Consider the following 65,542-nt stretch of genomic DNA (forward strand, 5'->3'; position numbering starts at 1 on the left):
TTCTAGGAGCTTCGCCTTCACGCGAGGTGGTAAGAGATTGGAAGTTATTGATCTCAGCTTCGCTCTGATACCATTGGTGCACAAATCGGATGCTTTATGCATGCGTACTGAACGCCGGAAGGTTTCCAAGAACAAAGAACTCTACAAAAGCTCATAAAGCAAGAAGAAAGATTTACACGGTATGAGACAAAAAGACAAATTGGGTACAATATTTCCCCATGCCTTGTTTGAGCGCTTCACAAGGCATGTATTTATAAATTTATTAATCTCCAAGCTCAAAATTAGTCCAATTTACAATTAGCTTCCTTTGGCTTTTATGTTTGCTTTTGCCCAAATAAAGAATAAAGCATTTGGGTGTCCAAAAAGTCAAGTTGTGCCCAAATACAATGTCCAATAATGAAATATTTAAATTGAGCGCCTATGAGCATACAAAAATAATAAATGTTTGTCAAGTATTTTATTAAATAAGCACACCTAAATAAATATTAGCGCCACGCCTTTAATAATAAGGCGCGTGCCCATAAAAAATGATAATTTCTTTTAGATAATCTGAACACACGCCATCACTCGGTGCTTCCCAACACCATCGCTACCTGCTCTACATATCAACTGAAGCATTCACAATTTTTAGAAAATAATAAGATAAAATCCACAAAAGTGAATACGTAACAGTCTTCAGCTACAAAGTAATAAAATAGGTTGAAACTATGTCCTAATCGTAATTTAATACGAGTGTACTCTAAACTCATAAATGTCCATTAATTTAAATATGTATTTTGCGGAATCACCCGTTGTGGAATCACCCACATGCACATTAAATTAATATGATATCCGAAAAGGACATGAGTTCCCGTCAACTTCTTGCACAAGGAATCCACCTTGTGTACGAGCCTCGATAAATAAATATAGTTTTATAGAATCCATCGAAAAACCTCACGGAATCCACCGTGGAATATGCCTCATGACGTCAGTTTTAGCATAGGAAACGTTCTCCTTTGGGACTGTGGGTTCTCTTTTCTTGGCATGCGTTATTGTGGTAACTTCCAATTTCACTAAGCTGGAGACAAGTTCTTGGGTCTTCTATTGATTATTAGTAGTGTTGGCTTTCACAAGAGCTAGACTGGGATAGTCTTTTGCAGTGTCACCTTCTCCTTTGCATTGAGTGCATAAGGACTTGTAATCCATGGACCATCTAGGATTTTGACAATTTGGTGAGATATGTCCCTTTTCTCCACATCTGTAACACTCCACTTTTGATCACTGGTGGCCACCACCACCAAACTATCTTCCTTTGTAACTTTGGGCAAGGAACCTCCATGGGCCAAAATTAGAACTAAACTCTCTAGGCTTTGGTCTAATATCTTAGGTGGTCATCTTGGATTCCAACAAGTTGAATCTTTCATCCTCATCTTTCTTCCTTCTTTCATGCATTTCTTTTAGAGAGCAGATATTCTGTGTGTGGTTTTTTCTTAAATAGTATGAGTATAAGGCCTTAAGGATAGTTGATTTTCAAGTACATTCAGTGGCTAAATGTATGCTTGATGGGACTTTCTGCACCATGTATTTGATTACATCACATCTCTTCTATCTCCTACAATACTAAATATTTTGGCGATGTTCACCTTTAGTGTTTATAGCAACTGTTCTGTAATCACATCCATCAACTCTTTCTTGATGCTTGCAAACAACTGAATTGGATAAATAATCCTTTAATTTTTCTATTCCTTGAGTACTCGCAGTAGGGTTTTGGGAAGTCTCTATAATCACTACATAGACTAATTAGGTTGGTCTAGAGGGTCCTCTGTTCGAATTCTAATTCTCAGAGCTTCTGTTAAGACTGCTAGTTGTCGGTTCCAGTTGGTAGGATTCCACTATTGTTGTTGAGTTGCCATGAGGGGAACTATTTGAGGCCATTGTTGTTGTGGTTGAACCATCATTTGAGGTACTACATTTTGTAGCCCACTGCAGATGTGTGTGTGTGTGTGTGTGTGTGTGTGTGTGTGTGTGTGTGTGTGTGTGTGTGTGTGTGTGGAGAGAGAGAGAGAGAGAGAGAGAGAGAGAGAGAGAGAGAGAGAAGAAAAGTAGAGGGAGAGAAGAAAAAGAAGAAAATGAAAAAATACGAGAGGGAGAGAGAAGGAAAAGAGAGGAGAGAGGGGGGAGAAGAAAAGGGGAAGAGAGAGAGAACAAGGAGATGAGATAAAATAAACTAAAATAAAAGGTGGAGAGAGAAAAAAAATTAGACAGAGAATTGGGGGGAGAGAGGGAGAGAGAAGAATAAAAATTAGAAATATGAAGGAAAAAGAGGAGAAATAGATTGTTGAGCGAAGTTGCTTAACGCATGACACCTTTGCTTGTCGCTTCATGAAAGGGAAGTGGCCTAGCATTCCGTATACGTAAAACACTAGTTTTAAATTAAACAAAGTAACTATTGCAACTATAAGTACCAACCAAAAAGATCGTCGGTAGGTGGATCAAGGCATTGAACTGCACACTGATAAATCCTATTCATCCATAGGATGAATACAATAGATGGTGATGAAAGCATCCATGCATGATGGTTTTGGCCATGTGAAACAACAAGAGCTCTCATTTGGTTTGTGGTGGTAGCTCCAAGTCAACTAATGTAGAGATAGGTCTTTGGGGTAATATTGGTAGAAAGGCTAGGCCGCTAGCTAGGTGATGGATTTGGAACAGGTTGTCAATAAAGGCCACCTGTTTGGTTTTTTAGTAAAAATATTTTAATCAAAGCTTTTAAAGCTTAAATCTTTTGCTTTTAAAAGCTTTGAAACAAATCTGAATGGCAATGGTGTTATGTGAGCAGTGATTGAGACAAACCTCTCTTACAACCTGATAACAAGACGTTAAGGAGTGCTGGTTAGGGTGATTGACTTTGTTCATGAACAACATAGATACAAAAAATTTAAAATTTTGCAAACATCACTCAAACCACACATGAAACCAAACGACACACAATGCCTCTTGTAGCTCGGAATCAACAAAAATAAGTAGAGCACCACACACTTTCCGTAATGTTCGGAAAAAAAAACACAAACTTCGAAGATAAAACCAATTGTACTACATTCTCATACCTTGCAAAACCTTGAATCGAGACTCGACACTTCAGCTTCCATATTCATAATCTCTACAAATGCACATCAAGAGTCCACTCTCCACATGTGACCCTTCTCTCTCCTCACTCAAATTACAAATTGTTTTGCAACCTTGAATCGAGGCTCGACACTTCAGCTTCCATATTCATAATCTCTACAAATGGCACATCAAGAGTCCACTCTCCACATGTGACCCTCCTCTCTCCTCACTCAAATCACAAATTGTTTTGCAAGGAGTAGGGCAAGGCCCTTAATTCTTCTCTTCAATGGCCTTATATAGTTATTTTCCATACTCATGTTGGGTTTTTTGCTTTTCAAGTATAGAGCTTTTCATGCCTTTGCTTTCTCCTTAAACGTTATGGGAAACTCAAAAGCCTTTAAAGGCTTCATAACTCTAAAGCTTTTCTGAAGCCGCCACCCTACGTCTCCATAATGCCGTTTTGCCTACGTCATCGATCTGCATTCAAACCGCCGCCAAATCTTCTACTCGAAATTGAGGAATCATCGCCATTACAACACTTCAAGCCTTCCATTATCAAGCTAGAAAAGGAGATGGCGAAGCCAATCTAGTCCTTTAGGCAAAGCCCTTCAAAGGCCGTGGTATTGAAAGACAATCAATAGCACTTTGCCCAGGTAACACTCGTAGTGAAACTTTTCTCCGTCCCCACATCAATGCATCTTTGTGTGATATGTGGAAAAGATCAATTCATTTTGGTCTCTTTATTGGACTGCCTCTATCTTCAACATGCGTGTCGCAATCCGTGTCATTAACAATGATGGTTCCATGCCTTGGTAGCAACTTCCATGGAAATATTGCACGATCTAATAGTTTCCGATACTGCATCAAGCTCCACTTTGACAAAATGGATGGTCGAGTTTGCTTCCCCTTTTACTTCCTCCAATCAACAATTTGATCTTTTCAATGCTATGCAATGAAACAAGCGACACTTCCACATGAAAATAATGAATGAATTGAAGAAATTGTGCCTAGCCTATCTACATGTGCTCGTGCGAGTCAAGCAAAATGCAAACATAGTTCCTTGTTTAGAATTAATCCTTAACCTCAACTCTCAATACTCATTGCGAAAGCATGTCATACTCTGCTCCAACCACCAAAAATCTCACTATTGCTCTAAAAAAAATATGGTCCTCAAGATGTTTACAAAATAAAACCAATCCATCTCACAATTGGTGACATCCTTCACGACCTTCAAACTCACCCAACCACCTTACCCACTTAACCAGAGGTTCCTATTTTGATAATGAAAATTTCCAGTAGTCGTGTGTGCAAGAATAGAGTGTGCTCTCTCAGATACACATGCAACTAAGATTTAATGCATATAGTTGCAATGTGCCTCATGCCATGTAAGTGCTCAATGATGGTGCAAAATATGCTTAAAATCCAACCCATGGCATGGAAGTAATTGAAAAGATTAGGGGTTAACCCCTAAGTACAATGCATCAACAAGTGCAACGTGTAGTGATCGTGAACCCATAATTCCTATTATGTGCAAGAGTCTCAGTAAGAAAACTTACATGTTCCAAGATGTTCAACAATTACTAGCAAACTCTGGCTCCAACCTATCCAAAAAAATATCAAAGTCGATCAAGACTATCAAGTTTCCACACAAATAAAATCAAACAAATTAACAAAAACAAATCCTAAGCTAGACAATCGCAGAAAATCCAACTACGAAATGACAAAACAAAAAGTCATGCAAACGACTAAGCTAGCCAAAACCAAACCTAACTACAGTTTTTCTAGGGATTTTCAGTTTTCAAAAGAATGCTTGACAATGGATGCTAGCGAGATCATCTTCACTTCGATGAAAGTGGGGGTATAATTATGGTGATTTGAAAAACTCCTAGATATGTTGATCATGTTGGTAGTAAAGAAGTATGATATCTCTCTACCTTGATGAAAACCACTTTCCTCCTACAATACGGCTTGAGAAGTTATTTTTGGGCTATCCAGGAGTGGCTACTTGGAATAAAGGGGAAAGTAATGCCAATGTGATTTAAGGTATACATAAATCTAAGGCCCGGTGGAAGGTAACTATGATGGAGGGATAGCTAAACAAGACACCTTTTAAATGCAAGGTCTTTCTTTGGTGACTAATCATTGGCGGATTGCCCCTTGCCTTGGTTGTTTTGAAGCATGGAACATCGAATGGTAATTGCTTATTTTGCACAACTAGTGTGGAGTCCTTATGTCGTAGATTTATTCTTGCACTTCAACTCGAAAAATCTAGACCATCTTGTCGAATCTTTGGAGAGTTGTAGCTAGTCCATTGCTGCACCCCTCTAATTGGGTTTTTGCTAGGCCAAAATATCCCACCTTGGTGTAGTCACACATGAAGATTATGTTTCATTTTTTTCAATTTTGGGGTTGTTGGCATCACTAAGTCCCCGAAATGCTTTCGTCTTTGATTTTGCTACAAGCATCCAAGGACATATTGCTAGAATCAAGGGTCTCCTACATTGGTAGTTAGATCTTATCCATCATGCTAATATTTTCCCTAGGGAGGATTTGGTTTCCTAGCATAGGGCAATCTCTTCTGCTTCATTGCTGCAATTTTGTGTCTTTTCCATGTTTGACTTTTGTATGGAGAGCATCTATTGAGCCTGGTTTATGCACAATAGCCTAGAGCTATCTTGCATCTTGTAATCTTGTACTTTTTTTGTAATTAATACAATTACCTATTATGCGGGAGGGAGAGAGAGAGAGAGAGAGAGAGAGAGAGAGAGAGAGAGAGAGAGAGAGAGAGAGAGAGAGAGAGAGAGAGAGAGAGAGAGAGAGAGAGAGAGAGAGAGAGAGAGAGAGAGAGAGAGAGAGAGAGAGAGAGAGAGAGAGAGAACATAGATTCACAAACCCAAGTTGCTTTTGTGAGAGTTGGGTGAGGGCAAGAAAGATAAACTAGATAGAGATGGTTGCTAGAGCAATTTGCGAAGGGACAATGGAGGGCAAGATCCCTAAAATAGAAATAAATTCTTTCCTTTTGTGTGTTTCTTCTATGTCCGACATCCTCATCAAAGCATTCATAAAAGTAATTATTCACATCAAACATCTCTTTAGCAACAAGTTACTTTGGGAATGGTGGCACATTCCTTTGTGAAGGGACCATTACAATCAAAATCTTTAGTGTTGTTAGGGGTTGGGTGTGTAGAGGATATGATCAGTAGGTTTGAGGCCTTTGATTATGCATCAAGATTTTGGTAGACTCTAGCTGTCACATACAAGCCTTTACACATCTCGAACTACAATTTGTTTAACAATGTTCCTTGCAAGATGAAAGTGCTTCAATAGTAGCCACACATAAAGCACCTAATTGGATTAGTATTATACAATGGATAACATGAGTTTGTTGGCCATGAAGATGCAAGCCCTACTTTTGTTGAAGAAACAAGTGGCAGGTATAGGAGGTAAGAATACGCGATGGAGGACTATATCCTCGTGCAAGAGTAGAGACACAAAGAGAGAGAGAGAGAGAGAGAGAGAGAGAGAGAGAGAGAGAGAGAGAGAGAGAGAGAGAGAGAGAGAGAGAGAGAGAGAGAGAGAGAGAGAGAGAGAGAGAGAGAGAGAGAGAGAGAGAGAGAGCTTTTTCTACAAGACCTTGGGAATTTTATGAGGTTATGCTCAAATCCTCTCGTCACAAGGATATACTTTTGGGCAAGTTGCCACTATTTTACGATCACAAGTAAGTGGATGTTATTCCATCGAGGGCAATGGCTGACTTTATGAAACTATTCAATCATTAAGAATGCCCATCTTGGGTGTAAACTTATGAGCACACCTATGGAAACATGGTGGAAATATTCAATGCATGATATCATTAATCTATTAGATGTTGATGTTTACAACTAAACTGTACATATGTATGTAAGTAAGTAAGTAAGTATGTATGTATACAAGGGATTAGACAAAGGATTTGATAGAGGAAGATGCGACAAAGAGTGGACGAAATGAGATGCACTATCTAACATGGGAGCATAAATAAATAGAGATCGTTGGCAAGCATAATACAAATCAAATCCCATATATTAAATGAATCAATCTTGTAGATCACTACATAAGTGGTACCATAATCATTGAGGGAAAAGGTGAGGACGATCATTATGTTCTAGAGGACTTGATAGAAAAATTTGAAGTGCAAAAATCCGAGATGTTCTATTATGATAATATGAGTTACAAAAAATAGGTGGAATGCTAAGAACAAATGAGAATTTGAGACTTCCTCAATATGAAGCTTGTAGTGAGGCATAAAGAGTGAGAAGCTTTAGAAGAAGTAGCTACTAAAGATATCAGAGGGACTTGCTCCACGGTCGAGGGCCTAGGTTAAGACAAGAGAATTATGAGGGATAGCACTCGCTCTCTCAAAATTCAATAATAGAAATGAGAGAGGAGGCCTCCTTTTATAGATTCAAGGAGCCTTCATACACGATAAATAGATGAGACACATCTCCTTGATTTGTGTGGAGGAGAGACGTATTTTTCTAATATGAGGATGTGGCCCCTATTACACCAGACATATGGGTTGATTTTTCCAGGGAGACGTAGCCTTATGGGTGACCTTTTATAGTGGGATTTCTGGAAAGAATATCTACTAAAATACTCTTCTGCCCCTTTATATGCTGGAAAGTGATGTCTAGCTAGTCAAACCATATAGCCTATGAAAGAAGCCTTTTATTTCAGATGGCGTAGGATGCTTTTCCTTGAAGCTAGCTAGCCACATGGTTTAGGTTGCTTTTCACTATGAAGTGGACACATTCAACAAAGACTCTAAAGGTTTGGATTGATTTTTTCATAGTGAGGATTTATGATGGGAGGAAGGTAGTTTTTCTCGGTGTTGGCAAATACACCACTAACAAATTTGTAGATGCTTTCTATTCCATCCTCTTGTTTTTCACAAAGGACTCCTACCCATTCGAGGTCATTGGCATCAATGTAGATGATGAGGTTTATAGAAAGCTACAATGGTAGTAATTCTTAGATGAGCCATTTGAGCCCTTACATGGCTAGACTATGAGTGGGTCCCATAAAACTTGTTCTGTCATAGAAGTTTGTGAGAGGTGTATTGAGCCATATAAGGGACCGGTCCACTTTTCCAATTCAGATAGCTAAGAAATTGCTGAAGTTGGATGATGGAATGCAAAGTATCCCTAGGAAGTTTTTGAGGCCTTTGAGCACATGCTCTTATAGGATTACTTTGTCATTGTTGATAAAGGAGAGCACTCTCCATTAATTTAGTAGGGGACGGTTTTGAAGCTAAAGGAGAGCATTGTCCATTGATAGTATCCTCGTGGGACACAAAAAGAAGTTTTGTAGCAATCTTGTGGGGCAATAGGAAGCTACTAAAAGCTAGATTTTAAATCAAACGTGCTAAAAACTTGAGCACTGTGAAGGCATTTGAGTAGAGATCTATGAGTGGCAAAGGGTGGCCATGGCCAATTAAATATTTATTGAGTGGTTTATAGTTGATGACAAGCTCCTTATTTCTACAGGTTCAATCAAGCCTTTCTGGAGTAGATCTTGAATTTCTTATTTGCATATATCAAGATCTTCAACCTTCATGCTTGGGTGAGAAGCTTTAGTAGGGATTGCATTCTCTTTCATAGGGAGTGGTTGTGAAGTGAGAATGCTTTTCCTCGAATATTGTGGGATCCTCAAAACAGGAGCTAAACATCATTTTGGAGGGGTCATTTTTTTGTAGCATGGAGACAATTCTTGCCATTTTTGAGAGCAAGGTCTTATCTTGATATGTGAGTTGGATTGTTTTTTCATAGAAGGTGTAGGGAATCATATAAATTAAAATATCAATTCCCAAAATAAGATTATACCTAAGTTCGGCATAATAGGAAGTTGGAACGTTGATTTTGATCCTAGGTAGAGCCATGCTTTGACTTTGTTATTAATGGGGATCGTTTTGTTGTCAGAGAGCTCTACCAGGATTGGAGACTGGAGTTCTTTTCATCCGACAGGTACGAGGGAAGAGCTCTTGAGGAGCCACGGTCATGGTAGATCCAGTATCGATGAGAGCATCTGCATAGATATTAAAATATCGAGAATCTTTTACCATCGCTGAGACAGCGAGAATTGGGCCATTTTTGTTGAGGGCATTTATCTTGAGTGAAGGAGTAGGGTCTTTATCCTTGTCTTTGCTCTTGGATTATTTCTTTGTGTTTATCAATGGTCTTGTGGTGATTTAAGAGATCCTCCTTATGTGCCTTCAGATTCTAGTATAATAAAGAGACGAGATTGGAAGGCAATATTTATTTGTTCAATTTCTCTAGTGATTTGCTGGAGATGTGTCTCTAGAATCTATAGTTATCTTTGATTTATCATGGCTGCTCCTGAACTAGGATGTGTCATCGCATCCAGTATTGGTGAGTTGACTATGGAAACTCTGTTTGGGTTTAGGTAAGTCATGAGGAGTTTTGAACAATTCAGCCTGAAGCTTTTCCCATTGCTTGCCTTTGCTTTTTGAGTAGTCCAAGCTAGCTGAGTAATGCTATCACTAGAAGAACTGTCTTTTTCTGATAGCTGCTCTGGGAGGGTGGAAGGTCCAAGTTCCCTGATGACGGATTGCCTGGTGCTCAGGGTGGTTCCATGGCCACTATTGTTGGGGTGCAGATAAGAACACCTGTGAGCATTCAAGCTATATTCCTCAATAGATGATGCTGAATCAGAAGCTTCTAATTCTGAGATGCCTGAATCAGGGGAGTCATCGCTGGTATATCCTTCCTCTGTGCCTGAATCACTAGATTTGATGGCCTTGGAGTGGGCATTAAGTTTCTTCTTGCCATTATTTGAATGGGTATTGATGTGCTTCTTTCGATTGGGACATCTATTAGCTAAGTGCTTAGAGCTGTGACATATATAACATCTAAGTTTTTTCTTTTATCTCTTTGTTTGAGTACTTATGATGTGTCTCAGGCCTTTTCCTATGATGCCTGTGGGGTTTCTTTGAATGATACTGATGCAGAGTACAGCCAAAATCCTTTTAAAACTTAAGTTCATACTTGCAAATTTGTTTTGGGATTTGGTGATTTAGTCGGGCTGCCTTTTGCTGGTTGCAGACATCCTTTATGACCTTTTCTACAATTTGACTTATTTGGCCAAAGTTGTCGAAGAAATCATATCCTTCCTTATTCATATTTCCCTTGGCCAATGAAAGAATTGGATTAGAAAAAGTGTTGACAAAATGTTCTTTTAAAGTAGCATCATGAGCCCCTTAGCATAGAGAAGATCTCTCATATAAATGAGGTACTCTTTGTATCTGTTTAGGTCACAAAGTTGTGCTCTTTGGAAGGCTTCTTTAGCTTTGGTCTTTTCATCATATCTACTACCTACAAATTTTCCAAGTAGTAATTTAAAGAAAGATAGAACTAGATTTGCATCATTAGAGATGCCCTCCTTGATGTTAGATACGACACTTTACCCCTAGAGACATAGAGTGCCGATAAAACCATGGGTTATAGAGTTGATAAGATTAAACCTCTGTGTGTTTGGCTTGTCTAGGAGTTTTTGGGACAGAGAGGCATACATCATGTGAAGCATTGTTTTAATTTCCTTCTGAGACTTACCATCAAAATTCCAAATGGGGATATTCCATACCTTAGTCAGGGTAGGTAGGCTACATTCCTTGCTTTCTGAAATAGAAGCTTCTTCCTTGATGCCATGAGCATTAAGGCATTCTTCTTTGATAGCATCTATCTTGGCAAAAAATTATGCAGCATACTCTGCACTGTCGTATGCTTGGGTATAACAACGAGCATTGATATTGATGAATCTTGGGACAATCTGGAAGTCATTTATGGATTCATCATCACTGTCTGGAGCATTTAAAGGAGCAGTATCAGCTAGGTCTGCATTAGCCAAGTCTACAAGACTAGATTCCTCATCAGAGGATACTAAGTAGGCTCCGAAGACATTTCTGTATTCATCTGTAATATCATAGCAATTTTCTTCGATCCCATTGGGATGACATAGTGTTTCTTCTGTGAGAGATGTTTTAATTGCATGTTGATGAAATCTTTGCCTTTCAGATAACTCTTCTTCATCTGGAGCAACTCTCATAGGAAATTGTTGCATCACTTTTCTAAAGGTCCACCAATGTCCATGAATAGGAGGTTTATTAGGAATATACCTATTAGGAGAAGAAACTTCTTCTTGATTTAGTGAAGCATCATCGCTTTCGACATTGATAGCCAGGATAGCTTGGAGATTGTCTTTTTCTTCTTCTTCTTCAGATTCCATCTCAAAGTCCCGAGAGAAGAAGTCACACATCGTTTGGTGAAGAAGGAGATTGGAGGTCTGGAGTGGAAAGGGCATTGATTTTAGCAAGATTAGAAAGGTGGAAGGTATTCCATCTTTTCTCTCTTTTGGTAGTACTGCCCTTTTGGAAGTGGATTTGGCAGGAAAGATTTGAAGAGAAAAGCCTTTGAGTTTAATAGATTCAACTTGCTGCAAGGAAGATTCAATTGAGCCCATACAAGTATTGAGAAATTGGAGACTTTGATGGATTTGGTCTACCTGTTCTCTAGCTTGGTGAAAAGTTAGATGGGCCCAATTCAGCACATCTTGTTTGGTTGTCGAACTCTCCCTTGAGAGGGTGAATTAACGGAGCAGCTTTATATTGAGCGTCATTATGAATGAATTCTTGGGATTGAAATTCATGGGCATTGACACTGTCGAAAGTAGAAGTGATCAGCCTTTTGCAATGTTTACAGATTCCTCCATCTGTAATAGTGTCATGTTGACAAGCTGGTATGAACAAATTATGGCAAATAGATTGAGCTGTTGTATCTGGACCAAACTTGGTTCTTTTTTGTTGGATTGAGGTCCTCTGAGGGTGTGACGCTCTTTGTTGCTGTGCAAATAGACTTAAATAGCATTCGCTGGGTAAATCTACTTCAGTCCAGTTGACAATGGAGGGTCTCCATCTTTGAGTCTTGTCATCACTTTTCATGATGATAGTTTTCCCTTAATCTTCGTTCGAATTGACTTCTTCTACTACTCTTGGGATAGCCATGGAGACAAGGCGAAACACAAAGCAATATTGAATGGTGAGGTGAATAGAAGATTGCTTCATCTCTAGGCCAGTAGTGCGTATGTTCAAAGGCAAAATGTTAGAGAGATAAGGTCATTCACAGAAATGAGGACATTGGGTTGAAACTCAAAGAAGATAGGTCCATTTGATGAGTGATACCCTAGCTCTGACAATTATATCTGTGAGTTCTTTGTGTCCAGTGTCTAGCACTAATGCTGTGCAGGAAACAGAAAGTCCTCTTCTAAAGAGGGAAACAATTCCTACATCAAGATAACCTACATGAATCCAAGGGAAACCCTTTTTGGTTTTCTAGATTTTTTTCATAAGGTAAGCCTAAGAGAGAAATAAAGCGATCATCTTGACATGTATCTCTTATAGAGATAGATCATAGAACCATGATCTTCTATGAACACAGTAGATGCCTTAAGCCTAAAAATAGACTGTTAACTGTATACGTCCGCACGCTTTACAAAGGGTAGTACCCATTTACCAAAGGGTTTAGTTTCGTCTACTATGATGGTGGAGTTAGCAAGGCATTGATACTTTTGGGATAAGTTCCTTGCCAAAGGAGATAATCCATTATGGGATGAAAATGCCATAGCTACTAGACTAGACAAGCAGAATGGCCTAAACATAGCAGCCTCAACTGCCCCTCTGCCTCAAAACCTTCTCTAGATCTGAGCAACTTCTCCAGTGGTGATAATGGGCTCTCCTTTGAGAGGCTCTGATACCAATAATATCTACGAGATTGATAGAGGATTAGATAAAGGATTTGACAAAGGAAGATGGCACTAACATCTACGAGATTGATAGAGGGTTAGACAAAGGATTTGACTAAGGAAGATACAGTGGAGAGTGGAGAAAATGAAATGCACTATCTAACACAGGAGCATTAATAAACTATAATAGAGATCATTGGCATGCATAGTTACAAAGCAAATCCCGATACTGAATGAAGCAATCTTGTAGATTGTGTGTGTGTGTGTGTGTGTGTGTGTTGGTTGCCTCATCTATTTGTGCAACACTCATCTATTTGTGTGTGTGTGTGTGTGTGTGTGTGTGTGTGTGTGTGTGTGTGTTGGTTGCCTCATCTATTTGTGCAACACTCATCCTGACATTCAATATGCAATATCACATGTAAGCAAATACATGCACAGTCCAAGGATGCTATACTAGCAAGACTTTAAGTGTAGTTTTTGCTATTTGCAAGGAACACAATCGTATGGTGTGCTATTTTCCAAAGGGGGAGACTTGCAAATGCATGCTTACAATGATTCAGATTGGGCTGGTGATCACGATACAAGGCAATTTGCTATTGCATATTGTTTCTTTCTAGAACAATCATGCATTTCTTGGCTAAGCAAGAAGCAGCCTACAGTTTCAACAGTAAATATCTTGCCTTGAGTTGCTACTCCAAGTTCTTGGTCTTTAGTATTTGGGCATGGATCCCAAGGTGGCTATGTAAATCCCGATTTCTACTATAAATTAGGGTTTCAGTAGCAATTTCTGCAATTGCTCTTCACCCCAAGCTGAAAGGAGTATCTTTTGATCGGTAGCTCTAATGGCAATTCTAATGGTGCCAATAGCTTTAAAAAGTGGCTAGTGGGCCCTCCTTTTTGGCTATTGTCTCTCATTGAGGCGGAGAAGAAAAGCTATTGCTCCTATCTTGTCATGCTGCACAATCAATTGCCACCTCTCTCAGAGCTCATCCAATGGCTCCTCCTTCCTCCCTCAACCTCTGCATGCTGAAATGACCCTTAGCCAACCCCTGAACTACCCTACCCTCCTCTAGTTTGCATGGGAAGTTTTATTAAGTAGCTTTCCGAAAGTAATTTCCAGCTTTAACTAGCCCTTGCTAGACATTCAATTGTCCCGCACATTAATTGGCCTAGAACTAGCATTAATTAAACAATTAATGCCTAGTCCCGATGTCACCAACTAGACATCTAATGGCCCAATTAATGGCCTAGACCTGAACTAACACCAAGTACCCACTAGTACTTACTTATTTGACATAACTTTGTATAACTTTTGCCAATGTTACCCAAGTCTATGCAGTAGGCCAGGTGAGGGGTGTAAACCAGCCCATGAGACAAATACCAAAAAATTCTACCTGTAACTATCCAAAAGTCCCTATGGAAAACCAAATTTTGCAGGGTGGTGATGCCACAATCACTAGTTGTCAGGGTGCAATGTTGTGGAAGCGGATTTAGGGGCTGGCCATAAGAATTGAACACCAAGAGAAGAGACTAAGAGGATGCTGGGAAGATGAATGCTGAAAAGTGAATAGACTCAGGGCAGAAAAGTAAAAGAAGCTGTGCATGTATGAACTCAGCTGGAGGCCTCACACTCTCAAGTACAAGGCTGATAAAGTCTAAATGACTAGTGACCAAAAATCGGCAGCCTATTTATAGGCAAAGGAAGAGGTGCAGGTTGACCTACAATGATGACTGCAGGTTGGCTAGACTGCCACATGCCAGTCCACCAACCTGCCCTGGTTCAACTACCAGGCACTACCTGCTGCCCTGCAAACCTGTCTACGTACCAATGCTGCCCTGCCTGCCCAAAATTGGCCGCACTGTCAGTACATGCCCGTGCTGCTTTCCTTGCTCACTCAGCTACCCTGGCCATCTAGGAGGTGACTTTCAACACCCCCTCTTAAATTCTAGACATAGCATGCTGCTCAAGGATTTGGAGTACTGACATAGAATGCTCAAGGAAGAGCTTAGGTGAAGAGATCCACCGAGTTGTCCTCTGTCTTGCAGCACTTCATAGTGAGTACCATCCAAGATCTTCTCTCAAATGAAATGGTACTAGATTTCTATGTGCTTCATCCATACATGGAACACCAGGTTCTAAGCAATGGCTATGCAACTTTCATTGTCACATAAAAGAGTGGTGACATGGCTCTAAGTATAGCCAAGCTCTCCCAACCTCCAAAGCCACACGATCTCACATGTGGTAGATGATGTCACTAGGTACTAATCTTCTCTCAGATGAAATGGTACTAGATCTGAAGCTAGCCTTTCTCCTCGAATAGGGTGGTACTAACCTGATTTAACACAAACTACAGCAAGAAATTAATTCATATAAATTGAAATGCACACTTTACCACTTTAATCTTGGACAATGGATAGCCTGTTGGCCCCAAAATTGGTACCTCTTGCGGCATTTCTTTGCTTTGATTGAAAATAGATAGAATACAATTGAGATTCTTTGATCCCCCTCCACTAATCCAAGTGCTCTTGCTGTTAAAACTCACCAACAAACCTTCAAACCAAATTTCCCATTGGTTTGTTTGGGGAATTGACCTTTACCTTGCTCCTTGTGAGACAAATTTAGCCCCAAGTTGACATTGGCTGGCTGGCCTCTTGAATCTCCTTGGAATTCTTTAATTTGAGCTACTGGAATTCAAGTCCTAAGCCCTCAATTCTGAACACAAATCTCGAGGTGGCTGTCAAACCCTAATTTCTGCTGTAAATTAGGATTTACACCAGAGATGTTTCCATATCTCCACCTATGATGACTCAAACTATTGGAAAATACTTAGAGGAGTTGGGAAACAATTGTAGGATGAGAGAGAATGCCAAAGAGAGAAATTTCAAACTCCCATTGCAAGAAAATGGAAGAAATCAGTTGTTGTTGCAGCCATGAAAGTTATCTTCACTGAACACATTGAAAACGATGTTGTTTGGGCAAAATGGCCCTCAAACTGCTATCACCTACTGCTATAGTCTCTTCAAGGCATGTCATCTGCTCTTGGAGGGTCTCTTGCTAGGTGGAAATGGCTTGTCAACTGTTGTAGCAGCTATGGTAGCCTTCTCTCTATCTAGAATGACGCTCTTTCTCTCTCTTCGAGCCTCAAAAACGTCTTTCTGACTTGCATGGGTAAGTTTTGCCAAGTGGCAACCTTCTAATCCCATTTTCTAGCATTATTCAACTTATTAAATTAATTTTGAGATATTGATTTTGAAAACTAATTTAATTAATATTTTAGTACCCAAAAAATAATTCCACCATCCAATAACTAAATTGGCTAGGCCAATTTGTCTTCCAAGTGTCTTGGAGCAGTTATTAATCCCTAGATTGACATTAATGCATTAGTTAATTAATTAATGCCTAGTCTCTACTGTCACCACTAACATTAGTGGCGAATAAATTGATCTAGACTCAAATCTGACATCAAGTACTGCCTAGTTCCAGTTAGACATAACTTATTACAACTATTTCCTTTGGCACCAATTGATATCTCGGGGTTCTGGGTCCCACATTGTAAATTGATTAACTTGCACCTCACATGTGTAAGTGATATTAGCATATTTGATTAACTTTTACTCCAATTCTTGCAATTGCCTTCAATACACTGCAATGTGCCAAAGCAAATCATATTGCATTGGAATTTCCCAAAAGGCATTATAGTAACAGCAACATTGGTCAGTGCTGCTTAACCATGCTAATGCTAAAGACTTGTTGAAAATTTTTAGCCAGCATATATTAATTATAAGACTCAAAGAATCCAATATTGCTGCCAGAAACCCACCGAATGCATTTACCATTAGCATAACTTAAGTATTCTGGCCAAACAACCATATCAAAGCATAAACTGAGCATAATCCATGGTTGAACTGTCAATGGCATCCATAAAACCTGCTGTTGTCCCCAAAACTAGTTGAATACTACTGAAAATTGAGGATCATCATTGAAAACCAACAACAGACAATCAACCTTTGATAATCATAGACTAATGCAGACTATTGCATAGTGATGCAAATGTATAGTTTCAGAGCTATAGTGAAAACCATACCTATCTGCATACCAATTGCAGTGACCAGTACACTAAATAGTGACCTCATGGCAAATATATTGTCAGCACAGTAACTTGGATGCATGCTGAATACATCTGAGATCCACTATATACAAGAGTTGTCCATCACTAGAGGACTGGAATGTTGGGCATGGAGCTCATGAAGATGAATCAATAGGCTATGGAGGGCTAAACTCCATGGTGGAGAGAGAAAGAAAGAGAAAGAGTATATTAACATCTCTAAAAGGCCAATGTGGCTTATGAGACCAAAGCAATACATATAATGATAGTGTGTCTCATAAGGAACGAGAAATTATGAAAAACATGCCTATAAGATTGAAAAGTGAAATAGTGTCTTATAAAAAGAAAACATGTTGATGATCTAAAAGTAAAAGTAGAAAAAAGGAACTCTCCATCAGTGAGATGTCTGTTCTCTAGGGAGATGTATCTTTGTATGGTTGAGGTGTCTCAGCATCTGTCTCCTGTGGCACTCAATGATAGCTCTAATTTGTCTATGGTGTGGATGTTTAGGCCTTCCTCCAAGTAGACATGGGCGCCTAGACAAGCTGAGTGCCAATGCTCTATCCAAAGGGACACCTATACAAGATGAGGTCCAATGATGATGTAATCCTGTAGGTTGTGTGATAGTAGTAGTGGTATGTGCCATACTCGGTTGTGTAGGAGTGAAAAAGTCAGCGACCGCTCTCTGTCTATGTGAGCCGAGTTGTAGAGGCCTCCTACTCTGTAGAATAGCTGCTCTACATCTCTATAGCTTCAAGAGGAAGAAACCCAAGCATCTTTGATCCTCAAACTGCATGATTCATCTGAAGGGTTCAACACTCTCTCGAAATAGACAATGGTATCTCCCTCATATATCATAATATACCGTGCATCGGGCAGATGCAGTGTTCCTCTGTCTCTGGCTCTTTGTTGCATATGGGCATATATATATATATATGTATATACATATATACATATATATGTATATGTATATACATATACATATACATATACATATATAGACTATTGCATAGTGATGCAAATGTATAGTTTCAGAGCTATAGTGAAAACCATACCTATCTGCATACCAATTGCAGTGACCAGTACACTAAATAGTGACCTCATTGCAAATATATTGTCAGCACAGTAACTTGGATGCATGCTGAATACATCTGAGATCCACTATATACAAGAGTTGTCCATCACTAGAGGATTGGAATGTTGGGCATGGAGCTCATGAAGATGAATCAATAGGCTATGGAGGGCTAAACTCCATGGTGGAGAGAGAAAGAAAGAGAAAGAGTATATTAACATCTCTAAAAGGCCAATGTGGCTTATGAGACCAAAGCAATACATATAATGATAGTGTGTCTCATAAGGAATGAGAAATTATGAAAAACATGCCTATAAGATTGAAAAGTGAAATAGTATCTTATAAAAAGAAAACATGTTGATGATCTAAAAGTAAAAGTAGAAAAAAGGAACTCTCCATCAGTGAGATGTCTGTTCTCTAGGGAGATGTATCTTTGTATGGTTGAGGTGTCTCAGCATCTGTCTCCTGTGGCACTCAATGATAGCTCTAATTTGTCTATGGTGTGGATGTTTAGGCCTTCCTCCAAGTAGACATGGGCGCCTAGACAAGCTGAGTGCCAATGCTCTATCCAAAGGGACACCTATACAAGATGAGGTCCAATGATGATGTAATCCTGTAGGTTGTGTGATAGTAGTAGTGGTATGTGCCATACTCGGTTGTGTAGGAGTGAAAAAGTCAGCGACCGCTCTCTGTCTATGTGAGCCGAGTTGTAGAGGCCTCCTACTCTGTAGAATAGCTGCTCTACATCTCTATAGCTTCAAGAGGAAGAAACCCAAGCATCTTTGATCCTCAAACTGCATGATTCATCTGAAGGGTTCAAAACTCTCTCGAAATAGACAATGGTATCTCCCTCATATATCATAATATACCGTGCATCGGGCAGATGCAGTGTTCCTCTGTCTCTGGCTCTTTGTTGCATATGGGCATATATATATATATGTATATGTATATATATATATACATATACATATATATGTATATGTATATATGTATATGTATATACATGTACATGCACATGTATATACATGTATATGTATATATGTATATGTATATATATACATATATACATATATATGTACATATGTACATATATATGTATATATGTATATATATGTATATACATATATATATATATATACATATATACATATATACATATATACATATCTACATATATATACATATATACATATATATGTACATATGTACATATATATGTATATATGTATATATATATATATACATATATAATGTGTGTGTGTGTGTGTAGAGAGAGAGAGAGAGAGAGAGAGAGAGAGAGAGAGAGAGAGAGAGAGAACTCTTTCAAGCGCTTGGGCGATCTTCCCGCGGACCTGCATGGAGGTCGTGAGCCCTGACGTCTCTGTCCCGCCGTCGCCTGGACCTTCCGCCTGCTACGCCTACTGACGGATACGTACCGTTGCTCGCCTGACAGTCGCCTGGATCTGCGCCTTCAGATAATCGCTGGCTAAGCAGCGCTGCGGCCGCTCACTGCTTTCAGACGCACCCTTGATCAAGGGTTCACCTGCTCGTGCCCGTCCGGTTCTGCGCAGGCGCCCTGTTGCAGTTCTGTTCCTGCAGCCCGGCGGTTTCTTGGTTTGGCAGGTTTGCGGGACCTTCAAAGAGAGAGAGAGAGAGAGAGAGAGAGAGAGAGAGAGAGAGAGAGAGAGAGGGAACTGGCCGCGCGAGCGTCCCGCCCTGCTGCCGGCCGCCTGACCTGCAGGCCTCGTCGCAGTCGTCGCCTGGTTTGTGCTTGCAGAATACGTCCCTGCACAGCCCGGGACACGACAGTTTAGGGACAGGCAGATAGCCATTTTACAAGGACAGATCTGTGCCGAGGAGGCAGCAGATTATTGAAGAGCAGAGACTGTAGACAGTGCATCCTGCTGCTACAGTGAGGGAGCGCGCGAAAGAGAGAAGACAACGGTATGGCTGGCCTGGATATGGAGTTTCTCGACCGGACGGTGGCAGCCCTTGGCCCTGATTCCGATACCGAGGAGCCGGAGGATATGGTGCCATGCACGGAGGAGCCGCCTCCGGGTTCTGAACTGCCGCCGGCAGGCAAACGCTCTAAGCACACTTCAGACGAGCCAATGGGTCCTCAGGACCGTTCCTATGCGCAGGTTGCCTCCGAACCTGTGGATTCGCAGGAAATAGACTGGGAGCATTTGCTGGACTTTGCCAATACTCTGCTTGGCGATTATGTCCAGCATAATAATGAAACTTTCTCTGCTGCGGCTGCGGATGATGTGCTGGAAGCGACAGTGGACCCAAAATCAGTCTTGCGGTCCTTCTCGGTGTTCTATGACCGTGCAGTTATACTTTTTTTCACCGGCAGGATCCCAGTGCTCTCACATATTCGCCAGTGGATGCACCACTTGTTGCAAGGGGAGTATGTTGAGGAGATCTTCCTTGGACCTCGCGGCTTTTATGAGGTGCTGTTGAAATCCGAATTGCATCGAGCTGAGCTACTGTCCAAGTTGCCACTATTCTTCGACCGCCGCTTGGTCCATGTGGTACCATGGCGCCCTATGGCTGACTTCCAGCGTCTGCTTCAACGCGAATGCCCGGTGTGGGTGGAAGTGGAAAATTGTCCAGCGGTATATTGGCCATTGTTGAAAGACGCGATGGCGGTTGTGGGCACAGTGCTGGTTCCCCCCAGCCTCAGGGCTATGAACCGAAACCGTCTATGCATGTTATGGGATACGGCCAGGAAAAGGCCTGCGTGGCTTCGCCTCAATTGCGCTGGCATGCATCCCTTGCATTTTCGCCTAAAATGGGGCAATTTTGCCGGACACTGCTTTTCATGTGGTAAATTAGGGCATTTTGTAGCTGAATGCCCGGAACGGCAACTGTCTTCTGAGGAGGCGCAGGTTGTGCAGCCCAAGGATGACATGGTGCTTGATGCCCAGACACAGGAGACCCTTCAGCCCCCTACTGTCATGGAAAAAGGTAAACAACAGGTCCGAGCTTTGGATTCTCCTAGCTCTGATTGGATTGAGGCACGACAAAAAAAAGGTAAAAAGTTGGACGCAGGCCTGGCAGATCCTGGGCCTCATGTTTCCCCGGATTCCGTGCGCACGTACACGCGCAGGAAAGACATGGTCACCCCACAGCAGGTTGTGCGTACCATGGCCCCGTCAGCCCCCCGCAATCCGTCTTCAAGGAAAGTCTATTCTGAGGGCCCCAAGGGCCCACCTGCTAAGCTGGCGTTTGATGCGAAAGGCAATGTGATTACTCCTTGGGATAGGCGTTATCCCCGCCCTGCTCCCAAGGTAGTGGATTTCTCTTCTACCTCTAAAGCAGGTCGCCCGAATTCATTTGCAGTATTGGCTGATTTTCTGGATGAGGGTGTCCTGGATGCCCTCGCGGAAAAGATGCAATCGAGGCAACAGGCGCCTCGTTCCTGACTTCCTTTGTTTGAAAATATATGAAGATTGCCACGTGGAACGTGCGAGGCATTTGCTCTCGCCATAAGCAGCATACCATGTGGTCTGTCTTGCATGAAAATCAGTGGGATGTATTATGTGCAGTGGAGCACAAAAGTCATGGTGAGGCAGGAAAGGTTGTGGATTGTCGTGGATTTCGTCTGTTTTATGCAGGGACACATGCTAAGCATTATTCGGGCGTGCTGATGATTGTTCATGAGAAATACCAGCCTCTTCTTGTTAAAAATGATGTGCACGGCTGCTTTCTGGTAATCGAAGTCCTATTTGAAGGCGAGATTTTATGGCTGCTGGGACTTTATGCTCCCAATGATCCCACATCCCGACGGGATCTATGGTTGACTTTGCAGGGCTCCATGGCACTTGGCCGCAGAGGGTTTTTGATGGGAGATTTCAATATGTGTGTTGACTCTTCGCAGTCCACCTCAGGGCATTCGGTAATGGATACGCCAGAAAGCCGGGTGTGGAACTCCTTTGCTTTGCACATACTTAAGCAAGATCTTTGGTCGTGGCTTCACCCTTCTGTTTCAGGTTTTACTTTTCATTCTGCGCAATATGCAACCACTTGGTCGCGATTGGACAGAATGTATATCATGCAGGGGGATGATTTTCTTCCCGAGATGCTGGAGATGAAGGTCTTGCAGCAATATGCGTTGTCGGATCATTTTCCCCTCCAGCTTGAGATGCGGGCACAATCTGTTGCACCTTTTATGCAGTTCCTGGATAAGCTCCCTTTACGCTTCAACTCCTCTTATTTGAAGCATCCAATTTTTCAGGATTATATGCAGCAACTGATTGAGAGGTTCTTATTGGACTTCGCCTCTGAGGGCTTGGCTTCGTTTGCACGCCTGCTCTCTAATGTGCAGCGGGTTGCTCGGCAGTATGGGATTCACACTGCCTCTCTTTGTCGCCGCCGTCGACTTGCAGCAGAGGACTTATTGGCCTTGGTCCGTTCCTTGCTCCCGGATTCCCCAGATGATGATTTTCTGCTGTCTTTGGAGCGGCGTTTGGCCCATCTTATTCAAGTCTTTAGCTTGAAATCTTATCAGCAGGCCAAGCTGCATAACTTGACTGACACATTGCAAGATAATGCCTGCCAGTCTCATAAATTCTTTCGCGCCTTGCATGCTTCTCCGGCTCGCGAAAATATGACTCGACTTCAGGACTCGGAAGGTCGCATGGTCACTGATCCGCAGACCATTATCAATATGTGCAGAAATTATTTTATGGATCTGTTTGGTTCTTCATCCTTGCCGTCTAGCCAGGTTACGCATGCCCGCTCGGTCTTCTATCAGCTGGTCCACCAGCAGGTTCCGTTTGATATGCAAGCCTCTTTGGAGGCGGATATTTGCGAAGAGGAGGTTATGGATGTGTTGTTGCACCTGCCTAAGGATAAAAGTCCTGGTTGGGATGGTCTCACTAATGAATTTTTTGAGCACTCAGCCACGCAGTTGGTAAAGCCTTTAGTGGTCATGTTCCAGCAGGTTTGGGAAACAGGGGTCATGCCTTCTTCATGGAAAGAAGGCCTCATCAAACTGATCCCCAAGGTCCCTTCGCCGTCAAAGCTGCAACACTGGAGACCAATTTCGTTGATGGGCGTGATGTATAAAATCTTTTCCAAAGTGCTGGCAAATCGGCTTCACAAGCACCTTCCAGCTCTTGTGCACCCCCTCCAATATGGTTTCATTAAGGGACGTAACATTTTGCACAATATCTTGAATGTGCAAATGGCTATTGATTATGCGAGGCACTCCAATCAGCAAGTGGTCTTGATTCAACTGGACCTGGAAAAGGCGTTTGACTGTGTGGACTGGTCTTTCCTTGCAGAGCTTATGTCTGCTATGGGCTTTGGGATCCGCATGTCCCGATTGATCTACACCATTAGTACTGAGGCTTCTTCAAGAGTTATGCTTAATGGTGGGGTCACAGAGCCATTTCTCCTTGCACGCTCGCTCAGACAAGGCTGCCCTTTGAGTCCTCTCTTCTTTGCCTTGGCGACTCACCCGGTCCTTTCAATGTTATCCTCCATGGCGGCTTCTGCCCAGCTGGCAGGGTTATCTCTTCCTTTGGGGCAGCACTTCATTAGCCAATCGTTGGCTGATGACTCCTTTATGATTTTGCAGGCGGAAAGGGATAACATTCGCAAGGCATTAGATGTTTGGACGCTCTTTGGTCAAGCTTCTGGTCTTCGCATCAATGCCTTCAAGTCAGCCATTCTCAGTTGCACGGAGCCTGATTTAGAGTCATTAGGCTGGCAGGGCCAGGTGGTTTCTCGTGGCGCGATTGTCAGGCATCTTGGATACCCATTGGGGGTGGATGTTCGGCCAAAGGCCCTGCTGGAGTGGATTTCACACAAACTGGCCGTGAAGTTTATGTATTGGAAGTCGCAAGCCTGGCCGTTCCATGTCCGCCTCAAAGTGGCTCAGACAATTATGCTACCAATGCTGACGTATTTCCTGCCATTACTGCCATGGACGCCCAGTACTTTGAAGGCTCTTACTCATCCCATTCGTTTCATGCTATGGAAGAAAGATTCACTGCAGGCAGGCATTTCCTGGATTTCATGGTCACATGCATGTACCCCTAAGCGCATGGGTGGTGGAGCTATTTTGGATGCAGAAACTCATATGCTGGCTCTTCGTTGGTCTCTGTTTCGTGCCATGTGTGTGGATCATCACCCGTGGACCATCATAGCCCGTTATTTTCTTGAGGACAGCGGCCTCCGCCAGGGTAACACACGGCTTCGAGCCTCATGGTGGCATGTCCTTAATGCTGACGCTCGTTTCTCCAGTCCCTCTTCCTCTTTGTTAGTGCATTTGGTCGGCTCTTGGAAAGTGGTGCTCCAAAAGGCCCGTTGGCATCCTGTAGGGGACCGCGTGCAGACATTCTTTTCAGCTGGAATTGTTGGCGGTATCCACATTACTTTCATGGGAAGATAAACATCAGCTCAGACCAAGATTTAACCGCATGGCCCGTTTGGGTGTGACTTCGATTGCGGATGCTACCCTTGCCACTCGCAATGTCCTTGCATCATTTCGGACTGCTAGGAGACTTTTCAGGATCCCGCGCGGATACCGTGATTTATGGGGGAAGCTTTCCTCGGAACTTCAGGGTAGGCAACCCTTTCCTGCCCTGGCTATGGATCGCCCTTGGCAGGACTGGGACCTTGCAGGCCGGTTGAGTCTGGAAAAGGCCTCTACTAATCAGGTGTATCATCTTCTCATTAAAGATCACCAATGGTTGGGCGTGAAAGTTAATGCTGTTTGGGGCCTGCAGAAATCACTGTCATGGTGGCAGGCAACGCTGATGGAGGGATGGCAGAACAAGACACCTTTCAAATGCAAGGTCTTTCTGTGGCGGGTAATGATTGGTGGTCTTCCTCTTGCCTCGGCCCTTTCCAAGCGTCGAATCTCGAATGGCACTTGCTTCTTCTGCACCACTTCGGCCGAATCGGCCCGACATCGTTTTCTTTCTTGCCCGCTCGCCAAGAATATCTGGTCACTCTTGTCACGCATCTGGCACGCGGTGGTGGGGTCTTCACTGACTCCCTTCGATTGGGTTTTTGTGCGCCCGAAGTATCCCACACCACCACCGTTACATATGAAGATCTTATTCCATTTTTTCAGATACTGGGGATGCTGGCACATTTGGACCACCCGTAATGCTTTTCTCTTTGATTCGGCTTCTAATGTACCGCGACATATTGCAAGGCTTAAAGGGCTCTTGCATTGGCAGCTAGATCTCATCAGGCACTCTGACTTGCTCCCTCGGGAGGATTTGTATTCCTGGCATTTGGCAATTGCCTCTGGGTCCTTGCCATGATTGGTGTAACTTTTTAGTACCCTAGTCCGGGGATTTCCCACACGTTGGCCTATGGCCCTCGTGCCTCTTGTACTCGTGTAATCATGTAATCTTGTACTTTCTTCGTAATTAATACAATTACCTTTTACGAAAAAAAAAGAGAACTCTTTCAAGTATACCACAAGCTGAATTGATTGATGTGATAGTTTATAATGATAGTACAAGAGATAGGGCTTGAATATATAGGTTGAGGTATCCACTTGCACCTTTGACCCTTATTAAATGCTAAGTAGTGTAAAAGGTGTTTACACTAAACACACACTTTTACATGCAATAATGTGTGTTCACACATGGGGATAAATAAATCTAACAAATATCCCTTTCGGGTCATGGGTGGCTAAACCTGTGACACAAAACATATGGAAAAAATGAAAAGGAAAGATCTTACCTTGAAGAGGCATTGTCTAATCTCGTACAATGTTTTGGGAAAGGAGATATATGAGTGAGAGAGATGCACTGTGAGGAAGATCATGACATGGTCTATCGAAAAGCTCAGGGACCCGAAGTAAGGAATGGCTTAGAGGTACGTGTGCATAGCTCAGAGGCTAATCAAAAGCCAACATGACTTAGAGGCACTAGGTACATGACTAGAGGTCAAATACATGGATATAGCTTTCTGGATCAACTCAAAGGCCATGTGGTAAGTGGTTACAATCCCCCTTGAAATGTAGCTCCTAATAGAATATCATAAAGGGAAAGTACAAATCTTTTTGGATAAAAGTCTGAGCAGAGTACCCCATACAATAAGTGTTTGGAAAGGTCTTAACACATGCATTGGCATAGTTAGTGTCTAATTTCAAAATACATTATTTATTTATTCAGGATTTGATTGAAAAAGCATATTGATAGGATTTAGCATTGCCAAAAAGACAATGATTGAACAAGGGCCTTGTTAGAACTAGTAGGTGTTTCATCAGGGTCACTATCTAATAAGGTATTAGCACTGGCATATTGGGCATGTTGCTTGTCTTGCTTCTTGTCTTTCTTCTTGTACCATTGGTCAATAGTATGGCCAATACACTTGCAGTATTGATACTTGGGCAGTTGTATCTTGGTGTAGAAGACTACGGGTGCTATGTTAGTATCTTTGTTACGCCTTTCGTCATCCAAAAGGATGGTGACCATTTCTTCAGATTTCATCTCTTGAGCCACCTTGAGAGCTGTTATGGTTTCACAAAATTGTACTTATTTCATCAGGCTATTAAGAAGTATAGCCTTTTTATTATCATCATTCAAATAGCTTTTGAGTGGTCAATTGTTGATAAAGAAGACTTAAATGATCGAGATGCTGCTTAAGAGTTTCTCAAGGATTGTAGGAGATAATAAACAATTGCATCTTTACAAATAATTTGTATTTATTCATATCTCCCCCAAATGTGGTTTGAAGGCCATCCCATACTTTTTTTGCCGTTTTTGTAGGATCAAGGTGATGAAGAAGGTTGTTAGAGAGGCCAAGCTTGATGATGGCGAGTGCACTTTCGTTTTTCTCGAGAGGCCGAGCTTGATAGCGAGTACGCTTTTGTTCTTCTCGAGCTATTCTCAATGAAGTTATGTGTTGCCCTGAATGTGCTTTGGCTCATTCGTGGAGATGACTCTCCGTGCGCGCATGAATATGATCTTTGTTTTCTAGATGGAGAACTCGATGCCCGAGAATTTTTTAATTGTGAAGCCATATCTCGACATCTTTATAGTAGATGCCATGGAGAGAGCTCAAATTGAAAAGGGATGAAAATTTGATGAATAAATTTGAAGAAAGCATGCTCAGATTTGAAAAGGCCCAATTTTGATTGGGTATATGACAGGAAATTTTGATAAAAATAAAAAATCTCCAATTTCATGTGAATTGTCACTTAGTTTGGAGAAGAAATTTTGAGAATTCAAGCTCAGATTGAAAAAGCATCAAATTTTGTGTATAGAATTTGAAGATTTTTTTAAAAAAATCACAACTGAAAACCCCTAAATTACTCGTGAACAATAACTTAGAAATAAAATTCACCTTAATGAAGGTTTAAATTTAAATCTAATTCCTTGTATGGTCGAGATAGGGACATGATGGCAGGGCGACAGTTAGGCCATATTAAATTTTAGGTGATGTGGCATGCAATATTCACAGGTTGTGAACATTGCTCAACACACGTGTAGCATGTGTTAGGCATAGTCAAGATGGACATGCAACTAGTAGACAGATGACTGGTACCGAATATTGTCTTCTTCTTCTTCTTTTGTTGTAGCAACAATCATGGACTGTAGACCTTCTCCTTCTTCTTGTCGTCTTCTTCAATGTGCAAGCAAGCTACCTCTTTGACCTTTGTTGGGCAGATAATACTTGCTCTGATATCACTGTTGGATAGGGAGTTTATGAAGATGGACCAATGGGCTATGGAGAGTGAAGCTCCATGGTGTGGAGAGAGAGAGAGAGAGAGAGAGAGAGAGAGATCTTGCAAGTATACAATAAGCTAAATAGATTGATGTGATAGTTTTTGATGATAGTACAAGTGATAAGACTTGAATATATAGGCTGAGGTATTTACCTGCACCTTTGACCCTCGTTAAATGCTAAGTGGTGTAAAAGGTGTTCACACCTAAACACGTACTTTTACACATAATAATGTGTGTTCACACACAGGGATAAATAAATCTAACATGGAAGTGCTACCTCCCCCTTGAGCATTAGATAATGTTTTGGACCCTTGCTCTGCTAAACCTGATTGAGCCCAATCCAAAGTTAGCTCTAATTGAAAAACTTGGAGGTAAAGCTACAACAATCGAGGATAGTCTATGAAGTCATCCTCTTCCATCCACTTACTATCCATTGGTGAATAGGTTTGAAACTTCACCAAATATTTTCTAGAAAAGTTATCTCTAATCTCTCTCTCTCTTTATGTGCCAAAATCTACTCCGGTATTAAAATCTCATCTAGCTCCTTAGCCTTTGGCTGAATTCAGCAAATACATCCTCAAGCACATCACAATGAAAAGGCCTCAATAAGCTCACATGAAAGGCATTGTGTATTAACTAGTGTGGAGGCAATTTCAGCCTATAAGTAATATCGTTGATCCTCTCCAATACATGAAAGGTCCCATAGTATCTCATACTCATCTTTGGGTATAACCTCTCTCTACCTTTCATCTTTTTCAGCCTTGCCTTTTCAAAATGTAGCAACACATAATCATCCTTTGCAAACTGTAAAGCACATCTATGGCGATCAACTACCTTCTTTTGCTTCTCTTGAGACCTTTGAAGAGCATACTCAACCTTTGCATAGGCTGCATCCATGTTTTCTACATACTGATCATCCTCAAAGATCTTGCCCTTTGTGTGTGAAATAGGGGTTCCTTTCTTGCTACCTTCCACAATCTCAAATGGAGCTTTGCTAATGGAACTATGCATTGTATTATTGTATGCAAACTCTATCAAAGGCAAATACTACTCCAAGTGTGACTTATGCTTAAATACATAGCATCTCAAGAGATTAAGCTTTGTAGAAATTTCCTCTTCTGACTAACCATTTGTTTGTGGATGGAAGGACGAAGAAAATTTTAGTATGGTACCTATATTTTCAAACAGCCCCTTCCAAAACAAACTGGTCATTTGAGGGTCTTGATCATTGATGCTCGACTTTGGCATGGTATGATACTTAATTACTATTGCAAAAATGAGTGTGTCATATGACCAGCCTTTATCTTCTTTCTCAGTGGAATGAAATGAGCTTGCTTACTGAACATGTAAATAATTGTCAATATCCCATCATTCCATGTAGGTGTTCTAGGAAGCTCAAAAATAAAGTCCATAGCAATGCTCTACCAAGGTCTATGTGGAATAGGCAAGGGCTGCAATAAACATGGTATCTTTTGCTTCTCATACTTCACTTTTTGACATACGATGCATGTCTCGACAAACTACTCAACATCGTGTCTCAAAGAAGGCCAATAGAAGAAATCTCCACTACTTTAACTGTAGCATCAATCCCTCTATGTCCTACATAAGGAGGAGCATGACTCTCAATGATCACTTTAGGCCTCAATTGCTTTGTGGCATAGTCGTTCATGCATCATTAGAAAACCATCTCTAAGCACCAAGTGCTCATGCCTTTGCAATTGGAAAGCTAATCATATACATTTGCAAAGTCTACATCTACAGCATACTGATATTTCACGGCATCCAACTCAATGTGCTATACCATAATGACAGCTGAAATCTGAGGTTCACGTGATAATGTATTAGCCATCACATTCTTTTTCCCATCCATGTACACAATCTGAAAACTGTCTCTAAGCACAAAGTGCTCATGCCTTTGCAATTGGAAAGCTAATCATATACATTTGCAAAGTCTACATCTACAAACTGATCTTTCACGGCATCCAACTCAATGTGCTATACCATAATGACAGCTGAAATTTGAGGTTCACGTGATAATGCATTAGCCATCACATTTTTTTATCCATGTGCACAATTTGAAAGTGAAACATAGATAATAAATTGGTCCATCTCATGTGCTTCTCAAACAACTTAGTCTAAGTAAAAAAATAGCATAAGTCTGATGGTATGTTTGCATTGTGAAATTAGCCCCTAAAAGATAGTGTTTTTATGTTGAAAGTGCACGAATTACAGCAATAAATTCTTTCTTGTAAACTTGCAAATTTCTCTCTGCGCCATGGAGAACACGACTCTCATATGCCCGGCCATCTTGTATTAAAATAGCCCTTATGTTATTCCCACATGCATCACATTGAACAACAAATGGCTTCCTTAGATCTGGCAACACAAGTTGTGGATCTCATGTACATTCCTCAAAGATGGCCATAAGAAAAATTCACTCTTCTTGTCATTAATATAACCAATCTATGCTTACGCAGCTCATTGAACACAATGTCTAAATGCTTTCTATTCTTTGTCTCATTCTTGGAGTAGATAATCATGTAAATAAAGAAGGTGCCCACCACAAATGCCCTATGTGGCTTGAAGATGCGATCCATTATCTAATTAAAAGTGGGAGTATTTGTAAGTGTAAAAGGCTTGACAAGAAACTCATACAACCCAAAAGATGTCCTAAAAGCTGTCTTAGGCACATCATTCTCTAATCTAATGCATATTTGATGATATTCACTTTTCAAATCTATATAGCTGAATATGGTTATTCCTACTCTAACAGATGCTCAAGCAAGGACATCCCTGGGTTTGTATGCAAGTTGGTATAGGCCCTAGTTCCATGAAGTTTCTAGAAAACTCTAGAAGATTCTAAAACATTCTAGAATATACATCCCTAGGCCTAGGAGAGAGAGCACCCGAAATGTTAATAATAAAACATTTTGTGGAAAAATTACAGGGATAGGCGAGAACATAATTAGACATGAAAGAGCTAAGTACTTTGGAAGAAGCAGTGATGATAGCAATTGAAAAAGAAAGAAAATTTGAGAAAATAAAAAAGAGAACCGTATGGAACACCAAATGTTGAAAATAGAGACCAAAACTGGCAAGATAATGGACAAAATTGTCAGATTTTAGCAAGAAAAAATGCTCAAGTAGCTCCGGAGGTTGAAGATCAATTGTCTGGATAAACGCAAAACATGAGGTTAGGAGCAGTGAGAGGAAGACCTTGGAAAAGAGGGAGTGGGGGACCTATAGGATAGACCGGATAGGAAAATTTAGGAGGTGGAAGAGGAGGAAATGGGAGAGGATATTTCAGAAGACCTATGGTGACTTGCTTTTCTTGTGGAGAGAGAGATTATACAAGCACAAATTGTCCTAAGGTCTCATGGTTTTCTTTAGAGTGAACACCATTCAATGACATTGTGTTAATGTCTCACCCTTTTTGACTCCCACTCTTTTCCTTCATCCATGCAAAAGCACTCAGAAAACATTGTGAGAAAGTATATGAAGCCACACTTAATATACTCTTTAATTGTGTAATGCCGTCTGATTCACCAACAAGAGTATTGAGCTCTTCACTCATCTTCCAGACTCCTTGCCATAGCATTGCAAGATCCCCAACTCTTCTCCTTATTCAGCTAACATAATTGAAATAAAATAAGCATAGAAAATATGTACATGCTACCATGTTTGGCAAACCAAAACCTTATGCTAGTGACATTGACTTTGGCTACTCTCAGCATTGGACTCACGACCATCTTCTAAGGTTTTTCAAGAGTGGATCTTAGAATGTTGAGTAGCTAGAATCAAAATGTAGCTCCAATCTATCCAAGAAAACACCAATCTCGACCAAGAAAATCAAGTTCTTAAGTATAATAAATCCAAAATGATGACAAAAACAATTCCTAATATAAGTTTAGCTAAAAATTAACAAAACAAATAGTCATGCAAACAATTAGACACACAATATGCTACCTACAAGATGCAATACAAGGGGTTTTTAGTTTATACAAAAATGCGTGACAACACATTCATCATTAGTTGTCTCCTTCAATCTACAACCCTTCAATCCCTCCCTAATGCATTGAGAACACCTCTAGGCTATTGGACCACTATAACTAATAACACTTGGCCACAAATATGTAGTCAAAATACTTCAATGCCATATTAGGCATTTGGGATGAATGTAGGGCTGAAGCTCTTTTACTTATGTTTGAATATGCCTATTGCATTCCGGCTATGTCTTGGATGTATACATTGATGTAGTGACTCTCGGGGATCGACATAGAGGTTGGATTTTCTCTCGAATCATTGGTTGAGATTGAGCTTGCTTCGCATAGCATTTGGATCTTCATCTTTGATGTACTTATGGCATGTACTTTGCTTATGTCTGACCGGTCTTGACATGCTTGGCCTTTGCCACTACTACATGCCCGTTACATTGTTTGGAGTTGGATGCTATTGAGCCTTGCTTTGGCTATTTTTCGGCTTGCCAGAGTTACAATTTTGATACACTTGATGTCTATGGATGCTATGTACGGATGCTACACGGCCTATATATATGCTCATGAGGTCTTATTGATGCTTGATCTTGGATCTTCTGGCACTGCTGCTATCATATGTCCTTGTTGAGCTTCTTTGCTTGATATTTACGGCTTTTGTGCCAGTGGGAGCGTCTTGATATGCTTAACAAACATTGAGCAGGTGGTTTATGCTACTTGAGCATTCGGATATTTGAGATTGGGATCTTCACTTGCATGTTGTATGGTTGATATGCCATGGTCCTCATAGATGTACCTGGGCTGATTTGGGCTTTTCACTCCTTGACCATACACCTCTTTGTGTCAGGTCTTGCCCGTGTTGTGTACACTTTGCTCTATTACATAGGGGGTGTGTCGGCTTATTGCCGGATTCATTTGACATGCTTGGATGTTTGCTCGATGTCCGTATGATTGTCACATGTTGATTTATGCCCGCTTGATGCTGGCTATGCTTTGATAGTTAGTGTGGTTGACTTGGTGCATTCATTTTGCCTACAGTTTGCTCTCATTGTACCTGGCTGTAATTTATTACAGCAAGCAGTTATGCATGGACTAACGTGGAATTTTCACGCTGAATCATCTTGATTTTATGTACTTTTGATGGTACTTGGTGGGCAACATCAGTAGCTATTAGTTCGTGGTCATTTTGCCTTGGTTTTGGTGGTATTTTTGCTGTTTACAATAGAAAACAGCAAGTAGTTGAATTGTTTGCACCGTTTTGGATTGTAGTATGGCATCTTCTTCTACTAATAGTGCTATCTTCAACATCACTAAGCTTGATGGTACGAATTATGCCTACTGGAAGAGCCAAGTTTGGTAGGTATTGGTGCAGAAATCACAGATAAAGCCACTAAGGATGCATGGCGAGCAGCCTGAAACTATGATTGATGACGAATAAGCTTGATGAGTTATGCAAGTCCACCCTCATCTTGTCTCTCACTGAACAAGTGTATTACAATGTGGTTGAGGAAGCACAGAGTGCTCGACACCTTTGGGATAAAATTAATAATCTCTATGACAAGAAAAGTCCAGCAAGTTATCTGTATTGGCTGAAGCAACTTATGGACGTGCGCATGAGGGAGAATGTAACAATGTCTGCTCATTTGAGTCAGTTCCATGCTATTCTCAAGAACTTGACTTCGCAGGGCATTACCTTTAATGATGAGGTTACTCCATTGTTTTTGCTTGGGACTATAAGTGAGTCATGGGATGTATTTCGCACTGCCTTATGTGCTCCTACTACTATTTTGAACTTGCTTGATATAGAGAGCGCTCTTTTGCAAGAAGAGATCAACCGTAAGAACTTGGATGCCTCTCGTGTATCGCATGCTTTGACTGTTAGAGGCAGAGATGGTAATGGAAAGAATGACTGTGGGTATAGACGTGGTAGAGACTCGCAGAAGTCTAAGTCGCATGGTGAGTTGTACAGCAAGTCTCGTGGAAGAAATGCTAATGTGACATGTTATCATTGCGGCAAGAAGGATCACATATGCCCACAGTGTCATGAGTTGCGCAACGAGAAGCGCAAAGAGAAGGGGAAAGATAAAGTACAGGAAAAGTCCTCTGATCGCAGCATTATGTGTTGGACTAAGAGAGGCACAACTGAGAGAGATGGAGATCGAGCAGGAGTGAGTATGAGAGAGTGATGGCTGAAGAGAGTCAGAGCAGAGTGAAAAGTACGAGTTGATTAGAGTGTACCAACAATGTGTTGGTACACAAAGAATGAAATGTATTTATACTTAGGACACGTAAAGGGTGCGTTCACATGTACAATGTGCGTGTACTATACACGGAGATTACCGGGCCTTTATCCCAACAACCTCCCACTTAAAGGTCTGATCTGAACCTCTAGCCAACCAACTTCCACTAGTTGAATGCAATGTTCGTGTTGAGCTTTGCTTAGACTTTTAGTGAGAACATCTGCAGGGTTATCTTGTGTTTTAATCTTGGTCAATGTGATTTGACCATCTTCCATAATCTGTCTGATGAAGTGATATCACACATCTATATACTTTGTGCGTGAATGTACTAGAGGTGCCAAGGCTGGCAGTCTCTATCCTCTTGTAGTTGATGGGTCCTCTATTGATCATGTTTTGTCAGTTAGTTCCATCCCACATGTATCTCTTTGGCATGCCCATTTGGGCCATATGTCCTTGAAGGAAATGAAAATGCTTTCTGGTTTACAGTACTTATCGCCCCTTGACTATGCATGTTTTGATTCATGTGAGCATTGTCTTTATGGCAAACAGACTAGGAATACGCATAAGAAGTCTGGTAGGACATGCATGAGTGAGCCCTTGGCATTGGTACATTCGGATGTCTGTGGGCCTATGCTCTATCAGTCTATGGGTGGTGTAAAGTATTTTGTGACGTCCACATAGAACTCCTTTAAGTCACCATTTAAGATGAAGCCAGCCTTCCTTCTTCAAAAGGGTAGTAATTAACATGGTTATACATTGGTTACAGAAAGTAATAAATTTACATAAATTGAAATACACATGTTAGCAATCGATCTTGCATAATCGCCTTTCTTTCCTCTTCTAGGTTTGCTACCACTTTCTCTAGTGGCCTACCTTGAACTACCGTCCTAGTCAACAAGTCGTACTCATTGACTAACTCCTGCACTAGGACTCCCAATTGGCTCTAGAAAGGGTGTCCTTGTGATATTCTTTAACTTCTTTATAATTGGAAGAAGTACATTGAGATTGCTTCAATCTCGTTCATAATACAATGCTACTTCTTGTAAAAAATGACCAGCAAGTCTTTAATCTGATTTGAACCTTGGTCTAATAGAGGATTGGCCTCCAGTTGACCCTTGGCCAGTCAAAATGAGCCCCAAATTCAATTATGGGTGGCTAACCTCTTGAATTCTCTAAACTTCTGCACATTTTAGCATTTGAATTCAAGTGCTAGGCTTTCATCTTCTAAGCATGGGATCCAAGGGTTGAGCTAAGTTACCTTTAGCTTTCATTAAACAACCCCAAAACAAAAGTTAATTAATGAATTTTAACCATTCTTTTAAACTGAGAGCGGTTCAAGAGAGTTTTAGTGTCCTAGATATAAGCCCTAATTTGCAAGGCTTAAAAATTTCTATAAATAGATAGTCTGCCCTCCCATTCAATCCAATCTTGTTTTTGCAGGTTTCAGGTGCTAGAACTTCATTGTCCACATCTCTTTTGCAAAGGACATCTCAATGAAGCAGCCCCACACTTTCTTCACCCATTCGGCATGTGTTTTTCACCTCTACCTTGCAGCGTATGCCACTTCATATTGCTTTACTGTTATCATTTTACTAGTGTGTTTTACTACAATGTTTTATTGCGATTTATTGCTGCGTTCTCCTAGGGTATCTTCCTATCAATTGGCGATATCCTACCAAGCTGCATTTGCATTTTTTTCTCTCCTCACTTCTTTGTGTATTACAGATTCGGCATCTACTACTACGTTTGGTGCTGCCAGACATCTTCAAAGGTTGTCTTGCTGCGTTTCGGGATCCATCGGAGTATGACACTCTCTCCAACTCATTACCTCTGTTTCAGTCTTCAAGACACAAGAGTTTGGGGTACAATATTCATTCATTGCATAGTGTATTTGTAGCATGAGCATTGTATTATATAAATTCATTCATTTCAAACTATTCACTATGTTCATTGTCTCTGAGTTATCCTAACCCTAACTATATTCTATTTAATTTAGGCTTTGTCATATGATTGTAGTATTTTTTTACTTTCTAAGGTTACAACTCCTAAATCTTATAATGACAAATTATTGTTGAACAAATGTGTGTATATCTACATGAATGTCGCAACACAAATTTAAGAAAAATTCTTACATGGGTCAATTGAATATAATGAAAAACTCGAAATGACCATTCCAACTAGTAAAGGTTGCCTTTGGATTATATTGCTAATGAACTTGGATTCATTATATGACTTGTTCTTGTTTTTGCTTTAGGGTATAGTTTTTACATTAAGGTATTTCTTTACATGGTATCAGAGCTAGGACCTCTCTAAAAAAAACCTAGGCCTTTGATCTAAAATCCCTTCGCAAAAAGCAAGAACAATAGGAGGGCAAGATGACTTCGAACACAATATCATTGCTTCATTCTTGAGAAATGAGTAGGAGTGGGCCTCACAACTTACTCCTCCACATGGCCAAGAGAGACATTAGACTACCATGGAGTCCAAAGATCCTGCGAGACTTCAAGAGCCAAATATACCTCATATATCAAGTTCAATAACAAATTGAAGGTAAATCTGAGTTTTTCCTTGCACATTGAGCTAATGATTTTGCATAGAAATGATGGAACTCCACAAAGAAGTAGCCATCCTAACATGGAAATTGATGTGGAGTATAAACCCTTTATTTATTTACCATTTTTATCTCTATCTCTATCTCTTTTATCTATGCCTTTTACATCTCCACCTTCATTCACTCCTATATTAGATATGCAATGGTACACTTTTTCATCTTTTGAGTCTACTTCCTCTTTTCAACAAGATGTAGGTGATTCTCATGAAGAAAGAACTATGCAATCACGATATTGGTTAATGAGTATGAAAGAATTCGAACTTTTATTCATGAACTCTAAGAAAGGTGATGAGTACAAAAGATTAATTCAAACACCTATAAGTTCTATCCCTTTTTTTCCTTTCGTTTTTCCTTCTCAAGATCATCTTGACCTATTCCATCCTCATGCAATCACGATATTGGTTAATGAGTATGAAAGAATTTGAACTTTTATTCATGAACTCTAAGAAAGGTGATGAGTACAAAAGATTAATTCAAACACCTATAAGTTCTATCCATTTTTTTCCTTTCGTTTTTCCTTCTCAAGATCATCTTGACCTATTCCATCCTCTACTTCTGTTGCACCTTTCTTTCCATCTCCATTAAGTTCACCTCATATGTCATCACACACCATACCGGGGATCCTTTACCTTTAGGCACAATCTTTAGGTCATCTTCTTTCCTTTAGCCGCGGGTGGTGCATCGGCTCGTCCTTCTTTTTACATACTTTCAGGATTATCATGGCCTGGGAATACCACCAAGCCATTACTAAGTGTGGATCAGTTGGTTCCACAGTTTGCCTCTATGGCATTACCTAGTGGGCCTTTTGGTCATTTTTCTGTGCCCCAACAAAATTTGGAAAAGGCAACATGTCTTGGTGTCTCCATCTCCGCTAGCACCCTATGGAAATATTCATGTTCCAATACCTCCGCATCACACATTGGACACTTCCAGCCTATTTGTGCCTACCCATCTCCTCCTCCTACTTATCCCTCTCTCCCACCTTCTTATCCATCTTATCTCACTTGTCACACACTTTGTGGTCATTCTTTCTCATCAACCAAACATGCCTTTACTGACAAGACTCGTTTTAACGAGTCTATCTTCACTACTTGGTCCAATCTAATGAGATATGTTCTTGACTCCTAAAACCTATGGGGTATTGTGTGGGATTGGAACCGAACTTGATTCCACACTTGTTCCATACGAGATCATTTGCTCATGGAAGGCTAGAAATGCCTCCGCTATTGTCAATCCAATGCAAGGCTTATTGCTTGAGTTTCATTCTCAGCTTCAACATTCTAGTTGGTTGAGTATTGACAACTTCTTGATGAGTTCTCTACCACGGGAGCTCCTAAGTCCTCGGACGATCATGTCACATTGTTCCTTAACAAGCTGCCTAGAAATACTTCCATTTTGTGCAACAAGTGATCTCACAGTCCCTCAGTTTTAATATTCAAGTCAGTTGATTATTGGCGACTTCTTGCTGAGTTCTCTACCATAAGAGCTCCTAAGTCCTCGGATGATCATGTCACATTGTTTCTTAACAAGCTGCCTAGAAATACTTCCATTTTGTGCAGCAGGTGATCTCATAGCCTACCATGCCCACATTCTATGAATTTGAGTGCCAACTACTGCGTTACACTTGGATGTTCGATCAATTTCATAGTATGGCCTCTATAAAGGAGACTCTCATTACTTCCTCTTAGAAGGGAAAACAAGGAAAGAGTGAAAAAAAGCAAAACTCAAATCAAAATTAGAAGCAAAATAAAACTCAAAATCAAGCTAGTGACACCCAAGCAAGGTTGTCTTTGTATGTAGTACAAATTGATCCGTAGAGTACGGTACGGTACATATCCCTACGATTTAGTACGAAAAAATACACTTTTTGGCCACTCTCCTTCAAGCCTATAAATTTCTTTTTTTCTTTCTCATTTTTTTTTCTTATTTCTTTCTTATTTCTCTCCCCCAAGTCTCTCTCTCTCTCTCTCTCTCTCTCTCTCTCTCTCAATCTTCTCACACCCTCCCTCCCTCTCTCTCTCTCTCTCTCTCTCTCTCTCAACTATAGTTGCACTAGTACCATGTACGAAAGGTTTCATACTATACCATATTTAAGGTACCATACCTTACGTATTAGTACCATAAGGTACCAACTTAATGGATACATCTTTTCCCATTCGAACTGCACTTTGGGATGAGCTAAATGCTCCTTATATTAATATGATTCTCCCATGAGATTAGGGTATTTGAGATTCAAACAATTTCTCTCAACCTTCTCTCTCTCAAGTCCACACTTCTCTTATTTATATAATCATTCATGTATGATGTATCCACTCCCATCTATGTAGTTGTAAGTTGTAGGTAGCAGTAGCACATGTTGCACATGCAACATTAGGTTTTGGCATTTGACTCTCAAGTATTCATCTTATATACTCTAATAGCATTGCTATTTAGACTTGAAATATCTATCTATTATCTTTAGTCCAAAATAATCAAGTTTTTTTTTTCATACTAATATTGTACCGTACCTTATAAAATCTTAAGGTACCATTTAGTACCGTATTTTATCGTATCATACCTTTTGTACCTGACAACTATGGGTCACTCAAGGGAACACCCAATCTTCTCTTAAACCTGGGTGACAGAATAAAAAGAATAGGTATTGTCAATGTTGTCAAAAGGCTGGCCACTTTGACTACGAGTGTCAATCAAAGGCAACAGACACATCACCAAAATACAAGACTTTGACACCCCCCTTAGTCAAGAAACCCCTAACATGGGAGGCAAGGTGGTGGCAACCCTTGGCAAGGGTAGTGGCAAGGCCATAGTAATATGGAACGGGTTTTGGAAATGAGAACAAGAATGGAAATGGAAATGGGAATTAGAATTGCTATCCCTTGCCACCATTAGAGGGACCTCTAACAAGGGGATGGGACTAGGACGGTTTGAGGACAGGCTCGAATTGGGACAAGAAGCTAGAAAATGGCCATCCCATGTCAAAATGGGCAAGGTCAAGACCCACACTGCCAGTAGTTAGCCATCACAGCCTACATTGTTCTCAAGTCCAAGGGCATATTTGACTAGTCTGTGAAGGCCTACATCATCTCTTTAGAGACATTTGAGGATGCGAGTCTCATCCACATTTGCAAGTTGCCTCCTGATTAGGTAACTGTAGAGGCCCACTTATCACAGCCGAGTACTTCGGCTACTCCTTGGATTGTGGATTGTTGCCTTGCCAGCAGGCTCTTCACAGTGAGCTCTTCTTCAACTTCAGTCTCCTGCACCTCAAGAAATGACAAGCTTCTGATTGCTTGAACCAAGCTCTGATACCAGTTTGTTGAGTTAGCTGTAATGGAGCTTTTGTGTAGAGATGCAGGTTGATAGAGAGAGAAGAGATAGAGACACACGATTTGTGGTACTAAAGAGTGTACCTCAATAATGATTTTAGATAGATATATGTACTATGTACACCCTAGCCCATCTTCCAAGCCCTTGTAGCTAGGATAGTTTGCATTGAAAATAACTCCTCCGTCAAGATTCAAACTCACAGTCATATTAATTTTGCCATTGACTAGGGCCTAGATCTCACTACGTTGGATGATGTATACTATGACCCCTAACTTAGGGTCGATTTGTTATCCGTTCAGCAACTTTGTCAGTTGCGACAAGTGGTCTTCTTTACAGTGACCATAGTTGAGGTCCTTGACTCTCAGACTGGTTTAGCAATTACTAGCGGTAAGGCACATCCTAGTGGCCTATACCACATAACTTAGTTTCTTTTCGAGCTGATAACCGAGGGCTTCGAATTCCATTGTTTCTAAGATTTAGCCACTATAGGGAGCCTATAAACACTGAGCATATCATTAAGACATTGACCTTGACAAAGACAAATTGTCACACAAGTGAATTAGGTTCCAAGATTAAGACTTGGACTTATAAACACAATCTTGTGTATTGACAGTGACAAGACACTTTACTGGAAAGAAAAAAGTACTATCATTGCATTAGAAAAAGAGTGTAAGTACAATGCTTTATAGGAATTGAGTGGTGGCACTTTCTCCTACTGTGCATATGGGATTCTCGTCCCCTAATCCCTCACTGCTCCTTACAAAGGGACTGAAGTAGGTGTGATTGCAAATATCTCAACACCCCTCCTCAATCACAACCAAAAGTACAAAGCGTATAGAGGCTTTAGTGAAAGCAACACTTGCAAAGTGTGGGCACGCCATAAATATGGCAAAACACCAAAGGATGTCGCAAAAAAGGCTAAGTGTGGGTATCACAAACATGATGATCATCCAGAGGTTGTAGTAGGGGCCTCACAAAATGTACAGAGGCTTTACTACAAGGCTTATTTAAGGAGTTTATAAGTTTATGTTTGAAGTACTAGGGCTAGGAAATACAAAGCTAAAAAAGTCTATCTAAATAGAAGGACTGATGAGGTTTGTCCTTCTCCTTGTGGTCTTCTTATTCCTTTGCTCCGTTTTCTTCTTCTTCTTTGACTATAACTAGATAGGCCTTTTGGGACCTCTTTCTGGCGTGGCAGAACTTCTCAGTGTGTCCGGTCCTTTTGTAGAAGTCACAGAAGAGCTGATTTCTCTTGCCTTTATACTTGTTGCCAACATATAATGCATGTTCATCTCTGGAGATGCTTGGTTCTTTCTTATTTTTTAGCTTCTTTTCCTCCTCTACCAGTGATGCTTGAATATCAACAAGTTCAGGGTTTTACATACTGATTAGAGTTGTTGATACATTATTATATTCAGGAGGCAAACTTTTAAGTAGAACACCGATGCAAACATCTTCTTTCATTTTAATGTTGATTCCTGCAAGTTGGGTTAGAAGTCCTTCCATGTAATTTAGATGTGTGGCAAGTGATGTGTTGGACTTCGTTTCAAGCCTGAAAAACTCAATCAAGAGACCATACTTGGACGATTTAGACTGTGCACCAAACAAGGTGTCAAGCCTCTTCCATGTATCCTGTGAAGTCTCACAGCTATCCACATGGTGGAGGATATAGCTATCGTCTAGCTCCAGTTTGATAATGGCCTGAGCCTTATCATCGTTCTTTTGCCAAGTGACTGCAAGGTCCATATCATGAGGCTTCTTTTCTTTTCCAGTGGTAATGGCCTAGAGGCCGCCCTTCTTCATCAGGATGAGTTTGATGCGAGTTTGCCAGGTGTGAAACCCGACTCCTTTGAAGTGAGCAGTTGGAGAGTCTTTGCCCATGTTAGATGGTTGGAGCAGCAGCAAATAACTCCAGAATTCTCAGATTTTATTAGTGGAAAAGCAGATTACAGTGTGTCAAGAGACACAAGTAATGACAGTGTGAAAACACACTATGTAAAGACTATGTCCAGGTTTATGTCGAACTCAAATCTTCTTGGTTCGGGGTCGTTGATCTTCTGTCAATGAATCTAGGTTCTTCTTCTCCTTGATTTGATGTTGGGATAGTAGATCGGAGTGGTAGTGGGTTGTTCCAGGTGGTAGGAGAGAGAAAATGATGAGATTTTTGAGCTTGGTGAAGTTTCGCTATGGCTTCTTGGATTAGGGTTTTGACCCAGCTCTGATTTTTTGCTGATTGTGGGAGCTATACTTGATCATTTTGAAAACTTTTTACTGAAATCGCGCTGCGCGGGATGGATCAAAGCATTCGATTAGCACAAGCGCAGATTTTGATAGCGTGACGAATCTTCAGCAATGCTAAAGCATAGAACGGACAATATTGCAGCGTGATGTGCCATAGAGAAGCGCCCGATGTTGAGGAAGATTTCCCTAGAAGACATCATGATGAATGGTAGTCTATAGTGTGAGATCCATAAGCTCCAAGATGCCTAGGTACCGCCTGACTATGGAGGCCACAAAATAGAACCTGAGAAAACTGACAATGCTGAGTACTGGATGAGGCAATGCCAAGTTCTGAGATGATATAGAGAAGCATTAGTAGCTGGGGAACACTTTTCCAAAAGGAAGCTTGGTAAGATTTGGCTTGTGGAGTGAGATATAAGAGCTTCAAGCTGACAAGGTGCAGCTGGCTATGGCTGCCATGGAGGCTTAAGTGAAGGTAGAGTTGAGAGTTGAAGTCATGAACTCAAGTTGAGCTGGGAAACGATAAAGAAGGACCAAGAGAGGCTGTGCCATGCCCGACTGGGCTCTGATACCATGTAAAAATATGCGGGATCTAGAGCATGGCAGATGTTGAAGCTATGGAGGTTGAAAGAGGAAGAAGAAATTCATGAAGACATTGACCCTAACATAGACAAATTGTCACACAAGTAAATTAGGTTCCAAGATTGAGACTTGGACTCATAAACACAATCTTGTGTATTGACAGTGACAAGACACTTTATTGGAAAGAAAAGAGTATTATCATTGCATTAGAAAAAGAGTGCAAGTACAATGCTTTATAGGAATTGAGTGGTGGCACTTTCTCCTACTGTGCATATGGGATTCTAGTCCTGAGCTCTCACTGCTCCTTACAAAAGGACTGAAGTAGGTGTGATTGCAAATATCTCAACAATTACTAGCGGTAAGGCACATCCTAGTGGCCTATACCACATAACTTAGTTTCTTTTCAAGGTGATAACCGAGGGCTTCGAGTTCCATTGTTTCTAAGATTTAGCCACTATAGGGAGCCTATAAACACTGAGCATCTCTAGCATTCTTGCTTAAAACATCTCAGATACAACTCTCTTTATAAGTTGTCTTGTCGCCAGATGGTTGAGGGTCTTCCATGCTTAAAGCTATCTTGAGATATTTGTAAAATATGTCAACTCAAGAAACAACATGATACCCCATTCCCTCTAGCAATCCACACATAGAGTTGGAGCACCTCTCATATTGATTCATGTTTATCTTTGTGGGCCAACATCCACTGCTGCCTTGAAGAGTGCGATGTACTTGTTTTTGATAGTGGATGATCATTCTTGATACATATGGATGTAATTTCTTAAGTGCAATTTCCACGCATTTATATATTTTTTTGCTTGGGTGTTGCTGGTTCATAACCAGGCATGTTGTCGTGTAGGATGCATGTGGAGTGATAGTGGTAGTAGTGAGTTCACCTCCCACCATTTTTCGAGTTTCTATAGGAGCATTACATCTCTCACCAGCTTACCTCTACCAACTCCCCTTCTCAGGATAGAGTCGTAGAGTATAGGAACCGGACCATCATGAACATGGCACACTCTATGTTGTTTGTAGCAAAGCTTCCTAAGTGGCCTTGGGTCAAGGTTATTAACGTTTCAATATACATCCGACTGCGGGCTATCCCTCAAAGGACTCCATATGAGGCATTTTTTGGCTCTTCATGTTTTGAGATATTCGCAGTGTAACTATTCTTATGGACTGGCTTATGGTTCTAGTTTATATTTTCAAGGGTACTCTGATTGGGCAAGAGATCTTGATACCCAGTATTTCCATGGCAGCTACATCTTTACCTTGGGTACATCTTCCATTTCTAGGGCCAACCATACGCAAGGGATGGTGGCGGCTTCCATGGCTAAGGCTAAGTATAGGGCTCTCTTTGATGGTACCACCAAGGCCATCTACTTGAGGAGCTTACTAGCGGTGCTTTAATTCCCCTGTGCTGCATCGATTGTTCTCTACAATGATAACCAGAGTGCGATTACACTAGTTGGTAACCCGATCATCACACCTTAAACACAGCATGTTAGATTCCATTTTCATTTTACCAGAGAGCAAGTTGAGCTAGGCACCATTTGCCTAGAGTTTGTGTCTTCATCAAACAATTTTATGGACATATTGACCAAGGCGGTCAATTGGTCGGTGCTTCAGTATTTACTACCTAGGATTAGCTTGATTTCTTCCTTCTCTACTTCTTCAGATTGATGGGGGAACGATGTGAGAGTACACAACGGAAGAAGGAACACGAACACAGTGAGAAGGGAAGAGAGAGACTGATGGAAGAAGAAGGAAGGAATCTGCACTAACAAAGAATGAATGCTAAATACAAAGGGAGGATTGATCAGTCCTCGCATGCAGCCCACGACGTCAATGAGGGCACTAGATCAGGTTGATGAAGATGTTAGCATTGGAGATGGAGAGTGTTAGAGTCAAAGCGTGCATTCTGCAAACTTGCAATGAAAGAATGATTTGCCAAGTGAGGAGCGGTTGATGTATATAGCCAACTCCCACCAAAACTAGCCAACTACCAACTTGTGTGAGAGGTGAGAGGATGCACAGAGATTGAAGCTCAGTTGAGAGTACAGTTGATAGTGAAGAGAGTGTGTAAGAGTATAGACATGACTCCCAATGCAATAATCAAAAGAGTATAATGTGCAAGTATAAAGTACAACCCTTAAACCTTAGGGTTGCTAATGTGTGTTCACACCCGAAAGATGTAAAACACGATATACACCCAAACTGGGAAACATAGGCACATAAAATAAAGGAGAATAAATCTTGGGGAAAAAAACTCTCGTAAGGAGAGTAAAAAGTGCCCTAGTGTCCTAATGAGGATCATCGACAATCCTATGTGAGTGTAGACGTGAGTCAAACCCAACAAACCCCCTTGGCGTGATAGCGTGAAGAGTGATCAATATACAAGGATCATCCACCAAAGGAGATCAAATTTAAAGCATTGTAGAATGCTTTAAATTTGTTACGAGGAAGAGCTTTGGTGAAGATGTTTGCCACATTATTGGTGGTAGGACAGTAGACAAGGCTGATATCTCTTGCATGTAGCCTCTCTCTGACAAAGTGATAATGGATCTCCACGCATGAAACACTGGGTTCTGTGCCACTACAATGGCACTCTGATTGTCAGTAAACCAAGGAATAGGCTTTGTGACAGATACATCTAAATCAGCCAATAAACGTCTCAGCCATACACATTCAATTGTGGTAGTGAAATGTGCCTTGTATTTAGCTTCACATGACGATGTGGCAACATTGGATTGTTTCTTGCTAAGCAAAGAGATGCAAGATGAGCCAAGAAAGAAACATTTTCCACTCGTAGAGGGACATGAATCGAAATTACCAGCCCAATCTGAATCACTGTAAGCATGTAGTTGCAGTGGTCCCCCCTTGGCATAAAGCAATCCAAGAGTCCTAGTACCTTGCAAGTAACGAAAAACACACTTCACAGCTTGCCAATATGACATGTGCGGGTGGTGCATATATTTGCTCAAGGCTGAAAGTGCAAACTGAACATCTGGCCTTGTGTTGCATAAGTAAATGAGACATCCAATTGCTGGAGTATATGTATGGATATCAAACAAATCATTGTCATTATGCAAGGATAGCTTGAGTCCAGTCTCCATTGGTGTACAAACTGGTTTGCAATCTTGTAAGCCAAACCTCTCAAGAAGTCTACCAATGTATCTAGACTGTGACAATCCAATGCCTCTAGCATCATGAATGAACTAAATGCCCAAATAATAGTGCAAAGGCCCTAAGTCTGACATCTCAAAAGTTTGCTGCAAACTTTGTTTGAATGCTGAAATCTGATTAGCATGTGTCCCTGTGAGCAGAAGATCATCAATATAAAGACATATGACCAACAAGGATCTCCCTTCTTTACATATGTAAAGTGTAGACTCTGATGAGTTGTTAATGAACCCTTGGCTGAGTAAAAAGGCATCAATTTTTGCATATCAAGCTCGGGGAGCTTGTTTCAAACAATACAAAGCCTTTTTCAGCTTGCATACCGAGTGTTTGGATCCCACAATTGCAAAACCAATGGGCTGCTGTACATACACTTCTTCTTGAAGTTCCCCATGTAAAAATGCAGTCTTAATATCAAGTTGGTGCACAATCCAACCATGATGGGCACCCAAAGCAACCATAAACCGAATGGTTGTCATGTGGGATGTAGGAGCAAATGTCTCCTCATAGTCAATGTGTCACAACTCTATAGAAACAGAATTTGTATCCTTTTTCATTAATTTGTCTATATAATGATTTATTAAATTTATTTCCTTTGCACTAATTAGATGTAAAGAAAAGTGCATTGGAGCTGGCCACTGATGAGTGGTCACAGGTTATGGTGGACCCACACGGTGGGTTAGAGAAAAGATAGTTCACACTTCCACCTATATGACCCGATTGGGCGCCTGTGACTAGAACTCACGCATATCAGGGTTAGACTCGCACGTAGAAAGGATTGATGCCTTGAAGTGTGGGCTAGATCCACCAGAACAAACAGTTACAATCAACAAGATGGCATGATCATGAAATGCTTGTATAATGTGCATGTGTGGGCTGAAAGCTTGAAATGTACATTTCTTTGCATAGGAAAGTCACATGAAGATTCGGATACCATTTTTGCGATGTACACGGAAAAAGCTTTCATATGACACCCATATTGGGGGGGTCCCCAAATTTTAGGAGATCCCTAAATTTTAGGAGGTCCCTAAAATTTAGGAGCCTCGAATTAGCCTAAAAATGCTAGTCCTAAAAAATAGGGATGTCATTCTAAAAATAGTAAGTTCTGTACTCTGACTGTGCTTACTAAATTTGGTTGTTTCTATTCTTGACAGTATTCAACCCAAAAAGGAAGGCCATAGAGAAGAGACAAGTGTCAAGACACTTGTCACACAAGTTTCCAAGTGTCCCACCACTTGTCACATCTCATGACATGTGGCTGGACACTTGTCTTGTGCTACTCCACTTTCCCCTTTTGTACTAGCTCTCCCCTCTCCTATAAATAAGAGCTCGTTTTTCTTCATTCAACATCATTTTTCTTTGCTGTAAACTCATGTACAGCACCCACAGATAGCCAGAAACTGGCCCCATCCATCCCCATCATCATCCCCCACTTCTCCATTATCAAATTCCTCCATATTCCCTCTTCTATCACTGCTGTTTTACAAGATAGCAAGCCTGTAAATTCATTACAGCACCTCCTTCTCGAGCTCTTTCTTCCATTTTAGCTATAAGAAGCAAGCCCTATCCATGTACTGCTGATCAACGATGGAGAAAGGCTGAATTCCCCTTTTTCTTCTCTCATACTGTAAAGAAATCAGTTCTTATCATTGCACAATAGATAATGCATGTGTGTTTGTATATCTTTGCATGATCTTGTGAGAGTGAGAATTACTTCTTCTTCTTATGCCTTCGTCCATGCTCGGATCTTGAGGTTGAAGATGATGAAGTGCTTGATGGGGATGAAGATGGAGACGAGGGTGAAGAATGTCGACGCCTTTGACGATGATGAGGTCTTCCATGAGAAGGGTGTGACTCTTCATTACTAGAAGAGGATCCATCAGAATAGGCGCCAGATGACTTTGAAGAAGAGGATGAGCTTCGACGCGATCTCTTTCTTTGTCTTGAAGTAGAATGGGACTGCCTCTTAGAAGTAGTTGGACTTCTTGATCGGCTACTTTCATTGGTATGGCTTTGTCTCCTTGAAGTAGATGGGCTTCTTTCCTTGAATTCTTTGGGATTCTCAACTTTTTCTAGTTTGAGAAGTTGCTCACGAATTTGCTGATTCTCCTCTCTAAGACTTTGAATGGCTTGAAGGATAGCACTCGATTGATCCATTGAGACTAAAGAAAAAAAATATGCTCAAGCACTCAATGCAAGGGCTGAAACAAACAAACTTATAGTTGTAAGCACTACCAGTGTTGGGGGTGAGGACCGAGCCAAAGCTCTGATACCACTGTAAACGCCCCGAACAACGTAGTATGCTTAACAATTATGATATTCGCTTGTTTTCAAGATTTAATATAAAAGAGAATGAACACTTAAAGCTGAAAATGAAAATTACTCACAAAATTACAGCCATGAAAATGTAAAAGTAATGGAGACAAGATTGAGGGTTGAAGATGGGCAACCCGTATTTCAAGACTCAAAAGCATTTGCAGGAGAAACATGCAAGATGGAAAAATTTCTTGTCTATGTTTCATTTTCAAATTATGTACACTCCAGGGAAACAAAATGTAGTTGCTGATGCACTTTCTAGAGTGCCTCGCATTGCAACTATTACAGTGGCTCATCATGAAGATTTTCAAACGATGAAGAATACTTATGATGAAGATACTAATTTTGCAGCAATTTGGTCAAATTTACAGCAAGGAGGTTCTCATCCAGATTATTCCATCAAAGACGGTTACCTTCTCATGAACAATCGCCTTTGTGTCACTCTTCCTGTTCGACAAAATGTGCTTAAAGAAAGTCATGAACCCCCTTATGCAGGGCATAGAGGGAGGGCAGCCACTCTAAGTGCAATTGAGCGCTACTTTTATTGGCCAACATTACGAAAAGATACACATAACTTCATTGAGGCTTGTCTGGTATGCCAAAAATCCAAATATGATAGGCAGAAGATTCCAGGATTGTTGCAACCTCTTCCAATGCCCAAAGATCCATGGAAATCTATCACAATGGATTTCATCTCAGGTATTCCAAGAACACCTCAAGGTCATGATATGATTTGGGTCATAATTGATAGATTCAGCAAACAATCACATTTTATTCCATGTCATAAAACATTGAAATCCGCACAAGCTGCAAGACTTTTCATTCAACATATCTTCAAATTACATGGTATGCCTTCTGAGATCATTTCAGATAGAGATTCCAAATTCACAAGTAACTTTTGGCGTGCTTTATTTGAGAATTTGGGAACCACTTTAAAGTTCTCCTCAGCTTTTCATCCTCAAACTGACGGCCAAACAGAGGTGATGAATCTCACTCTTTTGGATATGTTGAAAGCTTATGTTAGTGAACATAAGTCACAATGGGAGAAATATTTTCCATTATTGGAGTTTGCTTACAACAATACAGTGCACTCATCCACAAGGAAAGCTCCAAATGAAATAGTACAGGGTAAAGTGATTCCTCCTCCAATTATTCGCACTAAAGATAAGATTTTTGCTGCTGATGAGTTTGCTTCAGATTTAAAAACCGCAATGGATCAAGTTCGAGCCACTATCAAAGTTGCCCAAGAGCGACAAAAGAAGCAAGCAGATAAACGAAGAAGACCTTTGGCTTTTGAAAAAGGTCAATATGTCTTGCTAAAGTTTGATAAAAGCAGGTTCAAACAAGGTTCTGGTCAAAATTCATCTTTTCCAAAGCTCTCCAGTAGATACTTTGGACCCTTCAAAGTGATTGAGAAAATAAATGAAGTTTCTTATCGACTTGAGCTTCCTACTCATTGGAAAATACACAATGCTTTTCATGTAAGTTTGCTAAAACCTTACATAGGACCAGAACCAAAGGAACCCATTACTGAAGATCCCCCAGAAGTTGAAGAAACAGAGCAACTCTTGGAACCTGAAAAGATTTTGTTTCTCAAGGATCGAACCACGAGAAGTGGCCTTGTGACACGAAAATTCTTACTAAAATTCAAGAATCTACCCACAACAGATGCACAGTGGGTAGATGAAAAATTCATGAAGGATTACCCAAATATTCTACAGCAATATCAAGAAGCTTTTCAGCTGAGGACAACTGAATAAAAGCCAGAGGGCTGTCACAACTCTATAGAAACAGAATTTGTATCCTTTTTCATTAATTTGTCTATATAATGATTTATTAAATTTATTTCCTTTGCACTAATTAGATATAAAGAAAAGTGCATTGGAGCTGGCCACTGATGAGTGGTCACAGGTTATGGTGGACCCACACGGTGGGTTAGAGAAAAGATAGTTCACACTTCCACCTATATGACCCGATTGGGCGCCTGTGACTAGAACTCACGCATATCAGGGTTAGACTCGCATGTAGAAAGGATTGATGCCTTGAAGTGTGGGCTAGATCCACCAGAACAAACAGTTACAATCAACAAGATGGCATGATCATGAAATGCTTGTATAATGTGCATGTGTGGGCTGAAAGCTTGAAATGCACATTTCTTTGCATAGGAAAGTCACATGAAGATTCGGATACCATTTTTGCGATGTACACGGAAAAAGCTTTCATATGACACCCATATTGGAGGGGTCCCCAAATTTTAGGAGATGCCTAAATTTTAGGAGGTCCCTAAAATTTAGGAGCCTCGAATTAGCCTAAAAATGCTAGTCCTAAAAAATAGGGATGTCATTCTAAAAATAGTAAGTTCTGTACTCTGACTGTGCTTACTAAATTTGGTTGTTTCTATTCTTGACAGTATTCAACCCAAAAAGGAAGGCCATAGAGAAGAGACAAGTGTCAAGACACTTACCACACAAGTTTCCAAGTGTCCCACCACTTGTCACATCTCATGACATGTGGCTGGACACTTGTCTTGTGCTACTCCACTTTCCCCTTTTGTACTAGCTCTCCCCTCTCCTATAAATAAGAGCTCGTTTTTCTTCATTCAACATCATTTTTCTTTGCTGTAAACTCATGTACAACACCCACAGATAGCCAGAAACTGGCCCCATCCATCCCCATCATCATCCCCCACTTCTCCATTATCAAATTCCTCCATATTCCCTCTTCTATCACTGTTGTTTTACAAGACAGCAAGCCTGTAAATTCATTACAGCACCTCCTTCTCGAGCTCTTTCTTCCATTTTAGCTACAAGAAGCAAGCCCTATCCATGTACTGCTGATCAACGATGGAGAAAGGCTGAATTCTCCTTTTTCTTCTCTCATACTGTAAAGAAATCAGTTCTTATCATTGCATAATAGATAATGCATGTGTGTTTGTACATCTTTGCATGATCTTGTGAGAGTGAGAATTAATTCTTCTCACTCTCAGGTTGATTGTAACTGAGCTCTTCCCTAAGGGACTTGGGTTGAGCAGAAATACATTCTTTCGGGGGGGGGTTGCCCATCTTCAACCCTCAATCTTGTCTCCATTACTTTTACATTTTCATGGCTGTAATTTTGTGAGTAATTTTCATTTTCAGCTTTAAGTGTTCATTCTCTTTTATATTAAATCTCGAAAACAAGCGAATATCATAATTGTTAAGCATACTACGTTGTTCGGGGCGTTTACACAATGCCTTTCTTTTGTGCGTAGCCTTTGGCCACAAGTTTGGCCTTATACTTGCCAATGGATCCATCTACATTCCTTTTCAGTTTATAGACCTACTTTGTACCAATGGCTTTCTTTCCAATAGGCAAGGTCACTAAATCCCATGTTTGATTCTTTATGATAGAATCAAATTCAGCTTGCATTGTTGCCATCTAATGCACACTATGTTGTGCATCCTCAAAACATTTAGGCTCCTCATCATCAAGTGTATGTGCTACTATAACAAACTCAATTGTATTAGCACCATCATGTAGACGAGCTTGTCTTCTAGTACGACCAGCAATAGGAGCATCCAAATGACTCTTTCGTAGTCTGCAAGTACCATCTAGGCAGCTGTCTAGCTTCTTGACTGTGTAGATGCTGAACTTCAAATTCAGCATCTTACTGAATATTCAAATCAGCCATAGGCCGATTTTCTGCATTACTCAATGGAGCAGCTGGCTTGATATGTATCAAAACCGGCAAGGGATAATTCTGATTTTTCATAAAACATTACATCCCTACTGACAAATTGTTTCTTAGAGATAGGATCATACAATCTATATCCTTTGCTCTCACTGCTGTACCCTACAAAAATGCATTTAACAGCCTTGTTGTCCATGTTCCAATCCTCAAAAGGTGTGACATCCTTTAATGCCTTGGTAGGGCACTGCTCAAAACATGGCAAGCATACATAACTGCTTCCATTCAAAAACTATGTGGCAAACTCTTTGCTTTCAGCATACATCTGGCCATCTCCATGAGTGATGGATTCTTCCTCTTTGCAATCCCATCCTACTGTGGAGTATACGCAGTATTGTACTGATGGACAATGCCTTTCTGCTTCAAAAAATTTATTCAGCATGGAAGACGGGTATTCCTCCTCTTGGTCCAAATAGGGAGTCTTAGCTAGATTGATTTTCAGCAAGTGCTACAAAAGCCAAAAATGCATCATACACCTTTGACTTTTTCAGAAGTAAACTCATCAATGAAAGTGACAAAATAATAACAACCACCCAATGACTTTGTCTGCATAGGGTCACATATATCCAAATGCACAATTTGTAATCTGGCAGTTGCCTTAAAAGCAACATCACGAGGAAACGAAAAATGATGCATTTTTCCCGCATCAAGCTGCCATAGTTAACATGCCCTATGGGAGCATGCCATAACTCTGCCTATGACATAGCAGGAGTAAGAGGTGATGCTAGATAGACCGACTGATCAACTGAATAAATATTTAACTCATATAGTCTATGACATAAAGTGCTAGTCAAAACCAAAGTCATGAGTTCCTCATCTTTGACCATACATCTGTCATTATGGAGTAAGAGTAGATGCTAGATAGACCGATTGATCAACTGAATAAGTATTTAACTCATATAGTCTATGGCATAAAGTGCCAGTGAAAACCAAAGTCATGAGTTCTTTATCCCTGACCATACATCTGTCATCATCAATGTGACTTGTAGACCACACTTTGCCAAAGAAAAAAGATTCTTTATACCTAACACAAATAATGCATCTTGTAAACAGAGAATAGAGCCATCAATGGCTGTCAATACAATCTCCCCAATACCTCTAACAGGGTACGTGCATTGTTGGCACACTGTACAAACTTGCCATCAGTAGTTGCAACAACGGAGGAAAACAAATCCCTTCTGGATGTAATATGCCTAGAAGCACCATTGTCAAATAACCAAGTGCTCACATCCTCAATAGAGCTAAATGCTCTATTAGCCCAAGAAGAGACATAATTGCAAGTGTAAAAACAATAGTCACGGTCTACCACAAAAGACATGAACTCAGTAGTAGTAGAAGGTGCATCAGAAACAGACATCCCTGACTCCTTCTCCTTGGCTATGCGCTTCCTACATTCTGTGATGTAGTGACTTGACTTCTTGCAATAGTGGCACTTGCTCTTCTTGGCTTGTGTGCCCCCCTGTTTCTTGTTGCTCTATGAAGTACTTAAAGTCCCAGAGCTCTGCGGAGCATTTTTAGCTTGTTGGCTGCCCTTTCCCTTCTGCCTTGCCATAGAAGCCTCTGCTCAGAGGCTATAACATCCACCTTACAGTTCTTTTTTGTTTGCTTTTTCTCTAATAGCAAACTAATCAACTGAAGGAAAGTAAGTAGCTATGGAGAAATTCGCATGGCGAGATTCAAGGTCGTATAAAAGGTGAAATACAAGGGCGGCAATGAATTCAAAGTAGTAGAGATCAATTGCATATCTGAATAATACTTGTCTACATTCATGAGCTGCTCACGCAAGTCCTGAATTTTGTTGAGATGATCGTGTATAGAATCACCTTCATCCATCTTCACATTCTCAAGCTCTTTCTTTAAGAAAGAGATGCGTGCCTCATTTTCTCCAGTAAACATTTGCTCAAGTGTCAACCACACTTCTTGTGAAAAAGCTGCAGATCATATGTGCGGGATGATAGTGTCAGAAGTGGTGCAGCAATGGAAGCATAAACAACATGCTGAAATAAACTACTGAAACACAAGACAAGAAAAAATAAACACAAATACAGATGAGAACTCAGATGTATGCCCAGGAAACGGAATCCATATCGAATACGAGATAGTAGCATACAACAATGAATCACTGGCTGTGTGGGCACCCTGGCACCGGCTCCTCTCTCCTTAGAAGATCCACAAAATGATGGCTGAAGTATATAGGAGAAGGAGGAGCCCTAGCAATATATAGGCATAAAATGGGGGGAGCAATAAATGCAGTCGGCCAGCATTAAATGCTGGTCGGCTAGTATTAAATGCTCCCTAGTCCTAAAAAGGGCACCGGAAAATACCAAATAAATACTACATAAAATGTTGTAGCCTCTGCAGCACAGACTCACACCTGAGCTGACTAATCTGCTAACACCCTCTCTCAAATCAGGGGTGATCTAATACAATACAATAGTACAATGATGGGAAATCATAAACTCTACAATATAGAACCACCAGAAGAACCATGGATATCCAAGCAGTGAGTGGCTAGCCCACCACCAAGATGCCTCGGAGAGTATCTGTCGTCGATGTCAATCATAACAGCACCACTTGAAAATAGAGAAGAATCATAGCAGCTCTCTGTGCTATGTCACCTATGTCACTCAGGACATACAAGACCAATCTGCCAAACATGTCTCTGAACATGTGACCATGGAATCCCCGGCTTTCGGCCAGAACCATCAAAGTGTCCCCTCATGTGGGCTCCAGACAAAAACCTCCCGCTCTCTTTCAAGGAACCAGCCCATCATGAACCTGGATGTCAATCCTAGCTCTAGGATTTGTACTTGCCAGACTTCGATCGATGCATCAAGGATGTCCCTCTCTGGATTCTGTGCATCTCTATAGACATATAGATGAGGCACGGCTGCCCCATCTCACCACCCTCTCACACTCCCTCTCTAGCACTGGAGTGTTATGAGGGATGTCCGCATCACCACCACTAGAAAGCAGCTGAGGAAGAGGCCACTAAGCCCTTCCCATGATTTGCTTGTAGAGTACCGTACCAACAAGATGTGCCTTTGATAGAGCAGACTGTACAGTGCGAAGCTGGTCCTGGAGTTCAATAACAGGAAGTAGGAAGGATTGAATCGTATCTTTGGATTCAAACTTCAGTTGCTGGAGCTGGCCATAGAGAGTAACGGCCCTCATGGTGGAAGGAGCCTCATATATCAACTGTAACTTCAACCATACGTCTAAAGTTGTTGTACAAGAGGTGATTGCCAGTAGGACTACTTTGGAAATACATCGAAGTAATGCTGAATAAGCACGGGCATAATCCAAATCCCATGTAAGCAAAGCCTCCTCATGGTTGTCTTCATCAAAATTAGATGGAACAGAAGAAGGTTTTTGAGGACGTGCCACAGCTCCGTTAACCACGTATCATAACCGCTTCTGAATAAACCAAGCCTTCATCACCACACTCCACGTGTAATAATCAGGTCCATGGAGCTTGTCATCAATGGATGTGCATGGAGGAACCATTTGGAGAGGATTTAGAAAAGAAGTAGAGAAAAGAAGGGATTGGGAGAGGGAACATAGCCAAACCACGAGCACAGACTGCAAAAAAGCAAGAGTTCACATGCAGTATAACCCAAAAACTGATCAAAATAAGCCAAAATCTGCTGCACAAAGTCAAAAAATTAGTGGAAATCTGCTAGAAACAGCAAAAACGGCCTGTTTTGCCAGTCGCCTAGCCCAAAATCGTGCTGTAAATAGCAAAACGCAGGCTGCACACTGCCTAAACAGGTGTAGGAAACTGTCGCCAACAGCGTAATGAGGAAAACACAGGCAGCAGGAGGTGTTGGATAGGCAGGCGATGCATATGCTGATCAAAACGCAGAGTAGGGAAGCCAAAATCTAATCGTAATCAGGTTGACAGCAGTCGCCAGGGCAGCAGAGGGGTAAATCAGTCCTGAAATCAGCAATAAAACACAACAGAAACACAAATCCTGAAAACTGATACCATGTTAGAAGTGGTGCAGCAATGGAAGCATAAACAACATGCTGAAATAAACTGCTAAAACACAAGACAAAAAAAATAAACACAAACACATATGAGAACTCAGATGTATGCCCAGGAAACGGAATCCATATCGAACATGAGACAGCAGCATACAACAATGAATCACTGGCTGTGTGGGCACCCTAGCATCGGCTCCTCTCTCCTCAGAAGATCCACAAAATGATGGCTGAAGTATATAGGAGGAGGAGGAGCCCTAGCAATATATAGGCATAAAATGGGTAGCCTCTACAGCACAAACTCACACATGAGTTGACTAATGTGCTAACAGATAGACCGTTGAACTGCCAATGCATTATGCAATTAGCAACAATGCTTAAGCATCCCGTGTGTCCCAAGCCTTTTGTACTGCTGATCTCTTAGGAAGTGGCTGAGCTCGGGCTAAGTAGGCTGAGCAGGGGCTGAGCGAGCCTTTGACCACATCTTCCAGGAGGAGGTATAGCAAGAGCCACAACTCCAAGCCAAACTTCTTCACCACTGACACAATCCCAAAAATTCTTCTCGATCAATACATTTTTCATCATAAAAAACCATAGAGTAGTTATTGCCATCCAACCTATCCTCCTTGGACACACATGTGAATACATCACCTTGTCCTTGATTGGCCATGGTAAATGTCACTGATCAAAAAGCACAAGAGCAATACTTCAAGGTGGACCAACTTAGAAATCTGAGAATTTCTAGAAATTACAGCAAGCACCTTACTGTAATTAGCAAATCTGATCACACTATCAAAATCTGTCTGATGTACATGCTATCCAAGGTACAAACAGTGCTCAGTAGCACAAAAAATGCAAAAGCCCTAAAATTTGTCATTCCAAAATGCCCAAATTCAATCTAATATAGATTGTTACTTATGTATATTTGCCAATGTTTGAGAGCTACCTTCAAAAGCCTCAAATTTCTGGCTCGAAAATCACAAAATCTCTACAATAAATGTGTCCCACAAACGTGCAAGAAGAGAGATATGTTACCCATGCAAAAGCCCCTTCCAAAGAATCAAATCTAAATTAAAGAAGTAAAAAATTATTCCTTTTTACCTCTGCTCCGTTGCCTGTCACTTGCTGACCTGCCTCGCGTGTGCCCCTGCTACCTGCCCCGCCTCTCTCGCCGGTCAACGTCGATCAGGCACCACGCCCCCCGCAACCCACCCATTTCACCCACCTGTCCCTTCTGCATCATGCTGTACTTCTCCCCCCGCCAGACACTAGCGCCTCCGAGCTGCCTTCCCCCAACACTGCCCCACGCTCCCCCCTCCCTGCCCTTTGGCTCCCCCCGCCAACAACCCCCTTCGTGTTGCACCTCCCCCGTCCCCACGTTGTCCTCCCCCACCTTGCGGCTTCTGTCTACCGCTCCAGGCCTGCCACCTACTGCGCTCCCCCATTTTGTCACCCCAGCCCTCCCCACTCCCGCACTGTTCCCCGTCTCCTTCACCCTGTAGCTTGAGGCCCCTCACCCGCGTGGTTTTAGCTTGATGATATCGTTCGTGGCACCAGGTGTCTCCATCATCGTCAGAAAACAAACCTCCCCCCTCCTTACCATCGTAACCTCCCTCCCCCGCGTTGCTCCCTCCATCTGGAGCAGCACTCCCCCCCCCTACAGCAGTTCAGCAGTGTGATTGGCACATTCTCAGTAGGGACGTGCAATGGAAATCTCTGGTCAGACGCTGGTGCATTCTACACGTGTCCCCCCAGTCAAACACCTTGCGCATCATCCTTTTTGAGGAATAGCTCTTGGTTGTCCGGGTCACAGAGTTGGAGTTGAAAGAAACAACAATCGTTGGACACTCCCCATTGATGGCGCAACTATATGGGATTAGTTCCACTCCACACTGCGCATTGGTACAACGCAGATTAGGGAGGCAATCCTCATGGGCCGAGGGATCTTCATGGTTCCACTCACCTCTGCGGACGCAGTCCGTGAGTTAGTGGAGAGCTCACCCTATGCCTCCACGAAGGGGGTCATCTACATGGTTCCTTGGTATAGCGGCTTTACAGTGGAGTCATTTGCACTCCACAACAGTTTTCTCAGACACCTAGCCACCCTACTTTTCCCTGGACTGGCAGTAGAGTACCACCAGTTAGTGGAGGACTTTGAACGGCTCTTTGGCATAGTTCTTCTTGCTTCCTTCGCGGATGCAGTGACAACTGTAGGAGTCCCAAAGGTACGAGTGGAGAGCTCACCCTATGCCACCGCGAAGGGGGTCATCTATATGGTTCCTTGGTATAGCGGCTTCACAGTGGAGTCATTTGCACTCCACAACAGTTTTCTCAGACACCTAGTCACCCTACTTTTCCCCAGACTGGCAATAGAGTACCACCAGTTAGTAGAGGACTTTGGACGGCTCTTTGGCATAGTTCTTCTTGCTTCCTTCGCGGATGCAGTGACAGCTGTAGGAATCCCAAAGGTACGAGTGGCCGTGAAAGACACAAAAAGCATACTAAAGTTCCTGGAGATTGAGGCTGGAGGTCACTCCTTTAGGCAACAGGTCATTGTGATTGGGCAACCAGGGCAGTGCCTACGTTGCCACGACTTTGGGCATTAGGCAGCAGATTGTACGCGTTTCGGGACCAAGGCAGCTCCGTCGACAGGCCCACAGGTGGACGCTGACGGTTTCATACGGGTCCAGAGACGACAAAGAGGGAGACGGCAGGGGGGGCCGCAGACAGCTCCTCAGACCCAGCCTCATCAACAGGGAGCAGGAGAGCGAGTAACGCCCCCTCGGCAGAGCACTCTGCAGCCCGCCCCACCCAACAAGACCGCAGTCCCCCACATCCATCTCCTGCACTACAAACCATCTCACCTGAGATCCCACAACCCCCACACCCCTACCCCTCCATTTTCCATGCCCCCTCCACTGACCCTGGCCCACACCCCCCCCCCACGAGGGCCACCAGCCCCCCCCCCCCCCCCCCCCCCCCCCCCAAAACACCCGACACATACCTTCGACCATCCCTCCATCCCCCGACCCCCCTCTTCCCCCCACCACCTCCCTTGCCGAGCACCCCCCCAAACCCACCCCCCACCTCCCACAGGTGGTGATGAGCCACACACTCCTACATCCTCCTCGCGCCAGCAGTGCTCTCCCTCCCACACAGCTACCAGCTTATCTTCCCTTTCTGCCCATCACACTTTCCCGCTCGCCTCAACCTTGTTCTGATGCACATCCCACTTACTCGCACTTGAACGCTGAAAACGCAGCCTTGTGTCTTGCTGAAATCTCCTCTTTAGATGGGTCCACCATAGGTCAGTCCGTCAATGCTCTAATACCATGTGAGAGTGAAGCAATGCGGAAGTGAATGATCAAGACAAAGAGTGAAGAGAGAGAGGAGAGAGAGAGAAAGAGACAATGAAGCACAGAAAATCTGCAGTGAAGAATGCTATATAAGGATGCTGAATTATACACGGGTGTAGAGAAAATATCTACATATGTCTCTACCTCAAAGATCTCGGTCTCTGTCAGCCCCGAGGCCAATCTCCATGGTCTGCAGCTTGAAATCAGTGGAACACAATTGACAGAGGCTGTTGGAAACAAAGCCTATAAATAGGCTGAAGAAAATGCCCAAAATAATGCAGGTGAGCTGAAATTAATGCAGCTGACTACTGGTCAACTGATGCAGTCCGACTACATGCCACGTGGCGCCTAGCCAACTGCCAGCCACGTGGCGCGTGCCTATCCAAGAGATGACTCTCTAACACATGGGAAGCATAATAATCTGGGCTACTTTGAAGCGCACCTAGAATGGCCAAGCTTGAGATTTCCAAAAAACAAACTTGGCTTCCAATTTCTGTGATATCCATTTCAGCAAAACTTTCGGATGCACATCAACCCCCAAGGGATAACCAAGTTGCCTTACAATCTTATACATAGATCCCATCAATGAAATTGGTCTCCACTACATAAGTTTGGATAAGGAGGGGACTTTGGGAATAAACTTAATCAGCCCTTCTTTCCATGATAAAGATCTGTTGCCAAAGCCCAAACCTATTGGCAAATGGCAACCAAAGGTTTTGCCAAAAGAGATGCATAGGTGCCAAAGAATTCATTGGTGATACCATTCCAACTAGGGCTTTAATCATTTGGCAAATGCAACAAGACATCCATAACTTCACCCTCACTGATATCAACTTCCAAGAAGTCTTGCATATCATGGGAAACCTTATCTCCAACCAAAGCATAAAAGGGTGCATGAGCTTGAGCAATCTACAAAGAAGATATCTATCGCGAACCCAAAAGGTTTGCGAAGTATTCCCAAGACATACTTACAATTGATCAAGGATCTATGAACACGTGACCTGCAAGGCTTGGAAGAATTTACGAGTCTGACAAGAATTGTCTTGAAAACTATCAGTCAAATTCCTTAGTGTAATTGGGTCCAAGTTTCGGTTGTGGTTGCAAGGTGCAAGCATGTTGCACCAGCTCTACAGAACTAGTAGAGCCTCAACATACTCAAACCCGATATAGGGATACGCTAACATCACGGGTTTAACACTATAGCATACCAAAAGAAGAGACTACCATTTGCACTAACTGAGACAAATACTTAACCAAAGAAAGAGATGCTCATGTATTCCGGCAAAGGTTTACAGAGTTAAATAGCAGACTCAAAGCATGGAGTACATCCCAAATGGTAATTACTCAAGAGAAATGCATGACAATGGACGAGACAATCATGGCTGCCATTGCAGCATTACACTGGATGAAAGAATGTAAGGTGATCTCAGAGGTTGTGAAAAGGTTAGGATTCAAACAGAGAGTCGAAGAAGGACGAAGGGGAAACGAAGAGGAACACAACACTTTTTCTCTGATCCTTTTATAGCTTCTAGTGCCTTCAGTGTCTTGAAGTCCATCTACTATAATCCATGGCTAATTTGCCATCTCCTATTACTACGGTGCTACCATCAGCATTGATGGCCTCTTTTAGCTGCCATTCGATGAATGCTATTTTGGGCCACCAATTGGGCCATTGGCAGATGGCATGCATGGAGGACTCAAACCCACAAGGGTCACTCTTCAACGGCTTGTGGAGCAGGCATATCTTATGCAACTTTTGGTGGTACAAATGCTAGGTTGGGACTAGGATTGGGCAGAGCCAATAATGGTGGTGGAATGAACGGAATGGACAAAACCGAATGAGAAGGGGGCTTATTACAGGCCGGGCGTGGTTCGAGAGGTGTCAATGGTAAGGGTGGGAGTGGGGAATAGTGGAGGTGGTTGTGCTAGAGCCAGAGGTTGACGCAGTTCTAGTGCAGAGGTTGCAGAATTCGATGAGCGTAGAGTTTTGCCGCTAGGATTTCGAAGTAATAGACACCCATCTGCATTACTTACTGGAGATAATCATGCTCCACCCTTGCCATTGCTTGCTAGCTAGTAGCATCTTGGAGACAGTAGATATGCATCATATGCTTGGTTAAAAGGGCCTCTGCTTGCATCAATCTCCCTTTCAGGTGCTCCTCTTTGGCACATAGTTTGATATCAAGCTCCACCTCTTTTGCCTCTGTGATTTGGGCCTTTGCCTCTTTTTCCTTTGTATGCTAGTCCTTCACCTCCTCCTTGGACTTCCTCCTCCTCGGACTTCTTCTGAAAGGTGCAGTTCCTCAAAATTGTAACAAGATCAATGGACGTCCGGGCTCAAGTGCAAGGTCCTGCTACGACTATGACTGTAACTGTGACTAGGGCCGGGTGAGAAGAGATAACACTCCGCCGTATTATCCGGTTCAGACCGATTGTAGGGTGTGCTTGTACAAGTACTTCACCTCCACATCTGCATCAACCAATAGTTGGCGATGATCATTTTGGAGCACTTCAACCTGTTCTAAAGCCTCATCATCACTGTTACTCAAGGGCCTTGCAGTATTCCATGAGCAGAAGCCATTTGGAATCCTCAGAGGAAGTGCCTGTTGAGAAATCAAAAAAATCCTGGGCAAGGCTTCTCTGGGGAGCTTCATCGTTACTGAGGGGGATGGGTTCTTTGTTGATGATGGTCTTACCTTAGCCAGCAGCAAATGAGGCTGGCACTGCGGTGGTTCTGGGCTGTGCGAAGGGTGTTCATAAGGCATGCTCCCTTTCTTCTTGCATCTAAAGCTCGAGGATGATAAGGGGTCTAAGACCTCTACCTCAAGCTGCTACATCTATGGCCATCGGACTGAGAGACAAAGCTACTATTGCCTTGCCAAGCTCTAGGGCACACCTTGGACAACAAGGGTTGGGGTGAAGGTTACAGCCTCTTGCTGAAGTGTTATTGTCAAGCTGGTAATGGAAGGAGAGGCTACAAGGGCGAAAGAGGAGGGAGCAGTGGCTTTGGGGTTAGCAGCTGACAGGGCAAGAGCCATCAAAGTAAGCTGGGCCAGAGCCTAGGACTATGCATCGATATTCGGATCACCTTCGGACGCAGTAGGGGTGGCAACTAGGAGCAAGGATTCGTGAGGGCAGCTCGATATTTTTAGACTATGTCATCCCAAGCATCACACAGTTCCACCTAGAAGCTTGTTTGCAACTCTTGTAATGTCTCCAAATCGATGCGCACTGTGCCGTCTGGATTGGTGATTGATAGCAACCAAGTATCCACGCAGGAATGTGGAATCCGTTGCCATCCACTGGAGCTAGTTGATGGAGTCGACCAAGTCTAAGTGGACCTCACAATAGGTGTGTAGACATTGCCGCTGCTCTTGAAGCTCTACCTACTATTGCTGAACTTGGGCCCGCAGAGCCTCATTGTCCTGCTGCATTTGCTCCACTTTTGTTTAGATCTAAACCTGCTGTTGCAACTGCTGTTGTCGGCAATAGTCCTCCTGCCACATAGTTCACCCTTAACAGAGGCCAACAAACTGCAGGTCAGCTTTCTACTTCAACCCACACTGGACATTCCTGTTTGAGCAAATTTGGAAAATCAGCCATGGGTCTCCATGGTACAACATGCACCAACTGCCTATCAGAAAAGAAGGTTAGATTGCCCAAAAGATAATCTCTAGTGGCCAATGTAAGCATGACCTCATTAAAACCCCTAGGGCCCACAGAAACCTCGTCAACACAATCACACTTGAGAATGGAAGTCAACCACTGACAGATCCAAGGTATCATCAGAGGATCCTGCCTGTGAAGAAAAGTATGACTCCACGTTCATAAAATGCAGAGAAAGATTGTCCACATGTGCATCCACAATGTCCTGTTCATCACAATTCGGAAGATTACTATGATTGCATTGAACATATTCTCCTAGTAAAGAGTCAGCAAACTCTAGTAGATGTCCCCAATCTAGTTCTACGGAATCATTGGAAGCATTGGCAGCCTGCACATACAAACGCGGTTGAGATTCTTAAGGGGCCGAGCTATCAACAATCATCATAGGAGCATCCACATCATGTTTACTGCATTTCCCTGCAGGTTGTGCATCAGAGCTTGGAGCCACTTCCTCAGCCATCTCCGCCGTACATGGGACCATCTCATCCTTCGCCCTCTAAATCAGGCCCCAAAGCATCAACCACCTAAGCTATGAATGCCATTTTGAGGTTAGACATGATGACCAAGCAGTGTGTTGTAGATCAATCTATCCACAGCGCCCCCCCCCCCCCCCCAAACACACACACACACACACTCTCTCTCTCTCTCTCTCTCTCTCTCTCTCTCTCTCTCTCTCTACTGCAAGATAACACCTGAGTACAGCTCAGTCCACAACAGGCCCTGAAGCTGCAGACGAGAGCCCTCTCTCTCTCCACTATCAGTCTGCAAGGGCTGCAAAATCCTGGCCTGACTACAATGGACTTGTGAAGACAAGTTATAGCTGTGACCTGTTCTACTAATCAATGAAAACCAGGTGCTTGATGAGACACAACAACCTACCCAGGTCTGTGCTTCCCTGTCTGATCAATTGAAGATGAGATAAAGCCTTTGTTGGATAAAGAACAGAACTGTGATCAATGTGTGAGTGTCACTAAAGGGTATATTGTAGACTCACATGTCTGCAGAGCTGTGCCAAGGCATGCAAGGTAGGTCTGCAGTCATGACCTAAAAACAAGTCTGAACTTACAGCGCAAAGGGGCGGCCTGTAATCAAACGATCCTCCAGCAACCATTTCATTCTCTCCTCCTCTCTCTACTCCACTCTGTGTGTGTGTGTCGTGGCTCAGCATTGATGCAGGTCGACATTGCTGTAGGGCTGGTGCACAGTTGATAGAGGACAGACGCCGTCACTTCCTCTCTCTCTCTCTCTCTCACATTGCAATCTTTCTCTTGCCTTCTCTCTTGGTGTTTGTATTTCCTCTTTTGTTGCGCTCTCTCACACTTGATCCCATCTCACTATGTGAAGGCAGATTGCTGTAGCACTCAACTGATAAAAATTCCAGCACATATGCAATGTTTCTAACTTCCAATCAAGTGCCACAGACCCACTAATTCAAGCAGGGTTGATAGTATCTCGGCAACAGAACCATGAAGCTAGCTCGACGCTACCCCCCCTGCTTCGTCTGATCGCACCCGCCCCCCCAACCCCATTTGGTCCACGCCCTTCACCTTCGCTTGCTTGCGCCCGCCCCCTGTTAAGAAGATTGCTAGGGTTTGCACTGAGGACACACAGAGTGTACGACCACGACAGAAACACAAAGACACAGACACAAACACAGAGGGAAAAACTCAAACCCTAAACGCAAAACTCAAAACTCAAACCCTAAACGCAAAATTCAAAACTCAAACACAAACAAAAGAAGGGAGAGAGAGAACACAACTGTGAAGTGAATGAATGCTGTAAATGAATGTAAGAGTGTACAGTGTGCTCAAGGGCAGAGCAATGTCGGAGTGTGACGTCCACCAAAGACGGATTTCAAGTCTGTGACCACCATTCGGAGTGTAGGAGTGCTGAATAGTGAATGGCAGCAGGCTGGTCACCAAAACGCAGCAGTCTGGAGGCTGGAAACTCGTAAACGCAGCAGTGTACCACCGATCGGGGGCTGGAAACTGTGCACAGTCTGCTGTAAACAGCAGGCTGAATCAGTGTCTGAGAGTGTCAGGGCGTGCAATGCTGAAAACACAGGCTAGTTGACCGTGGAGATAATGGACAGCAGGCTGAACAGCAGTCTGGGACAGTTTGGAGCAGTCGCCAGCAGCTGGAGCTGTCGCCTACGGCAATGGACAGGCTAAAGATGATGTGGTTGCAGTCGATGATGGCTGGACAGCAGATGGAGACGGGCTGCAAGCTGGAAACTGGGCGCCAACAGCAGCAGGGTGTGTGAGCTGGTGTAACCTGCAAAACAAGGATGATCACTGATCCAAGTAGTCACCCCAGAGAGGATAGGGCATCGGACAAAGGGTGCACGTCGGCTGCCCAATGGCCTACCAAGCCCTACAAAGCCGGATGGAACTACATGGAACTTTTGTGTGTTGTTTTTTTTTTTTGAATAAGTGGTAAATTTTATGGGATGCGGCCGATTGAGGAATAGTGACCCAGAAGATGGGAGTAGGGAGGGTACACCCAACACATCACAAAATAGTACAAGCTAACCCATCCACTCAGAGTGTCGATGACGAGGAA

The 65,542-nt window shown here is 42.0% G+C and overlaps 1 long non-coding RNA gene across 1 annotated transcript; it reads left to right on the forward strand.

Moving 5' to 3' along the window:
• Positions 1 to 9,032: 9,032 nt before the first annotated feature.
• On the forward strand, positions 9,033 to 35,891 carry LOC148035027 (uncharacterized). Its single transcript, XR_015691223.1, has 3 exons — positions 9,033 to 9,089; positions 35,434 to 35,548; positions 35,719 to 35,891. It is a non-coding gene; the product is annotated as an uncharacterized LOC148035027 (long non-coding RNA).
• Positions 35,892 to 65,542: the final 29,651 nt, after the last annotated feature.

Source organism: Lygodium microphyllum, chromosome 6, assembly GCF_053477565.2.
Source record: "Lygodium microphyllum isolate KBCC chromosome 6, Lygodium_microphyllum_v1.1.10, whole genome shotgun sequence".
In the NCBI taxonomy this organism is placed as follows: domain Eukaryota; kingdom Viridiplantae; phylum Streptophyta; class Polypodiopsida; order Schizaeales; family Lygodiaceae; genus Lygodium; species Lygodium microphyllum.